Source organism: Salvia hispanica, chromosome 4 (assembly GCF_029641045.1).
Source record: "Salvia hispanica isolate PSC_SH4W2 chromosome 4, Shi_PSC_v1, whole genome shotgun sequence".
Taxonomy (NCBI): domain Eukaryota; kingdom Viridiplantae; phylum Streptophyta; class Magnoliopsida; order Lamiales; family Lamiaceae; genus Salvia; species Salvia hispanica.
This window is the reverse complement of record NC_142695.1, coordinates 45138300-45205830: the sequence shown is the minus strand read 5'-3', so window position 1 is coordinate 45205830 and position 67531 is coordinate 45138300. Positions and strand designations below refer to the sequence as shown.

Here is a 67531-nt window from a genome sequence, read left to right as displayed (position 1 = left end):
AGATGTAATTTCATTTGATTCAACATACAACACTAACAGGTATATTACTTTTGTTGCTAATAGACATAAAATGATACTTTTTGCTGATAAAATGATACTCATATCTGATAAAATGATACTCATATCTGATAATATGATACTCATTGCTGATAAAATGATACTTGCAGTAGATAAAATGATAGTTCTTACTAATAAAATGATACTTTTGCATGATAAAATGATAGAAATTGTGCTTTTGCATAATAAAATGATAAAATGATACTTTTGCATCATAAAATAGTATCCCTTCTGTCAATAGCTGATAAAATGATACTCATTGCTGATAAAATGATACTTTTGGCTGATAAAATGATACTCATTGCAGATAAAATGATACTTTTGGCTGATAAAATGATACTCATTGCTGATAAAATGATACTTCTTACTAATAAAATGATACTTTTGGCTGATAAAATGATACTCATTGCTGATAAAATGATACTTTTGGCTGATAAAATGATACTCATTGCTGATAAAATGATACTCATTGCTGATAAAATGATACTTTTGGCTGATAAAATGATACTCATTGCTGATAAAATGATACTTCTGGCTGATAAAATGATACTCATAGCTGATAAAATGATACTCATAGCTGATAAATATAATTCATTTTTATGTTATATTCTGAAGGTATTGCATGATTTTTGCTCCATTCACTGGAAAAGATAACCATTCTAGACCAGTTACATTTGGAGCTGGCTTGTTATCAAGTGAAGGTAGAGAATCCTATTCTTGGTTGTTTGGCTGTTTTGTTCGATGCATGGGGGTAGCACCCAAATTGATTATCACTGATCAAGATTGGGGGATCAAACTTGCTGTTCAACAAGTACTTTTACAAACAAGGCACCGATGGTGTATGTGGCATATCATGGTTAAGGTGTCAGATAAGTTGCCTAAATCTTTACTTGGTAATGAAGATTTCAAAAAAGAGTTGAATGCATGTGTTTGGTCTGATTTGTTAGAGCCTGATGAGTTTGATATAATATGGAATGATATAATGGAACGGTATGGATTAGAAGACGTGCACTGGTTTGGATCAATGTTTGAAGATAGAGAATTCTGGGTTCCTGCTTATTTTCGAGATTTTTCCCATGGGGTCGCTTCTTAGGACTACATCGATGTCTGAATCGGAGAATAGCTTTTTTAAAAACTACACAAAGCCACGTGCAAATCTTGTACAGTTCATCAATTTCTTTAATTATGCTGTGGGAGATCAAAGTCAGTATTCCTTCTTCCTGCCAAAGTTGCTATCCTAATGACTGCAATATCTTGAACAACTTTTTTCTTGCTCTTCTTTGATGCTGTCTTACCATCAGTTGTATCGTCATTCTTTCTTTTCTTCTTATTTCTTATATGTTCTACTTCTTCTGCTAATGTTCTACGTTGATCATCATCATCATCACGAATGTTCTTTCCTAATAAACAAAAGATTTCAGTGTGTTAAACAGTTTATGTCATTATATAAAGTCAAAGTATCATTTTATAATCTGAAACTATCATTTTATCAAGGGCAATTATCATTTTTTCTTCTGAAACTATCATTTTCTATATTTCAATGAGTTTAAAAAAGCAGAGAGGGAATAACTTGTCACTTAAGTAGAACAAAACACTACTTACAAAGTATCATTTTATCATTTTCAGAAACTATCATTTTATGCACCCAAAGTATCATTTTATCAAGCAAAGGCACAATTTCTACATACAAAAACACAGAGATACACACAACAACACACACAAAAACACAGCAGCAGTAGCATCAGGACACACACACAAACAAACATAAAGTATCATTTTATCCCATGAAACTATCATTTTTTCATTCAGAAACTATCATTTTATCCCATGAAACTATCATTTTATTCCATATCCCATGAAACTATCATTTTATAATCTGAAACTATCATTTAATCAAGGGCAATTATCATTTTTTCTTCTGAAACTATCATTTTCTATATTTCAATGAGTTTAAAAAAGCAGAGAGGGAATCACTTGTCACTTAAGTAGAACAAAACACTATTTACAAAGTATCATTTTATCATTTTCAGAAACTATCATTGTATGCACCCAAAGTATCATTTTATCAAGCAAAGGCACAATTTCTACATACAAAAACACAGAGACACACACAACAACACACACAAAAACACAGCAGCAGTAGCATCAGGACACACACACAAACAAACATAAAGTATCATTTTATCCCATGAAACTATCATTTTTTCATTCAGAAACTATCATTTTATTCCATATATCCCATGAAACTATCATTTTATAATCTGAAACTATCATTTTATCAGAAAGTATCATTTTATCTACATTTAAACAGATCATGCAAACACATAGCAACACACAAAGCAAAACACCCATAAACAAAGCAAAACACACACCAGCAGCATATATTGTTATGCATGAACGATATTGTATAAATATAAAAAATATCTACACTAAAAAACTACAGAATCTAAAAATAATCGAGAAAATCATCAGCAAAATGATAAATCGATCAAAATCAAAAGTGAAATAAGTAATAAACTTCATCCAACCTTTCTTCGATGAAAAAACTATGATTTCCTTCGACATATTTCAGAATTGTGATGATTTTTCCTTCGATTCGTAGGGTTTCGAATGCGATTCAGAGTGTTTGAGTGTTTCCTTCGATTCGTAGGGTTTGAAATTCGATTCAGAGTGTTTGAGTCTGAGATGAATTCAGATTGTTTTCTTTTTTCCCACCAATTTTAAAATTGAAATGACAATTTTGCCCTTAATATATTCGAAAATGATAGTTTTATTTGATAAAATGATAGTTTTGTTAGATTAAATCTAGACCACATATTTTAAAAATGTGTGGTAGAGATTTAGTTATAGGGTTATCACACAAATTGGGGTTATCATTATAATGCACCCATCTAATATATATATATATATATATATATATATATATATATATATGCTTCTGATAACCGTAGCTATATACTTTATTTTTAGAATAGCGAAATGATTCATCTCATAACTGGCACTCTACGTGTATGTATCATATATCTTTAAACTTTGTTAGTAGGAAACGTTTATTTTTCAGTCTCATTGTTGTATAAAATTACTAGTAGTACCATATTTTTATAGATAGATTCTTGGTGACTAAGGAATAAGGATCATTTTAGCGGTTTAGCCTTTAGGTAGTGATATGGATGATCCAAAGCGACTTTATGGAAATTTTCCTATTTTTCAAGTTCAAAAATAGTTGTACTCCACAAAATACATTATGTATCTTGGCTTTTGTCAAAGTAGGTAAGTAGTTCACCAAAATACACTAGTAAGGTTGATATTCTCTATTTTGTAATTTCTCCCAAAAATAATTGTAGTGGAACAAATGGTGGGTACCCAAAATTGACATTGTGAGAGTTGCATAACCAAAAGAATTGGTTCCATGGTGGTTTTTCCTATTCCTAAGATAAGGAATACATTCTTATCCTTTCACAAAATAACTAAGTCCACAAAATAAGAATTTTCACAGTTTATATGAACAGTATTCATGCAAGTCTACTTCATTCTTTAATTTTAACAATTCGTATATATCCAGTTAATTTAAATTATTGCAACGCTATCACGTTAAAATTGTTTTTGAGTTGCTATTAGATCGAAATTCTACTTCTCCATAGTATAATGAGCAGTGACGGATCCAGGATTCAGAAACGGAGGGGGCAAAATATATACTAGTAGGTTGGGTTAGGGCGAAAATGACAATTTTTTTCAATTTTTGGGGCGACGTCAGAGCAAACGGAGGGGACGGACATGGTCATTTTACGTCCGGATAAGAGGAAATTAGTCGCACGGAGGGGACGACCGCCCCCTCCTACCCCGCTAGATCCGACAGTGATAACGAGTGCGCTAATTTTAGACATTGATGTCAAATAGTTATTGATAAGTTATTAAAAGTCTTATATTAGGGACTGTTGTTTAACAAAGTTTAATTACGGGCAGGGTCTTGGCTCAAAAGTGCAACATATCACGAGTTTCGTCCAATATTCACATGAAATTTATTTGGTTTTGAATATGTAACTCTTTACACACACGTGAACCTTTTTGTTTTCTATTTCTCTAGAAAATACATGAACCATTTTCGTTATATATAATACATTTGGTTTCTCTGAATTTTATTGGTCAATCAATCCATATAACCTAACCCATTTGCGTAACAACCCCATATAGATTAATAAATCTTGAATATTGGTTTACTCATTTGTGATTATTACTTTTGTTGATTTTAGGCGATTGCAGCAAGAATTAAAACAAGAATCACAATACCGGAATTACGTGGTTCGACGTAAAAAGTCTACATCCACGGGAAAGTACTTCTCACTATATTGATTCTTGTCGGAGGTGAAGATTACAGAAACAAGGAAGGAAAACAGTAATGACACTAGACGAAGAAATTGAGAACTCGAGCTCACAAAACGCAGTGTGAATTGATCAACTCTAACACTCTAATCTCCCCCTGGACTGAGTTGCTGATCTCTCTCTCTTTTTCCCTCTTTTCTTTTCTCTGGTTTTAGTTTTTGGGCAAAAATCGAATCAGCTCATTTTGAGCTGCCCCCAATACTTATATCTGAGATCAACGGACCAGATTATAAGATCTAATCCATCGCATCTAGACCGTCCATTTCCAACAGCCCTCAACCAAGCTCAGCTTTGACACTTCCACAGTCAAATCATTTTGTGATCACTTCCTCAACAATCTCCACCTTGAGAACCAAATGGTTGATCATACTTTCCATAACAACGACTCTACCTTAAAGAGAAAGCACACTCACCAGTTTCAGACAATGTCTGAATTTTGAAACTGGTAGTGCCTTTGTCAAACAATCAGCAGCATTCTCCTCAGTCCCTACTTTCTCCACCTTGACTTCTCCTCTCTCGATGATGTCTCTGATGAAGTGTAGTCTGATGTCTATGTGCTTCGTTCTCTCATGGTGAATTTGGTGCTTAGCAAGGCAGATAGCACTGTTGCTATCACATAGCACAGTGACTGATTCTTGAATCAGGCCAAAGTCCCCCAAGATCCCTTTTAACCACACGGCCTCCTTTATAGCTTCGGTCAAAGCAATATATTCTGCTTCTGTAGTAGATAAAGCCACAACAGACTGGAGTGATGATTTCCAACTCACCGCACTGCCATAAAGGTTAAAAATATATCCTGTTTGAGATTTCCTCGTGTCTATGCTTGATGCGTAGTCTGAATCACAATAGCCAATAAGAGGTTCCTGCATCCCCTTGCCTTTCCTGTACAAGATACCTGTTTTCTTAGAATCCTTCAAGTATTTCAATAACCACTTCAATGCCAACCAATGTTCCCTTCCATGCTCCTTCATGAATCTGCTGGTGACACTAATAGCATGGGATAAATCAGGTCTCGTGCATATCATGCTATACATGATACTACCCACAATATTTGAATAAGGAATAGCCTTCATCTCTTCTTGCTCTGATACTGATTTTGGGACTTGATCTTTTGACAGTTTAAAATGCTGGGCAAGAGGGACTGACTTTTCTTCAGAGTCTTGCATCTTAAATCTGCTGATCACTCTCTGAATGTAGTCACTTTGGTTCAGCCATAATTCCCCAGCTTCTCTACTTCTAGAAATATCCATCCCCAATATCCTCTTAGCCTCTCCCAAGTCCTTCATCTCAAAACTTTGCATCAATTCTTCTTTTATCTGCTTTACTTCAGCCAAAGTCTCTGCAGCTACTAGCATATCATCAACATACAACACTAAGTAAGTTGCCTTCTTCCCATTTCTGCTCCTTACATACACACAATCATCATAATCTGATTTTAGAAAACCAATCTTGGCCAGATGAGAATCAAACTTTCTATACCATTGTCTACTGCTTTGTTTCAAGCCATAAATGCTCTTCTTGAGCAAGCAAACTTTATCTTCCTGCCCTTCAACAACAAAACCCTCGGGTTGCTCCATGTATATAGTTTCCTCAAGATCCCCATTCAGAAAGGCTGTCTTTACATCAAGTTGATGTAATTCCCAGTCTAAATGAGTCACAACAGCTAGCATTATTCTGATAGAACAATGTTTGACAACCGGAGAGAACACTTCGTTGTAATCGATACCTTCCTGTTGAGTATAGCCTTTTGCCACAAGCCTTGCTTTGAATCTAATCTCATCCTTCTGTGTAGCTTCAACTTTCTTTTTGAAAATCCACTTTGAGCCCACTGCTTTCTGAAGTACTGATCTGTCCACCAGAATCCATGTCCCATTTTTAAGTAGGGAATTTATTTCTTCCTCCATTGCCTTTATCCACTGAGCTCTCTCCATACTTCTCATTGCTTCCTGGAAGTTTGACGGCTCATCATAGATAATAGCCTCTGCAATACACAGTGCATAGAAGAGCATGTCATAGTCTTTATATTTTTCTGGAAGATTTATATTTCTCCTAGGCCTGTCTCTGGCTAGCTTATACGATCTCTCAACACTCCTTTGGGCAGATTGATGGTCAGTTGCTGTGAAATCTGGTGTATCATCTTCAGATTCTGATACATCCCTGCTCACAGGCTCCACCTCAACATCTGTACCAGCCCTATTTTTGTCTGAGCTTGATTCATGATAGGGCATATTCTCCTCATCAAAAATAACATCTCTGCTCAGTATTAGTTTCTGTGATTCCTGATTCCATAATCTGTACCCCTTTACGCCATCTTGATATCCTAGGAAAATGCACTTGACTGCTCTGGTTTCCAATTTTGTAGTCTTCACATGAGCATAAGCTCTGCATCCAAAAGGCTTCAACCTGCTGAAATCCGGTTCCACACCATACCACTTCTTATTAGGAACTTCAAAATCTATTGCTGAAGATGGGCATCTATTTATCACTTTTGCTGCTGTCAGAACTGCTTCTCCCCAAAAATATTTAGGCACTCCTGAGGTCAGAAACATACATCTCACCCTTTCTAATATTGTCCTGTTCATTCTCTCTGCAACACCGTTTTGTTGAGGATTTCTAGGGACTGTCTTGTGCCTTCTAATCCCCCTTTCTTTGCAGTAGTTATCAAACTCGGATGAAAGATATTCTAACCCATTATCAGTCCTTAAGCACTTAAGTGTGGTGCCCTTTTGTCTCTCCATCTGTATGTGCCATTCTTTAAAATTTTTGAAGGCATCTGATTTCTCCTTGAGCACATAAATCCATAACTTTCTTGAGAAATCATCTATTATTGTCATGAAGTATTTTCCTCCACCTAAAGTTTGTGGCTGTGTGGGACCCCACAAGTCACTGTGTGCATAATTCAGTGCACTTCTTGATGTGTGCTTCCCCTTAGAGAAAGGAAGCTTCTTCCCCTTCCCCATTATGCATTCTTCACAATTCTGGAAGGATTCCAAATCTGAGCACTGGATCAATCCTTTCTTATTCAGCAATTTGAGCCCTTTCAAACCAACATGGCCGAGCCTTTTATGCCAAATGCTAGCTTCTACTTTTTGAGCTACATGACTCTCCCCTACCACAGCAGTAGCATCTAGATAGTATAGGGTCCTTTTTCTGATAGCTGTCATGAGGATTTGAGAGCCCTTGTATATTTGCAGATTTCCATCCAGGGATTTAAACTCATATCCTTTGGACTGTAGAACCCCCAGAGAGATCAAATTCCTTTTGATGTCTGGAATCAACCTGACTTCAGTGAGTACTCTGATAGCTCCATTTCCCATCTTGAGTCTGATCTTCCCAATTCCATGAACCACACATGTCTGATTATTTCCCAAAAGAACTGAACCTTTTGCTGGTAAGATGTCCTCAAACCATTCACTGTGTGAGCAGATATGAAAACTACAACCCGAGTCCACTATCCAACTGCTCCCAATATCACCATCTGCTATGTTCATAACATGTACATCTGCTACCTCCTGAGCTACATCAGATGTACCTTGCCCCTGAGCTTCCTCCTCCTGCTTTCTCTTCCAAGAGAAGCAATTCTTTTTGAGGTGTCCTGGCTTCTTGCAATAGTGGCAGGACCTAGTCTCCTTTTTTTCATCTTTATCTTTAGGCTTTGTGAACTGAGATTTAGGGGGCTTATTCTTGCCCTTCTGCTTGAATTTCTTGATGTTCAGCACATCCCCAGGAGCATCATGAACACTCCCTGACCTTTGCAAGTCCTTTGATTTCAAAGCAGATTCCACCTCTACCAAACTTATAGCATCTTTACGACCATACAACATAGCATCACGGAGGTGCTCAAAAGATTTTGGAAGAGCATTGAGCAAGGCAATAGCCTTGTCTTCCTCCTCTAGTTTTGCATCCACATTTTCAAGATCATCTAAAATTTTATTAAATTGATCTAATTGATCCCCAATCGCCCTTTCATCAGTGAATCTAAAGGAATACAAGCGTTGTTTGAGGTATAACCTGTTGGCAAGAGATTTGGTCATGTACAGCTCCCCAAGTTTCTTCCAGACCGAAGCTGCAGATTTTTCCCTCGCAACTTCTCTGAGCACCTTGTCATCAAGATTCAAGAAGATCACACTTCTCGCTTTCTTCAAGATTTCCTGTTGTTTCGCGCTCGGATTCTCATCGAACTTTGTCGAATCGAGAGCATCATCCAAACCCTGATGTGTGAGCAAAGCCTCCATCTTCACTTTCCACAAACCGAAATCATTTTTGCCATTGAATTTCTCGGTCTCATATCGCGCCATCGCCATCAATCGTCGTTCCCACAGACGGCGCCAAATTGTTGATTTTAGGCGATTGCAGCAAGAATTAAAACAAGAATCACAACACCGGAATTACGTGGTTCGACGTAAAAAGTCTACATCCACGGGAAAGTACTTCTCACTATATTGATTCTTGTCGGAGGTGAAGATTACAGAAACAAGGAAGGAAAACAGTAATGACACTAGACGAAGAAATTGAGAACTCGAGCTCACAAAACGCAGTGTGAATTGATCAACTCTAACACTCTAATCTCCCCCTGGACTGAGTTGCTGATCTCTCTCTCTTTTTCCCTCTTTTCTTCTCTCTGGTTTTAGTTTTTGGGCAAAAATCGAATCAGCTCATTTTGAGCTGCCCCCAATACTTATATCTGAGATCAACGGACCAGATTATAAGATCTAATCCATCGCATCTAGACCGTCCATTTCCAACAGCCCTCAACCAAGCTCAGCTTTGACACTTCCACAGTCAAATCATTTTGTGATCACTTCCTCAACAACTTTATTAACAATAATTGTATCTTAATTAGTATTTTTTGTATAAACAATCTGTTATTATTTATTATTTCAATATTTCACTGAATCGAAAGAGCTATATATTAAAATTTAAGTGAGACTGTACATAATTTGAATGTTACACTAAATAAGTAAATAGAGGATTTGCATTAATAAAACACATGAGTGTACAAAATCTATGTGGTTCCCAAAATTAAGGCCAGAATATTTATTAGTACATTGTAATGCTCAAACTTTTATAGAAAACATGAAAATTCAGAAGAACGTAGTTGAGGGGGCAATTTAACGACAACAGCTCAACAAAACAACATACTACATGTTGTAATTACTTGTAAATTAATGTTTAAGAAAAGTAGTGTACTACAGTACTAGTATTATTTTTCCGAAGCATCCAAAATTAATTTGGGGTGCATGCATCGAAATAAAGTAAATCACTAATATTGCGTGTATGAAGAATATGATTTATTTGAGGAATAGGGATAACAGAAAACATATCAACATGATAAAATATTAGTACTTGAAAATAAACAAATTGTAAGGAATTAACAACCAATAGATTTGGTCAGATAGGTGTCTACGAAGACCAACGCAATGCGTGATTAATACTGCAACACAGATTCAATTACATTAATTTCAAGAGATAAATGAAAGCGTTCATAATAATCCAACTGATTCACAATGTCCCACAAAATATATTCGACCAAAGAAATTTAACAACAATCCATATTTGAATTCGTTAGATTATCATGTCATATATTAGTACATAAATTCTCATTTTGGAAAATAAAAATACAAGTCAACAATATTAACTAGTCATTTGTCTTTATACACGTGAGTTACACCAGTGGATCTCAACTTTGCACGGTTACTCGCAATATAGTGGCATTTTCATTTCCCCCACATAATTCTAAGAATTGAAATAAATTTGAATTGAATAATTCCACAATCTTAATTTCAAATTCTTCAAACTCTATCTTCGTTCCATTGAATTCATACCAGTTGTTTCATCTCAACGAAACGAAACTCAATTACAAAATCGAAGATTAAGTCATTTTGTATGTATGGTGAATTAATAAATGTAAAACTAAACGATGGAGTAGTAAAATAAAAGTCGTCATATGCAGTAAAACTCGAAAAGGGCAAAACTTTAATACACAATTAATTTGGTATTGGACACCTCATGATTATGCAAATGGTGTAACGAATAATTTAATTAGGAGTATCAACAACGGATAATAATAATTTAATTGGAGTGGTTAATAAAATGAGAAAAAGTTGGCGTATAAATTATGGTGTGAGAGTGTAATCCAACGAATTTAAGTGTTTATTTTAATTTTAATTTTCAAGACTGATTTCGCCGCTTTGTACGTCTGTTCTTCCTCTTCCTTCTTTCTTCATTCATCTCTCACACACGCACACAATACACGCGTTTGTGTGTATACGTATGCATACACCTGTTTTTGTATCTATTATATTTTCCCTCCGAATCTATCCGTTGCGATTGCGTCATATTGAACTGCAAACGTGAACTAATAAGCGGCGAAGCCAATATCAGAGGTGAATTCAGCTCTAAATTTGAGCATCTATCGGTGTCTCGCTCCTTGGATTTTTCGAATCGGTGGCTGGAAGGTGAGTCAGTGAGTGACTGTGTGTGTGTTATATGTTCTCGATAATTGAATTCGTCATGCGTTTTGTTTTGTTTTCTTTTTCTTTACGGTGTATTGGATTGATCTGGATTTAGTGAGTACTCGACTTATTGCCGATTCATGAATGCTGGTTGGGAAAAATACGGAGTTTGCGATTTTTGGCGTTTGATTCGCTGGAGTGACTGTGGACTGTGATATGCCTTAATTTGGTTGAACTGATTCTATTCTTCATTCACATCCAAAAATAAAGTAGAATTGTTCCATGAATTTGAGATTTTCGCGGTTGATTGTAGATATCTCTGGTTTTCTTAATCGTGCGAGTGAGCTGCTCGTTTTGTGATTTGATTTCTAGTTTTCAAATTATTTGAACAAGTTAAATCCTGTTTCTAAGGCCTATCTCCACTCTGTCGAGTTCAAGCTGAACTAGCAGCTTGTGTCCTCCGTGGTCCAAGATAACATTGATAAAGAAATAATAAAAGAATCTGGAATTGTGATGAACTTAAAATTGCAGTAATTGCATGGATATGTTTGCAGACCTATGTGGCATGACAAAGTGTTTGTTTGCATTCTTAATCCATGTGAGCACCGATGCAACCAAGATATAAGTGCACCGTGAGTATCTCATGCCATCTGCATGTCACAGCTTGATTCTGTAACTTTTGAATTCGATTTTTAAAATGTAATGTAGGGGGCGTGGATGCAGAAAATTTTCCTTAGTTAAGGCAGTATGAGAGTCAACTTGTTGGCAATTAACAACCAGACCCAAAATATCTTCTACTAGAAGTATTGCATGTGATGCTGATTTTTCATAACTAACCTCCTTTTTGGGTAGATTTTAAATTTGGCACTGAATTTGAGCTCAAGATGGTTTTTGATGGTGATTTGGGAGTTTTTATGCTGTTCTCTTTCTTCTGTTTTCCATTTATGATGAATCTGCTCAAATGAGACAGATAAGGATGCTAATCACTGCCCTTTCATTACATAGCATGTGTCAACTACAATTAACTGACCTTTGCTGCAAAGTTTTATTTTTTTTACCATCTTACTATTAACATCAGATATACTTGCATTTATTGTATCATTTTTCTCAGAGATTGAAAAAGCATATGAGAGGATCGACATCATGGAGGTGGCTAATCAAGAAAAGACATTTCTTATTTGATGGGGTAAATGGTTTGGTAGGCTTTTTATTTGTTTCAACCCTGGCATAGACAGATTAGATGGATCTTAGATACCTTTATACATATGTATTTTGTGGGGTTTTTTGAATGATTAAAGTCGTCCAACTTTGTTAAGTTGGAGAAGTATCATGTATCTCTGTAGAATGCTTAACCTGTAAGTGAAACTGCAGGGATTATGTGGGGCAAAGATGAATCAGCTGCCGTTTATGGGAGTTGTCTGTACAGTTATGTTATTCGTCATATACAGGACTACAAATTACCAGTACCAACAGACAGAGGTATGCATGTTAACCCAGAGTTTGTTTTAGAACTTTGGCTGTTTTTTGATGAACCTAGTTTCTTTTTTTCAAACATTTTCTTCTACATGATGGTGTAACACTTACATTTTCATCCTTTTCTTGCCCTTTCTATCAGATGGAATCAAAATTGCAACCTTTCTACACATCAAAGGTATATGCATGTTTTATTATTCGAACAATCATCAACTGTGTAATGAAAGAGTTGTGAATTGTGATAAGATACTTGAATTCCATTGTGCATTTACTTCGCCAGTTTCTCGGTTTTCATTTGTTTTTGTTTGTCCTTTCTGCTGTTGAGGTTCTATTTGAATTTTAATCCAGGAGACACCTGTAGATACTACAAGATTGAATAGTCTGCCTCATGGTATCATTGAAGCAAGGTCCGACCTGGAGTTAAAGCCTTTATGGACAACAAGCAGTCATAAGTCGCAGGTACTACTTTATGGCATCGGTCACAAATATCATTGGTTAATAATGATCAATATTTTGAAAGAGTGATTGCTGATGACCATTATATATCATTTCTTGAATGCACCTCTTTCTGATGAGCTATATTTCTGGAATTTCAGAGAAGGGAATCTAACAATTTGCTAGCAATGCCTGTTGGAATTAAACAAAAGAAGAATGTCTGCACTATTGTTGAAAAGGTAAAAAAGTCTTTATATTGAATTGCTGAACATTTCCGATGATTAAGTTTAAGAGATGAACTGTGTTTGCTAGTCACCTAATTTGTATGGATTCAGTTTCTTCCAGAGAATTTTACCATTGTTCTGTTCCACTATGATGGAAACATGGATGGTTGGTCGGACCTGGAATGGAGTAAGGAAGCTGTACATATAGTTGCTCACAATCAAACAAAATGGTAAAACTTATGTACAAGTTCAAATGTATGTTATTACTGAGGTTCTCAGTTTTAAGTATCTTACCTTTCCAAAAAGTTTCCAAAGACTGGCATATGTTTAACCAAGAGTTCAGTATAATAATTCATTTATTCTTTTATCAACATTGATGCCCCACCAATGATATGATCTTTGATCCAATGTGATAATTTTTTTAATAAGTTGTGTTTTTATATTCAGGTGGTTTGCCAAGCGCTTCTTACATCCTGCTGTTGTGTCTATCTATGATTATATATTCCTATGGGATGAAGATTTAGGAGTAAAAAATTTCCACCCTGGAAGGTATAATTGCATTGAGATATAATATTCCATCTATTGACAATTACATTAGTTTCTTTGTGCATCCTCTTACATTAAGATATAATATTCCATCTCCTTGCTCAGGTATCTGCAAATTGTAAAATCAGAAGGACTTGAAATATCTCAGCCGGCTTTGGATCCAAATTCTACTGGCATACATCATAGGATCACTATAAGAAATAGAATGAAAATATTTCATAAGTATGCACAAATTCTGCTTGGTCCAAATCTTACTTCTGTATGTAGTATTATTGGTTCTCATGTATTCTGTTTCAAGCAGAAGAGTCTATGATGTCAGAGGTAGCACGAAGTGTTCAGATGATAGTGAGGGACCGCCATGCACTGGGTTGGTTACTCTGCTGAATTGTTATCTCATTAAGTAGTATATCTAGTGTAATGAATTGTGCTTCATAAATATTCTGTTTCGTCAATATTTCAGCTCTCTTTCTTTTTTTTTTCTTCATAACATTGTTGCTTGCCATGACCTTATATATTTGCATACGGTGCCTCTTGGTGCTTGTGGTATCTAGACCAAATTGCCCAGCAATCCAGTAGAGCACACAAGGCATATGATGCCTCTTTCTATTTTCTAAGGGAATAGACACATGTTGATCACATTTTTTTTCCAGATTTGTGGAAGGAATGGCTCCTGTGTTTTCAAGATCAGCTTGGCATTGTGCCTGGCATTTGATACAGGTAATCTTTGGTGTTTATTATGAACTGGTTTCATGTGTTTAGCTTAAAAGTTAAAACATACAATTATGAACTAATCATGCATTATATTTCCATCAATATCCTTTCTTCAAAACTATTAATCACAATGCCTTGGAGCTATAATTGAGGTTTGGCAAGAAGTTTAGTATTGAATGCAGTTGCTACAGAAAACAAGTCATCTTTGTGAAAACATGCGCAGCTATTACACTTTTGGTCTAAAGTATCAGATCAGATCTATGATCTATCCCCAGTTATATTTAATCTACAGTCATATACAGTGTAGTATTTCTGTCTCAGTTCTGTAGATCTTATAATTTTTCCTTGATTGCCAGAATGATCTTGTTCATGGATGGGGAATGGATATGAAACTTGGCTATTGCGCACAGGTAAGATTGCTATCCGAGGCCATGTGTTTGGATTCTACGAATGTGGTTTTATCAAGATGAACTATGGTCTAATCCACAGAAATTTTGTTCAACTTAGACTCTGAAAATTTTGATATACAGGGTGATCGTACCCAAAAGGTGGGAGTAGTTGATAGTGAGTACATAGTTCATCAGAGTATACAAACTTTGGGTGGGCAGTCTGCGAAAAAGGTGATCTACTAAACTTCCCACAATTGAATTGAGTTCCTAGACCTGAATACACCCTTGGTAATAGTATGCACATAATTGATACTTGTATTATTAACTTTGTTTCTAGTCAATACTTGCGTATGTTTTGTGCTTGTTTATATTATTATATTATGGAAACACACTCATCCATTCATCTCACATCTTTACCTAAACAAACACAAATTTCGGTTAGCTCATAGCATAGTGAAGCCAAATTAGGATTTATTGATATTAAGCTAATTAGCTTCTTAAAATATATGCAGGTCAAGAATCGCGAAGAGACAGTTAAGGTATAACTTTTATCACTGGAGCTCATTTCTTCTGTCTCTCTAACTCATGCCAATTATTGATTCTTGCCTCTCTGTCTCTTTTCTCCTATATTCAGAGGCATTCAGTTGACGTTAGATCAGAGGTGAGACGCCGCATCCAGCCTTCCCATCCTATGTTTACACTATTCAATTCATTCAGTCTTGTTGCACGGTTTAACTTTTCTTGATCTGATACAGATTAGGAGGCAATCAACAGTAGAGCTTCAAAAATTCAAGGAGAGATGGGAACGAGCTGTGAAGGAGGACAAGAGGTGGGTCGATCCGTTCCCTCCAAGCCTAATGCGGAAGCTTAGGCGTAACCGTAAGCGTGGCTATTCTAAGGTTTAACGAGGCAAGCGCACTGTAAAGTTTCTCAGTATATGTCGGGCCAGATGTTAGTTCTCGTAATTATTTAATTTTTTAGCGTTCATATAGTTTAGCCCCGATCCCGCCATTGATCAGGTCTGTCAACATGCATACACACACACCACCACAGGGTCAGATTTGAGTAGGGACTAAAATTCTCAAATCCCTAGTGTTGTGATTTTATGCAATTTCATCATTTATAAATTCAAAAGAAACCCCAAATGTTTTGGCGCTTGGCTTGTGCTCTTTTTCTTTTTATTTACATACCATGAATATTAGACTAGCTGCAGGAGATTTTTTGATACGGGTATTATCGTAGCCAGATTGCGTAGTTGAGAAAACAAATTCTAATTAGTAATTTCTATATTCTGATCAATAATTATACTTGTATGCATTTGAATTCGGAGATTAAGGTTCTTTTTCCACTGCGGAAAAAATGACAGCATATCTTATTATAACACAAAATAAGCAAGTATGAGGAATAACATATTTAAGCCACAAAAACAGAACATTCTGTTAACATAACATCGTGATAACCATCAAGCAAATTCGTGATGATGTAATGTACAATACACTTTGTATAAGATGATATTAGAGGAATTGGGCAGAGCCATTTCACAGCTTTGAAACCGGCAAGCCTGCAACAAATTTAATTAGAATCAACAAATATTACTACATGCACTCTTTTTATGGTAAGAAGAGTGTACAGAATACAAGTTGAGTTACCTAAAGCTTTAGAGTTAACGATGCTGGGGCATGCTGGTGGTGGTGTAGAGTTCTCGTTAAGGAACGGATCCACGCGGTTCGGATCAGCCCAGATCGGATAATTCTTTATTTTCCCCTACATCACGAAATTCAAAATTAGAGAATATATTCGTGTGGCTCGTTTAAGTGGTGCCGTGATGAGTTCATACCAGGACATTGAGCGCAGCCAATGTCGCCATTCCTTCACGAGTCCACTGCACGCACAAATGTCGTTCACGTCAACCTTGAATCGCAACAACAGATTTGGATGAACTTAGTAATGATGTTACCTTTGAGGCTGAGGCTATGTGAGGCACCACAATAGCATTCTTCATCTCGGCTAGCCCCGGCTTCATATATGGCTCTTCCTCAAACACATCGAGACCAACTCGAAACATGGGGTTTTGTCTCAAGTGGTCCACTAGAGCAGCCTCATCAATCACAGGTCCCCTGCTGCAGTTGATAAGGATGGCTTCCTTCTTCATCTTCCCCAGCCTCTCCTTATTCACCAGATGATACGTCGTCTTATCCAGCACCGGGTGCAGACTTATCTGCACGCGCGTCCACAGCCAATTATCTATCCACATAACATGCCTCATTCTTCAAAACATGAACAAAACACAAGATCACTTACCACATCCGCCTCACGGAGAACCTCATCCATGCTAGACGCCCGTCTCCACGTCACGGGCTGCTCCCCGTTGGCCTTGAGGAACTGCCCGTAGGCGGTAACAAACTTCTCCAGACGAGTGGACTGGTAGAGATCGAAGTAGATCAAGTTCATCTTGAACCCTTCAACCTATTTGAACAATCAAAGTTAGTTAATTCAATGAACCAAACACCATCCAAAAACAAAGTTTTGTTAAACCAACCATCATTCTTGCATAGGCTGATCCAATCCGGCCGGCTCCAATCACTCCAACAGTTTGTCCTTTTAGTAAGTTCCCAACAAAGCTATGAAACAAAGAAAAGGTTCGATGATCGTGTAATTATTCGATTAACAAAGCGATTACTATGAGTTATAGTAAAGGACATACAGATGGGGAAGCCATCCATCATACAAGCCACCCCTCATGAATTCATCAGCTTCCACAATTCTTCTAGCTGCAGCTAAAGAGAGTGAAGCTGCTAGCTCTGCTGTAGTCTCTGTCAGCACTCCCTAATTCATCAAAAACACCAAATTCAATATATTCTCACATTTCATTGATAGTAGTAATAGATTAGTTACCGGTGTGTTTCCGACAGCAACGCCATATTTATTGGCAGCATCAACGTCAACGTTGTTGTATCCGACAGCCATGTTGCTGAAGGCAGTCCCTCCAGCTCTGCTCAATGCACTAAACAATTTCTCCCCCCAATCCTCAGTCAACTGAAAAAAAACTAGTTCAAATCATCTCCAAAAATAGCTGTGCGTTTGTGTGTGTGTGAAGTTTACCTGTCCAATAACTCCATCACACTTATTCCCAATCAGAGAAATGATGTCTTCAACAGATAGTATGGTTTTCTTCTCTGTGCATATCTACAAAAAAAGATCAAAATTCATGCAAAAGAAAAAAATAATAATAAAAAATGAATAGTATTAGTTACTTCAAGACGGCAATCTTGATCAACCAAGAGCTTAATCCAACGAGTTCCAGGCATAGATTTGGTGCTAACAACTCTGTATTTCCCATTAGGATTGTACACTTCAACTTGCAATGGTCTAGCCATGTTTTACGTCGAATAAGAAAAGATATATATTTTTTTTTAATTTCAAATTTTCGAGTGCATAGAGTGTAAGCAAGAATGGATGTTTTATTGATATATAAATTTGATGTAAATTGTAGCAAGTGAGATGATGATGATAATTGGATGTGGTGGAGAGTGAATGGTTTGCTAAAGGCCTCTCATTTGAGCATGAGATAATGAAGAATGTGGAGTGGCGCCACGTACACATATAAATATATCTAGTCTTCTCCTCTGTTTTATTACCGTTTGTTTGTGGTCATGAATATGTGTTTTCCTGGAAAATAGATAAGGCATATGAATTTAGGAAATGGCCCAAATAGATGGCTCAAAATAAATTAGCTACCAGATGTGATTCTCTGTTCAACTAGAATTAATTTAGTTATTTTATAATAATTTTTTAATAAAATGCACAAATTATTATTTAGTGAAATTAAAATATGAAAAATATATATAAAAAATCATTATAAACCCTGATTAAGTGGTACAAAATCTCGATACAAAAACATACTGTATAACATAAACTTTATATTAAAAATAAATAAATATTTTAAAATTGATAGTGATACGGAGCAATAAATCTCATCCAAATTTCAAAACCTCACCTCCCTGGCTCCCTCTTCCTTGTTCTAATTACTAATTTCAACACCACTTCTCAAATGACATGTGATGGCATCATAGGATGATTCCTTCATTAGTTTTCCTCTTCACTTTATGAGACAGAATCTGCGATTGAAGATCCTAACATTTTGTTCAGGTATCTAAGACTCCAACAAGATTCTAGAGTTGAGTTTTTTGAACGTCACAGTAAAAATTTCAAGTTGTGTCTTCACCACACTTGTTGGAAATAGTGTAGCCTTTACACGGGCAACTCTTACTATTACAAAAGAACCAAAAAACTAGAAGGTAAATAAAACAAAAGAAATACAATAAAAGAACAAGATGCAAACTATCGCCTTCTTCAAGTCGAGTTGAGGTATCCCTCTCTCCGCAAGACGAGATACGCCTCGGCTAGTGCTCACGGATTGGCGCAACGTCCCCAAAGATGAAACGAATTTCCTCCTACCGAGTTGAAGCACCTCAAACTCGTAGGCTCTGGCGAACTTGAATTGGAGGCGAGAACTGAGCTATGCAATGCTCCTAAGATGCGAGCTAGAATGCTTGAGAGCTTAGAGAGAAGAGAGAATGATTGTTGGTGTGTTTTCCTCTCCCAAACTCCACCTATTTATAGGATAGGGGAGACCACCTCAAAGGTCTTGACATTAAGGCATACCATAATGCATTTGGAGGTTACCAAAAGATGAAAGGCCAAAGGCCTAGCCTTTTCAAATTTACCACATGTTTTTTTTTCATACAATCCTCCACATTGGTTAGAGCGCTGCAAGCTCAAACCAACACCAGACTCAAATGCATGTATGCAGACTCTTTGCTCAGTTCTCGAGAAACGATATTGTCTTTGGAAAGGTAATTTGTGGTTTTGAACCTTCCATAGTCAATACTATCGGACATACCGGCGGGCTAGTGGACGCGATGCCTTGAACTACTCCTCCTTGGTGTATGCCTAGTCAATAGCATCAACACAATATTGTCTCAACTCCATCAGTTCTCACGTTTGTGTCCGTTTCGGCCGTGGAACACCTCTTTGGAATTCATAAGTGACTCACACACACGAAGCGGCCCCACTTCTCACTTACATAGGTGATTCTTTCGTGAGTATCCTGCCATACTTCATCTCCCTGAGATTTCAAGAATCATTAAAAGTCAAAAGACTTAACCTCTTACCACGTGCAGGTTACAACACTCAATGCTTTCTAAAGAATGAGCGAAGATTAAAATCTTCCGAGTGCTACAATTAGATTTGTATAGCTTTGTTTCCCATTGAACCAATCCCATGGGATCTCCAATCGTATGGTTGGGTTACCACTATACTCATCTTTTAAGATGTGGTTTTCAGTCCCATTCCTTTTAGCAATTTATGCATTTGATCACGGTTTAAACCTTTTATTAATGGATCCGCTATGTTATCCACCGACTTAACATAGTCAACTGCGATAACACCATTTGTGATCAACTGCCTTACGGTATTATATCGTCGACGAATGTGTCGAGACTTACCATTATAGAAGCCACTGTGTGCTCTACCTATAGCTGCTTTACTATCACAGTGTATCACTACTGTGGGCACTGGCTTCTTCCAACATGGAATACATTCTAGGAAATTTCTGAGCCACTCGGCTTCTTCCCCTGCGTTATCCAATGCGATAAACTCGGATTCCATGGTGGAGCGAGCAATACACGTCTGTTTCGTTGACTTCCACGAAACAGCACCACCCCCTACAGTGAACACATACCCACTCGTCGAAAATGAGTCTTTTGAATCAGAGATCCAATTTGCGTCACAGTACCCTTCAAGTACTTGGGGATATCTTGTGTAGTGCAATCTAAAGTCAATAGTATACTTCAAGTATCTCAAAACTCTGCACAAAGCTTTCCAATGTTCCTTGATTGGATTGTTCGTAAATCTGCTAAACTTGTTCACCGTACAAGCAAGATCTGGTCTAGTACAGTTCGTGATAAACATCAAACTTCCTATAACCTTTGCATACTCTTCTTGAGCAACATGCTCACCCATATTCTTGCTTAGTTGGACATTGAGCTCCAAGGGAGTCTTTGCTGGCTTACAATCAAACGAGTTGAATTTCTTAAGCATTTTCTCAATATAATGAGATTGCGTTAAAGCAATTCCCTCATTAGTTCTCACTATTTTGATTCCGAGAATCACATCAGCTAGACCCATGTCTTTCATATCGAAATTTCTTTTCAACATGTTTTTTGTCTCGTTAATAATGGCACTATTGCTGCCTATTATCAACATATCATCAACATAAAGACACACAATAACAAACCCGTTATCTGTGTTCTTAATGTAAACACACTTATCACACTCGTTGATAGTGAATCCATTTGTCAACATTACATTGTCAAACTTCAAGTGTCATTGCAACGGCGCTTGCTTCAATCCATAAAGAGACTTTACCAATTTGCATACCTTGCGTTCTTGCCCGGGCACAACAAACCCTTCAGGTTGCTCCATGTATATCTCTTCTTCCAAATCACCATTCAGAAACGCAGTTTTCACATCCATTTGGTGAATCTCAAGATTGTGCAACGCAGCAATCGCAAGAAGCACCCGGATGGAAGCTATTCTCGTAACAGGTGAGTAAGTATCAAAGAAGTCATGCCCTTCTTTCTGCTTGAAGCCTTTCACCACTAGGCGAACTTTGTACTTATCTACAGTACCATCGGGTTTATATTTCTTTTTCAGAATCCACTTGCATCCTAAGGCCTTGCAGCCTTCCGGCAAGTCTACTAACACCCATGTGTTATTTAGCATAATGGATTCCATTTCACTGTTGATAGCTTCTAGCCACTACACTGCGTCTGGGCCAGACAATGCTTCTGATAGTGACTTTGGTTCACCATCCAACATAAAAGTTATGAAGTCTGGACCAAAAGTCTTAGCCACTCTAACTCTTTTACCACGTCTTGGTTCTACATCCTCAGGATTTGTCCTCGTCACTTTTGGAGAATTATAACTAGTGGTTTCATCCATCATTCTTTCACTAGAACGATCATCTTGCTTCTTGCAAGGAAACACATTCTCAAAGAATACAACATTCCTTGACTCAATTACTGTTCCTTCAGCTACATCAGGTATAGCTGACTTATGAACTAAGAAGCGACATGCGCTACTGTTCAATGCATATCCAATAAAGATACAATCGACTGTTTTAGGGCCAATTGCAACTTGTTTTGGAGGCGGCACTTGTACCTTTGCTAAACACCCCCACACTTTAAGGTACGTATATGAAGGTTTCTTTCCCTTCCACAATTCATAAGGAGTCATATCCCTATTTTTGAGTGGAATCTTATTTAAGATGTAATTTGCGGTTAGCAAAGCTTCCCCCCACATGTTTTGGGGTAAACCTGAATTAATCAACAGAGCATTCATCATCTCTTTCAGTGTTCGATTTTTGCGTTCAGCAACACCATTCGACTGAGGAGAATATGGAGCCGTGGTTTGGTGAATTATACCACTTGCATGACATAATTCTGCAAACGGCGCCACATATTCACCACCTCTATCACTTCGAACACACTTAATTCGACAATTAAGTTGATTTTCGGCTTCATTTTTGAAGTCTTTAAACGCTTCAATTGCCTCATCTTTACTTCTTAATAAGTAAATATAACAATACCTTGTGCAATCATCAATGAATGTGATGAAATACTTTTTACCACATCTGGTTTGCACAAATTTTAAATCACATATATCTGTATGGATCAATTCTAGAGGTTTTGTGCTCCGTTCTACCGAGCGGAACGACAGCTTGGTCATTTTTGCTTCAACACAGACTTCACATTTCTTTTGTGAATTAAACTCATCAACTTTTAGTAAATTAAGATTTACTAATTTTTTATAGCAATTAGATTTACATGTCCCAATCTTTTATGCCATAAATCAGAGCACTCAAGCAAATAAGAAGATGTGCCATCTTCCTTATTGCTTATTGCTTATTGCTTTTCCACGGTGAATGACCATAACATTCAGCTCAAAAAGCCCATTCACTAGGTGACCTTCACCTATGAACTTTCCATACTTGGTCAATATAACCTTTTCACACTCAAATTCTAGTGAAAATCCATGATTTACTAGAAGTGAGCCTGACACCAAATTATTTCGGATGTCTGGGATATGCAGCACATCCTTAAGGGTAAGAACCTTTCCAGATCCTAATTTTAGGAATACGTTACCAACACCAACCACCTCAGAAGAGGCTTGATTTCCCATGCGTACTTTTCTATCTCCAACAGATTTGTAAGTAGAAAAAACGCTTCTCTCGGAGTACACATGACATGTGGCACCCGTATCAACAAACCATTCATTTGGATTATTACCATGGTTCACGTCGGAGACCATTGCGACCACCTCGTGATCTTTGTTGTTTATAACAACACGTTTAAATAATTTGCACAATATTGTCTCCATCAATAAGTACACAATTATATTGAACCATATGTGCATTGGTATATTCAACACCACATGCATTATTACTATCAAGTCAAAACTGGTCTTGCTTGTCAAATGACAAACGATAAACACAATTCTCAAGAGAATGGATCTCAAGAAATTAACCACTTCATTGCGCATCGACATTGCGTCTGTTTGTTGCTTCATTCCAGCTTTGAATTTTATGTTTCCTCCAGCTTCGGTCGACATGATGATGGCAAGAGTACACTATCTCGTCTTGCGATTGTTGGAAATAGTGTAGCCTTTACACGGGCAACTCTTTCTATTACAAAAGAACCAAAAAACTAGAAGGTAAATAAAACAAAAGAAATATAATAAAAGAACAAGATGCAAACTATCGTCTTCTTCAAGTCGAGTTGAGGTATCCCTCTCTCCGCAAGACGAGATACGCCTCGGCTAGTGCTCACGGATTGGCGCAACGTCCCCAAAGATGAAACGAATTTCCTCCTACCGAGTTGAAGCACCTCAAACTCGTAGGCTCTGGCGAACTTGAATTGGAGGCGAGAACTGAGCTATGCAATGCTCCTAAGATGCGAGCTAGAATGCTTGAGAGCTTAGAAAGAAGAGAGAATGATTGTTGGTGTGTTCTCCTCTCCCAAACTCCACCTATTTATAGGATAGGGGAGACCACCTCAAAGGTCTTGACATTAAGGCATACCATAATGCATTTGGAGGTTACCAAAAGATGAAAGGCCAAAGGCCTAGCCTTTTTAAATTTCCCACATGTTTTTTTCTTACAACACTCAACTCGACATCTTTGTTTGCCAATGTAATCACCAACCTATCTACCGATATTTCAATCCATCATTCTCCTTGGTTAATGAATCCACAAATTTGGCTTGCTTTTTCCACTACCTAGTGTCATGACTCGTGACAACTTGAATTGTATATTCAACCTCATCCTCTGAAACAAAAGGTATTTTTAGATATTATGCAATTATAGCATTTTTTTAGGATTTTAATTATTTTCCAAGTAAGATAAGTATGTTTCATGTCTATAAATAGTTGGATAACTTTTTTTCAGACATAATATTGGAAGTTTGTAAAAACATTTCCTTTGTATCGAAGAGCGCTTGTCTTGTACGTTTATCGTCCAATGTTAGTTAATTTCAAGAGCCAAAGTTTTACCTCGACAATGGCTAACGGCAAACAACATGAAGATAACTGCCCATGGAGATGCAACACTCTGAAAGCCAAATAGAGGAATATCATGGAAATCCCACAAAAGCGGAGAAGGGCACATGAGAAATGGTTGCGATTCCGATCAAATCATCGTGAGACAGACCCATGACGATTATTCATCAGATGAAGTGTCTTTACAGCTAACCACAATCGTAGATGCATGATGAGTTTCACATGGAGTTAGACGACCTTCCCTTCTTCAATAGAAACTTCATTGTAGAGGTTTTCCTATAATAAATTGTTGAAGTTGAGAGATTCTTTGGCTTCACACAGAATCCTGAATCTAAGCAAATGAAACGCTTTGTCTTGGTGGAAACAAGTACAGGATCAACTACATAAATATAAATATGATGATGAAGCGCAATTTAATTGCTAATTAAGGCCAGAAACATAGTACTCCTATTCTGTATACATACTGAGATACTCCATATCTATCTCTTTGAACGAGCCTTTTTGTCCTCTAAATGTCATCATCAGTTACACGATGTTACAAATTTAAACTTGATCTCCTTAAGTAGGTATTATTCCTACAAAACAAGAGTTTGTGAAGAAATGACAAAATGATATTATAGCCCAAGCACCCTTGACCAACAAAATGTGAAAAAAATACTTTTCCACTTCGGAAGAATTGTTTGTAGAATTTGTTTTTTCAATTTTAAGAGTAAATATCCATATTCTGTTTATCCGATTTGAATAAGTATGTAAGTGTGTCAGTTGATCAAATGGTAATGTGTAAGATAAATGCGGTTTAAGTCTATCATAACACGACCTTTGTTATCAATTTAATATAGGGTGATTATACACAAGTAATTCCAAGAAAAATAATTTTTTAATCTAAAAGCGTACACGCTGTCGCTGACTGCTGACAGAGCCCCCCACACCCTAGACTCCTTTTCAACCGCTTCAATCCTCTACAGTATTATTCTTCCATCCTAAGCTACGATTAATTTTTTTATTTTCGTTGTTGGAGTTGCACTATTTAGATCTACGAAATCTGCGAATTAGTGGATTTAGTTGAAGAATTCAGTCAATAAGGAGATGGCAGGCCGTTACCATGAGAATCCATTTGAGGAAGAAGAAGTCAATCCATTTGCTGTAAGTGTTTCCTCTTTATCTGGTGTCAATCGTTCAATGTTTGATGGAAGTAGCGTTTTTTTTTGGCTTTTAATTGTTTGGGAATGTAGCTCTGTGTGCTCTTGATATGAAGAATTTGAATCTGAAGATAGGGTTTTGAGGATGATTTGACTTAGATTGACTATGTGTTCTGATCTAGTAATTGTTCGTTTCAGGGTTTTGTATGTGTATTTCTATCGAATTAATCGATGGATCTTGTGAAAATGTAGTTAGGTTATGCTACTAGGGCAGTTAACTTGTGCAATATCTGAGTTTAAACAATATGGACATGTTTCATCCAGTCTTCTGAATACTTAATAAACATCGTACCTATTAGAAAGTGTTTACATGATTATTTTTAAGTATGATCTTAATTTCTTTAGCATGTCTGTACCTTATATATTTACTTTATAGAATTAACATGTGTATCTTCTTATATGCAGGATGGAGGGAGAGGGAAGGCATCAGGACAACCAAAATTTAGTGGAGGCTCATTTTATACTGTTAGTTTTGTTAATTCTCTTCCCTTTTAAGGAGAGCCGTAGAGTTCTCCTGCAATTTAAATCACACCACTAGAATGAAGAGTTCTTATAGTGATTTGTTCTGTAAGTATTTTGTGAACTTTATTTTAGGGCATCACCCTTTTTCCTTGTAGATGGCTAGGGCTGGGGGTTGCAACAATGGCTGTGTTGAATAGTAAAAAGGAATTGGTGACAATGAAAATGCTCTTTCTACGCATGAAAGAATAAAGCCAATTTGATTTCAGTTTTTAATAGCTAGAGTTGTGAGTTATCATGAAATAAATACAGCCTACATATTTGAGGAAGATTTTAGAGGCCTGTTTCCTGTGTTCAAACATCTCCAGTCGTTTTTTTGCGATCTAATGTGTTCTGTTAATATGTGTGGAAGTCCGATGTTCATTCCAGCCCACACGTTCGGGGGGGTGTTAAGATTTCTAAATCTTGTCCACATCGACTTAGTGATAATCCTATCTAATATATAATCTTCTCTCCGTATGAGACCTTTAAAGGGGGTGAGTGGCCCATTTCTAATAACTTCCATACCAGTAAGATTTCCAATGTGGTGGTTGAAATGTTAGATTATGTCGTAGACATATTGTGTAGTAGAAGCATAATTGGTCCCACATAAACTAGCAATTTTATACTCACCATCATAAATTGGATAACATATCTGTTCAGGTTGAATTGTTTTTTTAATTGAGTTCATGTGATTTTTTTTTTCAGACTACTGGAAGTGTTCCACCTGCTGTAAACTCAAGGCTCTCACCCCTCCCACCAGAGCCTGCCGATTTCTACAATCCTACTGCATCAGTTGATATTCCTCTTGATGGTGCTACTGTATGTGCCTTTTAGTAATTTTTAAACATGACAGCATGCAATGGTTTTTTTCCTCATTGGAATGGCTCTACGGCCTCTAATAAAATAGTACCTTTTTGAATTTGAATTTAGGACCTGAAAAAGAAAGAGAGAGAGCTGCAGGCCAAGGAATCTGAACTCAAGAGAAGGGAACAGGTACTTGTGGATGATTATTCACAATCTCGGTATTATTGTTTTTTCTTGGTGAGGCAACATTCATGATGTCGGTTTTGACATTCTTGAATGTAGCTGCCTCTTCCTGGCTATTAATTCTTGGAGGAGCAGCTGCGAACAAATCTAAATACTCCATCCGTCCACAAAAAATAGAGCACATTTACCATTTTTGACCGTCCACAAAAAATAGAGCACATTCATTTATAGAAAGTTTTCAACAAATAATTACCCTACACATCATTCCACTAACACTACTTCTCACTTACTTTTTCTCCTTCTCTCTTACTTTTTTCCCTTCTCTTTTACTTTACCAATTCTACATTAAAACCCGTGCCATACACCAATTGCTCTATTTTTGTGGACGGAGGAAGTATTTTTTTGCTGAAGTTTGTTTGTAGTTTTAGTACTATTTAATCAGTGAGAAAAGCATCTCAATAGGACTATGTTTGGTTGTCTTCCAAGGAAAAAATTCTTCATATTCTAATTCATTGACTCTCACCTTTTCTTCTGAAACCAAAGACTCAAAATCAGTCCAAATGATCCCTAGTTTCCTAAAAACTTCCTTATGATTTCTTTTTCCTTTTGCCTATTTGAGTCATTTGTATGAAATATTCTACAAATTTAGTAATACAATTATTTTGCTTGTTACAACTGGTAAAATTTAAGGGTAAGGATAATGTTTCCTGCTATAGTTGTAATGCACACAATCTTATATTCTTTTTACTGAATTTTTTTTTACAATTTCTGATGATGCTCTGTAGGAAGTTAGGCGGAAAGAAGAGGCTGCCTCACGAGGTGGTTTATATTCTCATTTTGGATTTTCTTATTATCATATCTGAACACCCCACTGAAGTCTTTTTTTCTTTTCAGCTGGTATTGTTCTTGAGGAGAAAAACTGGCCTCCATTCTTCCCCATCATTCATCATGACATTGCCAATGAAATACCGATTCATTTGCAGAAGCTGCAATATGTTGCATTTACAACCTTGTTGGGTATGTAAAATTTTACTCATATGAAGTTTTGTGATTATATTGTTAGTGAAGTTCTGCTATCTAAAGTGTATTACTTACTTTGGATCAATATCTATTTTTTCAGTGTGGAAATGGTGGTTACTTTAACTTGTAGTAGCATTTTATCTCTTTTCCATGATCCGGACTTAGTAAATAGCATCTTTAGTCGCTGTAAGATAGCTGACCATATCATACACCTTGAAGTGAAGCTCCAGAAAATTGTGTTATGCAAAATTGGCACATATATTGTGAGTAGTTGGGCATATATGGTACTCCTAACGTTAACTTGTTTTGTTTTTTTCTCATGCATGAATGAAGTCAATGATTAATTTTGGCTGCCAATGACTTATAGTTTTTGGAAGAGTACCTTTTGAATTGTGCAAATATATGTGCTCTTTCAAGTTAATTGGATTTACCAAATTGTTTCCATGCAATAAAATCTTACATGACCTCACTCTCAAAAGGTTATATTACATGCGGCTAAATTGTTCACTTTTTCTTGGCACTAGGCACAAACCTTAGGTATCCCTCATTTCTTTGCCTATTATTCTTACTTCTTGGGATGCTTTCCTCTATTTTGAATTATTGGGGTCAACGTTGTATGCTGCTAATGATATTTTTACTGGTGGAAATCAGGACTCTGTTTTGCCCTTCTCTGGAACGTTATAGCTGTAACTACTGCTTGGATTAAACTGGGAGGTTAGTTTTATATGAACCCGTTAAGTCTTTCGGTTAACATGTACTATATTTTAAATGGTTTCCTGACCGGAACTGTATGTCCACTAGATGCAAAGATCTGGTTTCTTGCTATTATATACTTCATATCTGGGGTTCCAGGAGCATATGTTTTATGGTATCGACCACTTTACCGTGCTTTTAGGTTGGTGACCTTGTTCTTTCAAATTTTCTTTAATTTTGAGGCCTTGGGGATAGATTCATTGCTAGCATCTACTGTTCTACATAACGTTTGACTGTACCTACATTATTTTACAGGACTGAAAGTGCTATGAAGTTTGGGTGGTTTTTCATGCTTTACATGGTATGTTGATTTTATTGTATCCAGAAATGGGTTTCCATCTTCTAGTGAGCGTATGATAATGTTTGATTTATTGTGTTTACAGCTGCACATTGGCTTCTGCATTTTTGCTGCAGTTGCACCTCCTGTCGTTTTCAGAGGAAAATCGCTAACGTGAGTCTGGCTTAACTTGTTATAATCTGCGTAATATCTGTTAAATTTTTCTTTTTCAATGAGCCCAAATGGGTTTTGTTGTTCGTGTCTTATTTTTCGTCTTATCCAACCACCCCATCTGTTGACAAATGTTTGAGATTCAGTTGAAAACTCCTCTTCATTGTTTATCAGTTTTAACTGAGTTCCCTCAATGTTGTTTCTGCAGAGGTATCCTCCCAGCGATTGATCTTATGGGTGACCACGTGCTAGTTGGGGTAAGTTGGCTTATAGTATTATTCTCAAATTATATGCTGCTCAGAGCTTGATTTATCAGCTAGAGAATGCATTGTTACTTACTGGTTTAGTATCGTTCTTGTTACACAGATTTTCTACTTCATTGGATTCGGGCTTTTCTGCCTCGAGTCAGTTCTCAGCATCTGGGTCATACAGGTACGAGTGCGAAATCGCTTTCTTATGGAAAAGATTGAATGGCTGTCACCTATCTAACAACAATGCTTCTCTCATTTCACAGCAAGTATACATGTATTTCCGAGGCAGTGGCAAAGCTGCAGAGATGAAGCGCGAGGCAGCGAGGGGAGCCTTGAGAGCAGCAATCTAATACCTCGAGAGCCACTTCATAGATGAACATATGTAAATCATATTTTGAAATTTATGGCATTCAAATATTGTTGTTGAGGAGACTTTTTGAAGGAGAGACACTAGGAAATATTAAAAACAAAAAAATGGATATAGAAACTGCTAACTGAGTTTGTTGATTCATAGATTGTTTGTAAAATTCATTGTTTGGCATTTCTATTCCAGCTTATGAATACAATTAATTTCACTTTTTAGCTCTCTTTTATACGGTAATCACCAACACAAAGAAACATACACAACTAGTTCGTAGACCACAAATTTACAGTACTGAATTATTCTTAAATGAGAGAGAGAGAGAGAGTACTTTTAACAATATTTATATATATTAGGTCTGTATGTATAGTGTGCCTTGAATAATAATGGATATGTAGTGTGGAATTAAAGACTAGAAGAGTTCCAGCTAGCATCAACAGCTCTGATAATCTTCTCATGTAATGTAGCTCCAGAAGAAGCAATTATGCCACGATCAAGACCTTCTAAGTACATCCCTCTCGAGAAGCAAAGAGGATGGCCTCCGGCGTCCGTCACGACCCCGCCGGCTTCTTGAATGATGACGACACCGGCTGCGTGGTCCCATATCTTCTCCTTGTAACCAGCTCGAGCGAACTTCATGAATATCTCAGCGTCTCCTCGTGCTATGGCTGCGTACTTCACCATAGAGTACACCCGTAGTGGCTCGTTCCTGCAACAAGTACGCGCATGAAGCTTATCCCGCATGGTATAACTCGGAAGCATAAACGCAGGCGTGAAAGTTAAAACAACGGGAAGAAAGAGTAGGGTGAACAAGGGGAGAACTTTACCTGAGCCCAACACTATGAGCTAGCCCTGCGGTGAAGGAATGACTCGAATTTGCTTTCTCAACGGGCTCACAGAACGTGGCCAGTGCCGGGTTGTCGATGGTCGAGACTTTGATCTCTCTTGCAGAGTTTGGCCAGACAAACTTCTTCTCTTTCTCAAGCAATGGCTGCATCCAGGCTCCACCACTCTCTTTCTTTGCATAAATCACACATCCTCTATCCCACGACGTTGATGATGGCGACGCCAATCTAGATACGATTCTTTGGTAGCCGTTTTGGTAACTCAGCCATTCTTTCTTCATCGGGTAATTAGGGCACCCGAGAACCCCAAGCACAGGCTCACCATCCTCTATCAAGGCAAGAGCAATTGCATACTGATCGCCACGTACAAAACCTAACGTACCGTCAACAGGGTCCAGAACCCAGAATCTCCCTGTGGGCCCGCCAGGCGAGTTGCACCTACTGATGGCCTCAAGAACCTCAGATGTGTTTAGAGGAGCAGCCGGTGGTCGAATCCCAAAACTAGGCGCCTCAGCTAGGCTGTCGTTAACAGTTTTTGCAACAGCATCTAGTAAGCCAACAGAATCACACCTCGACAGTGTTTCAACGTCTTCTTCAGCTACAATGGATACGTTTTCACTCCCAAATGCCTCAGACAACACCCAGCTCACGGTTGCTTGAACACTCCAATCTGCTTAGAAGTAGCAATTGGAGCATTAGCCACTCCGACCTATGTCACACGCACACACACACATCTCAGGGTTGTAAAAACTTCTAGTTCTTTCGTTTTCTCGTGCCAAAAAAGAAGAAGCAAAAGCAAATGTTTTCTGAAAGCAAGACTACATAATCTCCCAACTGGAACTGTTTGGCAGTTAAAGATTACCTATCAGACTTTATGTCATAATCAGTAAATCAAACCACACCTCCCCAAGAATGCATTCTTGTTTAGATCTTTCAGCAAGCATTCAAATAACATAATTCTTGGAAATATTTACAAATTATCACATCCTTTTGATATAAACAATTCAATATCTGCACCTACATCCAGTGACTACAAACGAACAGTCTTCACGATACATAATCTCGATACAAATGACAGAAGATGTTTAAGCTACTGGCTGAGTAAACAAGCTCTCTGTAAATCCTTCTATGAGTATATGCATATAACATAGAGTTCACTTGCTGTTCCACATCACTACGTATCTCCAAATTCAGCTCAAATATGAGGTCAAGACAACTATATACCAGCTTCAAAACCAATATACAACTACTAGTTTACACTTAATTAAAGATCATGCATTATAAAAAAAAAATTAATGCTGCTGATCACAGAAAGCATTTCAACAAATCCACAAAACTTTCAAAGTCAAAACAAAGAAACATTCTTGACCAATATTTTATGGCAGATATTAATCAAATCACACGTCCACGATCAACCAATCATACAAATCACTAAAAGCAAAGCCCACTTGCTCAGCCAAGCACCACTCCATCTCAAGATAGCCTAAAACATCCAACCACAATTAAAATATTGATATAATATCAATAAAGAAAAACAAAAAAGATCCCATTTTTCACTAGTTAAAGAAAATTCGAGAACGTCTCATTTCATACCGGCGACAGTGACCGGAGAATCGTCGTCTTTAGACTGAACATTGACATTGCTTTGGAAAATCAAGGTCTGTTGAACTCTGCGGCAGAGCAAAGACGCCATGTGCACTGCCTTGACTGCCACCTCCAGCTCCCGCGCGTATTTCTCCAAGTCCATGGACTCGAATTCCACGTTGCAATTCAGGGCCGTGGCGGAATTGAGCGTGTGGCCGCAGCGGAGGCGGGGAAAGGGGTGGATTTGTAGCTTGGGAAGGAGGTGTTGATGGAGAATTGAAGGAGAATTTCTGTAGGGAGGAAGCAGTGGGCGCGGGAGGCGAATTTTGGCGGCTGAATTCGGGGAAGAAATGGGCATTTTAAATGATGGATGGAAAGATTGGATTTTTGATGGAATTTCAGAGAATGATGACAAAATTTGGGAGGCAACAAAAGCACACGAGTGCGTCGGCTTTTCTATTTGCTGCTAATAATTTTCACATAATTGTTTAAACCACCGCGATTTTCATGTGCCAAGTAATTTTCGGAACACAAATTTATCCTATATTATTGGTTAATTAAGAAAAATATCTAGAATTATCGATATTTGCAATGAAAGCTGGATTATAATCGTGTATTAAAATATCTTGTAATTTATGATAAGCTATAGTTGTATGATAAGTATATAAATGGGGTTTAATTGCTCAATTTTAGAAGCTGAATTATAGTAATTGTGAATTAGTTGTTGGATTTATATTGAGTAGTTAGTTACGCAGTACTATGACCACCAATAATAATTCTACTTTGATTTAACTCTAAGGTTTATGAATATAAAGAAAATGAGTAAAAAGAGTTATGAAACGTATAACCTACTTTTATTAATACAAGAGATCAATTTTGCACTCTTTTATGGACTACTGAAGAAAATTTAGTTGTCTATATGTTCACTCATCTTATTTCAAATTTAATCTTTTACTTTTCCACATGATGTTTTTAGCTTAGTGGTCGAGATATACAATAATAATTGCATTTTTTTAAAGTTTACATTCACCACTTCTTTAATATTTTCTATTTCTATACATTTTTTCCTTTTCCTTCTTGAGTAACATTTTTGGGGTTATAATCTTGCTTAATAATATGGACTTTCTTTTATTAAAATGGACTTCCCACTTCCCATTATTGGATACAAGTTGTGATATATCTATCCAAAATACTCATTTTAGATATAAGCCCAAATTTATAACTTCAAAGTCATTTTCTAATAAGTCTATATATGTATACACTACAACAATATAATGTGATATTACTCAACAAATAAAAGTTCAATTTTTGCAAATTATTGTAAATGCACGAGGCTTTTATCTAAGATAGAATTGGGGACAAATAAACAATTCTATAGAATAAAGACAAAACCATACCATATAAAAAGTTAAAATTTATTTTAGCCATGTTTTAGTATGGGACGAAGTTAATGATGCGCCAATTAAATTCAAGAATGAGGGAGCCGCAAACTGTAAAGATTCAACTAAATCATCTAATGATTGTATCGTTTACATTTATTATTCTTGTACTTATCTGCACTTCTTAATCTGTAGATAAATGTAATCATCACAATCAAAAGATAAAATGTCATGTTTTCATTCATTGAGTAAAGAAACTACCAATATACTTTTAAGTAGGGATGTCAATTGGGCCGGCTCGTCGGGTTTCGGCCAACCCTACTCGGATTGCGAGTCATTCGGGTACAAGCTAACCGGGTTGTGGTTTCTTTCGGTTATAAAAGTTCAACCCTAACCCTAAAATTTCGGGTTTCGGGCTAGCCCAGCAGGTTAATCGGGTTACTGCTGATAATATTAACATGCGACAATCCAATAAATAATGATTAAAATTACTAATATTCATACAATGTAAAATATTTAATTATGATATATATGCTTAAACTCAATCATATACATGATCAAATATTAATATTTGAGATATTTCGTGGAATTTTAGTGCATGTTTTAGAAATTTAAATATTTTTTAGTAAATTTGAAGTTTTAAATTTATTTATGAATTATTATATTAATAAAAATTCAATATATAATTTATATATTTAATTATAAAATTGAAAGCTATTGTTTCTATTAAAATTAATTAATGAAGTGTCGAATTAGGAGTAAAAAAAATATAATAATAGAATTTTATCGAGTTTTCGGGCCAGTCCATCGGGTTTTCGGATCTGACCCCTAACGGGTTGCTGGTTAATCGGGTGTGGGTTAATCGGGTTTTGATTTTATCAGGCTAGAAATTTTCAGCCCTAACCCTACAAATTTGGCGGGCTAATCGGGCCAGCCCACGAATTACTGAAAATTTATAGCCCGATAAAATTACAGCCCGATTAGCCCGCACCCGATTAGCCCGCAACTAGTTAGGGCCAGACCCGAAAACCCGATAAAATTTCTATCGTTCTATTTGTTTGACTCTAATTCGACACTTCATTGGTTATTTTATAATATAGATTACTAAAAAAATAACTTTCAATTTTATATATTAAATATATAAATTATATATTAAATTTTTATTAACATAATAATTGATATATAAATTAGAAACTTCAAATTCACGAAAAATATATTTAAATTTCTAAAACATGCTTTAAAATTTCTTGATGTTTATGTTTTATTTTGTATAAATCTCAAAATATTAGTATTTGATCATGTTTATGTTTGAGTTTAAGCATATATCTCAAATTTATCATAATTAAATATTTTACATTTTATAAATATAACTAATTTTCACCATTATTTATTGGATTGAACGCGTGTTAATTTTATCGGTAGCAATCCGATTAGCCCGCTGGGCTAGCCCGAAACCCGAGCTTTTAGGGTTAGGGTTGAACTTTTATAACCCGAAAAAATCACAACCCGATTAGCCCGCACCCGATTGACCCGCAACCCAAATAGGGTTGGCCCAAAACCCGGTGGGCTGGCCCGACTGACATTCCTACTTTTAAGTATTTACTTCAACGCTTCATCAAATGAAAATTTGATTTTGATGCATATATTAGGCTCATCTTTTATTTTATACTATCATGGTTTCTTTTTCATTTGTGCATAACAATTTAACATTCAACAAATCATATGCATGAATTAAATTAAAGGTGGATCATAAATTAATTAGTTAGAGCTAATTAAATTTAAATATTTATAACATAGTAGTAGTAATGTAATGTAGAATGGAGTGAGCCTTGCAGTGTATAGAACGAGAGATTGCTTTATCAATGCAATAGAGAAAGTGACGTAATTAGTTGAATCGAAGGAGTTAGATATTTCCATTTCATTAATTATTCTATCCATAGATGTGACTGGAGAGGTATCCTCGAAGATATTCAATGATTAAGAAGCAGATATTAATAGTAACCGTTGATAATTGTAGTAATTTTTCAACAACTAACCAGCGTGATGTACTGGATGGATCAACCTCACGTCATCCAGATTTTAGATTTTACACGAGACAATTATTTTCAATTTTTCCATACCCTTATCATCCACAGTAACTGGTGAGCGACCGGCTAGCCGATACCCGGCGCTAGTCGGTACGCTCCGCCAAACTATTGCAACCGGCGAGTGCAGAATCGGCGAGAATTTCGGCGAGCGCTCGCCGGTTCTAGGGCACTGGTCGATGCGCTCGCCGCCAATGTAGGCTGGCGATTGGCGAGCGATCGGCCAGCGTAATTTTTTTTATTTTTTATTTATTAAATTTTCGAAACACTATATATACGCGATTTTCACGTCATTTTCATACGCACCACTTGTTTTGACGAGTTTTCTCTCTCTCTTAATTTCTGTACAAGAACAACAGCGCGAAATGAGTAACGCAGGTGGTAGTAGTGGTAGTAGTGATGAGGAGTACGAACGGCAAATGGACGAAGCATTGGAGGCCTATACGGAGGGTGAGATAGACCAGCTGCTACAAAGGGCTATGCAGCCGGCGGTACCCCGACCTCCACCTGTTGTCCACCGCCAAGCAGTGATTCCTCGGGATCACGTAGCTGCACATCAGCGACTATATGACGACTACTTCGCAGAGCGACTGCGGTTTAACGCCAACATGTTCAGGCGGCGTTTTAGGATGTGCAGGGAGCTGTTTATGCGTATCGTTGAAGCTTTGGAGCGTCGATATAAGTGCTTCCGCTTCAGGCACGATGCGGCTGGTAGACCCGGCCACACCCCTATTCAAAAGTGCACTGCGGCAATCAGGCAGTTGGCCTACGGAGGCGCGGCAGACATGTGGGACGAGTACCTCCACATCGGTGAGACGTCTGCCCTGAAGTGTCTGAAGCATTTCTGTGAGGGCGTCGTTGAAATATTCCAGGACCAGTATCTTCGAAAACCTACCCCCGGAGACTGCCAGGATCTGATGCATATGCACGGGGAGAAGCATGGGTTCCCAGGGATGTTAGGCAGCATAGATTGTATGCATTGGGAGTGGAAAAACTGTCCCGCTGCCTGGAAGGGGTTCTACACCACCGGCTACAAGGGAAAGAATCCCACGATGATCCTCGAGGCCGTAGCTGATTATCGGCTGTGGATTTGGCACGCGTATTTTGGGATAACTGGGTCGAACAACGACCTCAACGTCCTCAACTCGTCGCCCCTTTTCAACGAGCAGTGTCAGGGCGTCGGTCCGGCCATCAGTTTTGTCGCCAACGGCAACCGGCATGATATGGGCTACTACTTGGGGGATGGGATATACCCTAGGTGGCTCGTCTTTGTGAAGACTGTCAGAAGCGCAAATGAGGACAGGAAGGCCTACTTTGCGGAACACCAGGAGTCGGCGCGCAACGACGTGGAGCGCGCATTTGGTGTGCTCCAGGCTCGATGGGCGGCAATTAGGGGTCCAACGCGTTTGTTGCATGTCGACTGCATTGCTTCTATAATGTACGCCTGTATTATCATGCACAACATGATAGTCGAAGATGAAGGTGTACAACTGACTAATTGGGTCAACGACGATGAAGCCGGTCCAAGCCACGGCGTGGCCACCCCAAACGTACCAAGGGGGGTACCTCACGACGAAGCCGGTCGTCTCCAGGCACATGCCGGCATGCGCCAAGTGGATGCGCATATACAACTCCAAAAGGATTTAATTGAAGAGTTGTGGGCGCGGAGGATCGCACGGCGATAGTTATTTTGGTTTAATGTATTTTTTTATTATGGTTTTTTTAATTAATGTAATTTTTTTTATTTTAATGAAATTAATGAATTTTTCCGTATATGTGTCGTATGTTTAATTCAGCATTTTGTGTTTAATTCCGCAAATTTATTAGTTGTTTATTTTAATAGTGTTGATGATGTGGCTAGTCTGTGGCTAGCCTATTGCTTGTCCAGTTGGTTGTCCTGTTGATGTGGCAGGAGGAATTTTAGTGCTGGATGATGTGGCAGGAGATAGGCTAGCCTATTTACCATTGTGGTTAGGGAATCCTTAACCCCATCCCGGATTTGGGCCGCAAGTCCCCTCCACATAATCATTCCCCCAAATTTGGGGTTTCAGGCCACAACTTCATTAACCCCGTAGGCCACATCTCGGGCCACAACTATTATTTTGCACTATTCACAACTACAACCTATTTTACTCGTAAAACAGAATACGTTGAACAATTAAAACCGGGAAAATTCATTGTTCAGTCGAAAAATAAAAAAATTACAAATCCTAGAAAAATATTTTACAAATCCTAAAAAAAAAAATATTAAGACCTAGAAAATAAAAATTTCAAGTCCTAAAAAAAATATTGAAATAATTTAGAGGATAGAAATGGAGAAATTGGTAGAAGAATGTTAAAGAAATGGGTATAAATAGGCAAAAAAAAATCAAAAAAAGAAAAATAAATAAAATTTGGGGGTTTTCGGCCCGTCCCGTAGCAGATAACCCTAGGCCGGGCCGGGCCCCGGGAGCGGCCCAGGGACGCAACTACGTCCTCGGGACCGTCCCGAGCTGTGCCGCTCCATGCTCCAACGCTGATCTCGGGCCGAGACTCGCGAGTTGCGGCCCGACCCCTATGCGTTAAGGATGCTCTTAGAGCATCTACAATGGATGCCGTAGTGGATGCCCCAGTGAGAGCCCTAGTGGTTGCCACGTCAGCATGCCCTATCTTTCTGCAATGGTGGAGCCCTAGTGCATGCCCTATCTATTATCCATTTCTCATTTCAATTTTAATTTTATTTTTTATGTTTACTAATTATAAATAGCAAAATTAGACTCCAAATTAAAGAACTAGCAAAAAACATAAATTATTATTTATTTTTTAAAATACAACGAAAGAGGTACAATTTCAACGACCACTACGTCGCCAAACTTCTTCAACCATGTCGTTCATGAGTTGAAGATGAGCTTGTTGGTTGCGCATGCTCTCCTGAGCTTGTCGCTGACTCCATAAGGTAAACCTCGAACGACCGGCGGGGTTGCCTAACCTGCGCTCGGAGCGGCTTCATCGTTGGACCACTCGCTAGTTGCACGACCTTTGAAGATGCTTAGAAGTGCAGTGCAGGTTTGTGTAATATCACTCGATCTAACAGGTCCAGATGATTCGACTAGACTTCAGAGGCAAGAAGATCATGAAACTATCAGACAGGGGTCGTTGGATGTACTCTATTTCTTCAAAACCTCAACCCACTATACTACAACTTAGCACAAGGAAGTAAAGGATCGATCCCACAAGGACGAAGGTGTTACGAAACTGCATTTGAGGATGTTTTGGGAAAAGGGGGCTGGCAGGGACAAATCGAAAAGTAGAGACAAGTTTCCCTACACTACCAGGGTCTGGAAAAGCATGCAGAAAAGTAAAAAGACATTCAGAAGGTACTGACAGGGTCTGGAGAACAATGCAGAAAAGTAAAGTACATGCAGAAAAAGTACTGACATAAAGCAGATCTGGTTCTAACTACCAACAACTTCATCTTCTTCGGGAATCAGACGAGAATAGCAGATAAAACAGAGTATTAAACACCATGAAAACAGAGCAAACTTCAGATCTAACTTAAAACGAGAAATTAAAGCTTAAACTACCAGATCTACGCTACTGGACCTAAAGGATGCAGAAACAGAAAGTAAATAGCCATAATCATGCACAACGTAAACAACAAACACCAGATACGCGAAACTCCAACTCAAATACACCACGATTCAACAAATCCAGACATCTCCATACGCAAATCCACAACCTCCATCAACAAACCAACAGATCTCAGCTCCAAACATCCAACAATAAACAAAAACGAAAGTAAAAGGCAAGAAATAAACATCAACTCAGCGAGATCCAACAAAAACCAACATAAACTTCCATAATAACGAGAAATAGGTTCGAATCCAGCAAATCAAAGTCAGAAACTAGAGTTACGAAACTTAAAAACCAACAAGTACTTGAAACCGAAAGCAAACTAAACAAAGCAAAGTAAATATTGTTTCTTCGCCTTCACAAGGCGGTGTTACACAGCAGCAAAATGATGATGAGAACCACAGTGGCCAGAATCCTCCATCTCCAAGTGTGCAGCAAGTAAAAATGAGAAATTTGAAGTGTGGAACTACGGTCTGGAACGAAAGCTTGAGCTAAGAGTGTGTAGAAGTGTCTGTCTTGTTCTTCAAGGTTGAACTCTTTATATATGTGAGGCTCTGATCCCTAGGGTATCCCTCTGGTAATTAGACGCTATTGCCCTTGAATAAGACTCTTTAAAATAATCTGCTCATGCTCCATTCTGTTCGTGTCGCCAACTTTTAATTCTCCCAGGTCTGGACGACGATGTCTGATTTTTACTTCAATTTCTTCTCTTTTGCATCTGCCAGGTCAGGTAACAACAACTTCTAGGTTCGGCAGATTACTATGCACCTGAACTCATAAACACGGATTAGCGCCCCAAATGCACATAATTTTAACCTTAAACCTATGCGTGAAACGAGCCTTATCAACCTTCATCGTGAATAATCATGTTGTGCAAGATGATGCACGCGTCTAGAGGTTACTTCTATCACCAAAAATTTTCTCCTTCTAAGTTCTTTCCCTAAGCATCAAGTGGCAGCCCTCTCATTTTGTGTTAGTATGAAGTGTTTAAGGCTTATAACTTACTTTTGTGGAGGGCTTCACAGCTAGATTAGTCAAGGCATATTCTTTCGTCCTTACTTCATCCAAACCGATTTTGATTTATTAAGGAAAAGGACATCAAAGTTGACATGCATTCTCTCTTCAATCACTCTCACTAAGGGGCTTTGCTTTCTATTCACCAGTTATGCATAAACACATAATTTCCTACTAACTAACTACTACTAACTCCTAGACCTAGTAAACAGACACATATAATTGACACTAACTTGCACTAACTCCCTCCCCCCTCCCACTTCACCATGCTTGTCCCCAAGCATTTTTTGTGAAGTGGAAAACAGGGCTAAGTTAGTGCGACACCTAACAGACTCACAAAACACATATTATATAAAAACAAACTTCTCACACTTAGACCGAGCATCGGGCTAAGTGGGAGAAGATAGCTAACACATATATACATAAAGATAACACAAATATTCACAGACACATAAAAAAAACGGCATGCTTTGTAAAAAAACGAACTAGAACATAAAAAGACATAAAAAAACTGAAATTTAAAATTACTTGGTTGGGGGGGGGTCAATTCTGGCTCTGGTCCCCCGTGGGACCAGACTTCTTGGGCACCGTCTTTGCTTTCTTCTGAATGGGTTTGGGTTCATCATCCTTCTTGGCCTTCTGTTCCCCTGGCCTGGGGGTATCCTTCTTCACTGGTATGCTGGTGGTGGTCTTGCTGTCCTTTCTCTTCTTCTCTGGTGGCATTCCTTGGGTGCTGGGGGCTGGCTTCTCTGGGGTGACTCCTGGGGTCAGCTGCCTAGATTCTATGGGCAACTTCGGAGGCATGCGCGGCTGCTGGGCCCGGAGGATCTTCTGGTCAACCACGGTGACCATTTTCATCATTGTCTCCACGGCCTGGGCCATCTTGTCAGCTTGCGCGGCCATCATCTCCCTTTGAGTTACCGCCTCATGGTGCAGTTTCAGCAAGATCTCCTGTTGCTGCACCGTATTTGCTCCCAGTTTCAACATTGTTTCTTCCATCCTTGTCTGCCACCCTTCACTTGTCGTTTTCTCATCACCTTCTTCATCCACCTTCTCTGTCTTTATCTTCACTCCGTCAGCTTTCCCTACTTCGTAAAATCTCAATACGCCGTCCTTCATTATCGTCAATCCCTTGTTGAAGAAGAACGGGAGATCGAAGTATCCTGGGTCGCTACACATTGGCAGGTTGGTGACTGAGTTGGCTATCTTCATTGACACATTTCTCTGGAGGTATGCTCCCAGCAAGTTGCACGTGTAGAGATGGCGGTCGGAGTGAGTTCTGACCCTCTGGCATGCATAAGCAGTCCAGTACCCGAGGTGGACTTTCACGTTGTTCAGCATGCACCACATGAAATACAGCTCTGGAGTAGTGAGGGTTGCACCCACTTGACCCAAGAGATTGTACCCGATATATACTTGTGCCAATCGGAGTACAGGGTCAGTGATGTATATCCCCTTCGATGTGCTTGTCTTGAACTTGGCCACCTTCTTGTGGGCAACCATCCTCCAGGCCTCCTCAGCATCGAAGCCAGCTGTATTCTTGGGCGCGCCGATCTCTCTCTCATTCCACACTCCTTCCTCCTCCTCGAGTGTCAGTAGCCCCAGTCTCAACGAACTCCTTTGCCAGAGCCACCGGCACCTCCGCATTGCTGTGGTTGAGAAGCCACTCAAACCCGATGCTTTTGAAGTAGGAGATGAACTTCTTCTCCACTCCCAGATCCTCCAGGTCCGAGAGGCACAGCTTCTTTCCGGATTTCGCCGACTTTCCATTCGTGGCTCGGCCATCACATGCCTTCTGCAGCTTTGGGTCCTCAAACTGGACCATGGCTTCCAACAACCTCTTGGTCACAAGGACCTCCATCGTTTCGAAAGGGCTCTCCTCCACGGCTGGTATCTCAGCCTCCTCTTCTTCAGTTGGATGGGCAAACGGCACACGGATCGCCTCCGGCTTGCTAATCACCACAGTGGTGTTTGCGGGGCGAGATTTCTTCTGCTGGGGCTTAGCAGTATGCTTCCCCTTCCTTTTCCTTTCCGCTTCGTATCTCGTCTCCATAACCTCTGGAGAGATTTCCTTCTCGGCTGCCACAGTCTCTTGGACCAGGGGGATATCATCCCCTGCCTCCTCTGTGTCCTCCAGCCTTAGGTGCTCGGGCCTACCTACCTCTGCCTCATCCACTTGCTTCCTATTACGACGGGAGTGCCTCCTCGTCAGCCTCTCATCAGTTGGTGTCCCTTGGTCATCAGTAGTTATATCGTCTATCACGACGATGTCAGTTTCTATCTCTTCACAAACTTTCTCGGCATCGTGTTCATCGCTGTCTCTTTCTTCCTCCTTCTCAACATCCTCTCCTTTAGCCTTTTCTTCCTTCTCAGTCTCCTCAACTTCCTCATCAACACTCTCACCTTCTTTCCCAGCCTCCTTGTCAACACCCGTCTCACCCTCTTCACCTACGCTACCCTCACTACCCTTCCCATCATCCTCAGTCTCCTCTATACCCTGTTCTTCACTCGCTTCCACCTCCCCTGTTTCTTCTTGATCCACTTCCTCTGTTCTATCACTCTCCCCACCATCTTCACCCTCCTCTTTTTTCCTCTCATCCCCTGACCCAGTGGCCTCTACATCCGGTATTTCTTTTTGCTCTCCTAGACTACCCCCTCCATCCTTTCTCTCTAATTCCTCCATACCCATCGTATCACCCTCCTCAGCATCAGTTTCTTCTATATTTGCAGAGGGTTCGGCGTGGGGCTCAGTTTCTGTTTGAGGAATAGTGTGTGGGGGGTTCGTCTCTTGAGTTAGGGTTTCGGGTAAAATTTGGGGGTTTTCTGTGTGTGTGGGTAAGGCTTGTGCAGTGGGTGTTTCGATTAATGTGTGGGGTCTTGGTGGAATTGTAAGTGGGGTTAGGGCAGGAATTACCTCTTCTTGTTTCCGGCATGCCTCCGACATCTGGGCAAAGAATTTGCTCGCCTTCGTCCCCTTCCCGAACTTCCTCATGAATTCTTGTATGATTTCCTCGGGATCCGGTTCTGCTTCATCGGATTTCGCCTCGGCGGGGTTGTCTTGTCCGATGTCTGGCTGTGGTTGCACTTCTGTTGGCATAGGCTGCGGTGGAACCTCCGGCGGAGTGGGGTTTTCTTCTGGTGGCGGCGTGGGTGTTTTCTCCGCCATGGGAGCCGAACTCGTCGCCTCCGTCATCTTCTTTGTGGTCTTTTTCTTCGGTGGGTTTTTCCCGCGGGCTGTGCGCACCGATGGATTTCCCTGCATCTTTATCTACTGTGGTGGTTTACGGCGGTGTCTTTGTGGTGGTGGTGGCACTTCTCGGATCTGTAGAGAGAAGGAAAAGTTTGGGAACGGTGAGTTATGAGAAAATAATTTTATGGGAGGGAAGTTAACTAGTTTAGGGAAGTTATTTTAGGAAAAAGAAAATAAAAGGAAAATAAACTTAAATAAAAGGAAAAGAAAAAAGAAAATAAAATAAAAATAAGAAAAGGAATATCATGATTGGCTGCAGGCGAACGGTCGCGTCTCTGACGCAAGCAACTGTACGCCTCGCCAGCTTTTTGAAATTTAAAATTCAAACTTCCTCCTGATTTTTCTCACTTCCCTCTGACCTGGTAATCCGAAACACTTAGTAAAAATAACGAAATTTGCTGAACGTCTGGGTCAAAGAGATGAGCCTTTCACACTTGTGCATTTCCACAGACGATCAGAATTTTCAAAAATCTTTTTGGGTTTTAGGAGTATATATATATTTTTTTGTATTTTTATAAAAAAAAAAACTTATTCATGTTATTTACACCTAAATGTTTAAATATTCTTGGGAATTAACTGGTCCAGTCAGCTGATCGAAAATTTTACCCTATCTACCTGACCCAGTAATTCCCAAAGAATATTTAAACATGGCTTACTAGGCAATAGTGGAAGGTGTGTGGAGTGGAATTTCTTCCACTTCACACAACTCCGAACTATCCCTAAACACTTTCACTCTATGACCATTAACAAGGAACGGAACAGAGTTAGCATTTACTCCCTGAATTTCCACTGCTCCATGCGGTCGAATGCCAACAATTGTGTAAGGCCCTATCCACTTGGATTTCAGCTTTCCAGGCATGAGCTTGAGCTTTGACTGAAAAAGGAGTACTTTCTGCCCGACCTGCAGCTCCTTGACCCGGAGGTTTTTGTCGTGCTAGAGTTTGGTCCTCTCCTTATACCACATGGCTGAGTCATATGACTCCATCCTCAATTCCTCCAGTTCCTGCAGTTGCATCTTCCTCTCTTCCTCACAGGCATGAGCCTTCATATTCATTTCCTTGACTGCCCAATATACTTTGTGCTCTATCTCCACGGGCAGGTGACACATTTTTCCAAATACCAATCTGTAGGGTGACATTCCTATTGGTGTCTTGTAAGCGGTTCTGTAGGATGCCCTTTATTTCTCGATTCAAGATTTCAGCCTGCCCATTGGACTGGGGGTGATACGGAGTAGATAACCGATGGTGGACTCCATACTTTCTCATCAGCGCTTCAATCGTCCTATTACAGAAGTGAGTCCCTTGGTCTGAGATGATCGCTCGGGGCACGCCATACCGGTTGAATATATTGGCCTTTAGGAATCTTGAGACTTCCTTCGCGTCGCTTGAACTTGTAGCTTTGGCCTCGATCCAGTTGGACACATAATCTACAACAACCAATATGTACGTATTTCCATACGAAGATGGGAATGGGCCCATGAAGTCCATGCCCCAAACATCAAAGATCTCGCAAACTATTATTGGAGTCTGTGGCATCTCATCTCTCATAGAAATCCCTCCGGTCAGTTGGCACCTACTGCAGTTCTGGCAGAACTCATAAGCATCTCTATTCAGCGAAGGCCAGTAGAAACCGCTATCCAGAACTTTTCTCGCCGTTTTTCTTGGGCCGAAATGTCCACCACACGCTAGTGCATGGCAATGGTTTAGCACGTCTCTTTGTTCCCACTCTGGAATACACCTTCTTATTACTTGATCTGGACTCATCTTCCAGAGGTATGGGTCATCCCAAAAGTAGTACTTGGAATCGCTTTTAATCTTCATCCTCTGGGCCCTAGTGATTTCTTGTGCGGTAGGTAATTCTCCAGTGACCAAATAATTCGCCAGGTCAGCGAACCAAGGCTCGTCATTCAGCTTGCCTTTCCGTTTCTCTGACTCCTCGGGCCCAGTTAATGCTAACACTGCTACCCATCTGATTGGTCTAGTGGATTCCCGTAAGTAATACAAGTGCTCCTCTGGCAAAGCATCAGGGACGGCTTCCTCATCTTCTCCCTGGGTAATTCTGCTTAAGTGGTCAGCCACTCTATTCTCGGTCCCCTTCTTATCTCTGACTTCCCAGTCGAACTCTTGCAATAGTAACACCCATCTGATTAGCCTTGGTTTGGATTCCTTCTTGGCTAGGAGATATTTAATGGCTGCATGGTCAGTGAAAACTATTGCTTTCGACCCCAGTAGATATGGCCGAAATTTTTCAAATGAGTACACCACAGCCAGCATCTCCTTCTCGGTGGTGTCATAGTTCTTATGGGCTTGGTTGAGAGTCTTCGAGGCGTAAAATATGACATAACTTTTTCCTTCGATTCTCTGGCCTAAAACTGCTCCTATGGCAAAATCACTCGCATCGCACATTACCTCGAAGGGGTAATCCCAGTTGGGCGAGCGGATTATCGGGGCTGTGACCAAACGATCCTTGAGTAGCTGGAAGGCTTCTTCACATTTATCATCAAATTTAAACTCCACATCATTCAGCAGAAGTCGTGTTAGGGGCTGGGCAATTTTTGCGAAGTCTTTTATGAACCTTCGGTAGAACCCTGCATGTCCCAAGAATCCACGAATTTCCTTCTGATTCGTTGGGTATGGAAGCTTAGAGATTACTACCACCTTTGCTTGATCTACCTCGATGCCCCTCTTTGATACAACATGTCCCAGCACTATCCCCTCCTTGACCATGAAGTGGCACTTCTCGTAGTTTAGCACCAGGTTCTTCTTCCTGCATCTCTCCAAAACAACATCTAGGTGCCCCAGGCAAGCCTCGAAAGAATCTCCATAGACGGTGAAATCATCCATAAAAATTTCTATGCAATCTTCCAGCAAATCTGAGAAAATGCTCATCATGCATCTCTGAAATGTCCCAGGTGCGTTGCATAGACCAAAAGGCATTCTCCGGTAGGCATACGTTCCAAAGGGGCAGGTAAATGTGGTCTTCTCCTGATCCTCTGGGTTGACATAGATTTGAAAATACCCACTGTAACCATCTAGAAAGCAGAAGTATTGTTTTCCCGCCAACCTCTCCAGCATTTGGTCGATGAAGGGTAGTGGGAAATGATCCTTGCGTGTGGCTGCATTGAGTTTCCTGTAGTCTATGCACATTCTCCATCCCGTGACTAACCTTGTGGGCACAAGCTCGTTGCGGTCATTCTTGACTACTTGTATTCCTGATTTCTTCGGCACCATGTGGACAGGACTCACCCATTCACTATCGGGAATAGAGTAAATGATCCCCAGGGCTAGCAGCTTCAATATTTCCTTTAAGACTTCCTCCCTCATATTGGGGTTGAGTTTTCTTTGTGGATCTCGGTATGCTTTGGCTCCTTCTTCCAAACGGATGTGATGCATACATAGGTCGGGGCTGATCCCCACTAGGTCAGACAGAGTCCATCCTATTGCTTTCTGGTTCCTCCCCAGCACTTCTAATAGTTTAACTTCCTGCTCCTGGGTCAGGAGGCTGTTGATTATGACAGGCAGAGATTCGCCTTCTCCTAGGTAAGCATACTTCAGACTCGGAGGAAGATTCTTCAATTCCTTCTTTGGAGGGGGTACTTCAGGGGGTAATGGATTTTTCTCCATACCTTTCTTGACCAGCTCGTCCAACTCTGGCAACTTTTCCATACTGGCCAGTTGAACTGATTCCTTGGACCCAGGGGATCTTGCCTCACCACAGAAATCCATTATTGCCTTTGTGATTTCATGTCAGATAGCCCTTGTCCCATAATTGCTTCACACCATCCTGCAACTTCTTTCTTCATGGATTCAGTCATTTCCGAGGTGTCCACCTGTTCCTGCAATAGTTCGGTCTCAAGAAACTCCTGGACCAGGGGGTTAATGACATCAACAAAATGGAGGTTTTCCACGTCTAGTGGTTTCCTCATAGCTTCATCAATGCTGAAAGTGAATTTCTCCCCATTGTAATCCAAACAGATGGTGCCATCAAAAACATCGATTATAGTCTTAGCGGTCCTCATAAATGGTCTCCCTAAAAGAACGCCACTAGACTCAGCTGTTTCGTTGTCACTCATCTTTATCACATGAAAATCAGCAGGGTATAAAAAATTATGAACTTTTACTATCACATTTTCTAATACTCCTTCAGGGCTAATGCATGATCTATCAGCTAGCTGGATTACCACTTTCGTATCAGTCATTCTCGCTCCTACCAATTTTTTGTATATGGAAAGCGGTAACACATTAATAGACGCACCTAAATCACACATAGCATGCTCGATTCTGACACCTCCTATAGTGATAGGTAAGGTAAACATACCTGGGTCAGTTTGCTTTGAAGGCATTATCCTTTTCTGAATTACTGCAGATACATTCTCCCCGATCACGATCTTCCCGTCAGATTTTGCCTTGCCTGCAACGAATTCCTTAATGAATTTGCTGAACGGGGGAAGCTTCAAAGCCTCCAGGAACGGGAGGTTGATCTCCAGCTTTCCAAAGATCTCCATGAAATCCACGGGGTTGTCCTTTTTCTTCTTGGAATCTCCTCGGTAGGGAAAAGGTTTCACCCTCTTTATCGTGTTGGTAGGATCTTCCTTAGAGGGTTCTTCCGCCTCTCCTTCTTCTTTTTTTTCAATTTCCACCTCAGGCTCTGGGTCTAAGAATAATGGGTCTGCCATCCGAGGTAACGATCCTCCCAAGTCACCGGCTTGAAGATCATCCTCTGCTCTAACTTCTTTTTGCTGGACCGGGTGGATACCCTCTTCGCTCCTTGGCACTGACATTTCATCACTTTCCTTCAGCTTGGGTCCTTCATATGCTTTCCCAGATCTCAGGGTAACCTGGCTGATGTTTGCCCTTTCTGGTGGCTTTACTGAGGCTGGAATCCTTCCCTCATTCCCTCGCATGTCGCTCAGGGACGTTGCGATCTGAGATAATTGCTTCGACATCAGATCCAGCGCGGCCTTGTGTTCCTGCTGAGCATCCTGGAGTTTGTGAACCACGTCATTGTTTGCCACCAAGTTGTTTTGCATGTGTTGTTGAGAATTCACTAGGTCATGGACCATATCATCCAGATTCCTCTGGGTCCGAGTGTTCTGTTGACTGCCACTTGGCCCTTGACCATGATTTGGTCCACCCCCTTGATGCGGGCGAAAGTTTCCTTGACCTCCTTGGTTATTGTTGTACTGATTCCCTGGCCCCTGATAGTTGTTGTTCCTCTGGTGTGGGGGTACATATGAGCTTCCCTGGTTATTTTGGTTCCTATTGTTCCAGCTGGATTGATTTCCTCGACCTCCTTGGCTCCAATTACCTTGTACTCCTTGATTCCAGTTGCCTTGCCCCTCTTGACTTCTTCCGGACCAGTTGGGTTGGTTCCCTTGGTTTCCTTGGTTTCCTTCCGAGTTAGTAATCTGGAGTTGAGGGTTTTGATTCCCCTCGGACCACCTGAAGCATGGATTGTCCCTCCATGGAGCGTCTTTGATTCTCCACTGGTTCCAATTGTTGCCTTGATTATTTTGGTTCCAATTTCCTACTGCATTTATATAGGCTGGATAATCCATCCCTCCTTGAGATCCGCAATAATTGTAACCATCCTCTGGACCCAGAGCTTTTTTTCTTTCTCTGTTGGACCCGGTGAATCGTTCTTCCCTAGGGCAGTTAGCATAGTTTTCTCGAGCTGCTCCATTCTGACATCCATCCTTGCATCCACTCGGGCATCCACCCTTTCTTCATTGTGCACTGTGACTGCATCTGCATTCCCTCTCCTTAGAATGGTACGAGGTGAATCGTATGCCTTTTTGCATCAATTAATCTTCCCAGTATCTCTCGGGCCTCGCTCACCTTCCTCTTGGTGAAATTTCCTCCACTAGCAGTGTTCATCAGATCTTTGGACTCAGGTTTCGCCCCTTCATAGAATAGATAGTAGGTCTCGGCTTCCATCATCCGGTGGTTTGGGCAAGCGTCAAGCAACCCCTTGAACCTGGACCAATACTGACTCAACGATTCATCATATTCTTGCTTACATTCTTGGATCTCCTTCTTGAGAGCATTCGTTTTGTTAGAAGGGAAGAAGTAAACCAAGAACTCCAACTTGAAGTCTTTCCACGTATTGATTGAGTCGGGTGGCAGCCTTAACAACCACGTGTTAGCCTCCCCCTTTAGCGCGAACGGGATCGTACGTAATCGATAATCCTCCTCTGTTGCATCGTTGGGCCTCTTCTGAATGCTGCAAAGCTTACTGAATTCATTGAGGAACTCATAGGGGCACTCATTCCTCCGACCCGAGAAAGTGGGGAGAATGCCCAGCACATTAGTTTTGATGTCGATCGCCCTCTGGCGCTGGGTAGAGACGATGGCCTGGGCAGGCTCGCCATCTAAATGGGCAGTGAGCCAGCCAATCTCTGGGTCGTCGTCGCCTGCGTTGGCCATGCTCTCAACGCTTTCCTCCTCTGTTTCTGAGGTTGACTTTGGTTCCTTCTTAACTGACGAAGTTGACTCCTCGTCGCTCTCCGAACTCAGGTGAACTGGATCCCCTGTTGTAAGCCCCGATCTGGTGGTAACTGGGAATATAGTTTCCTTGACCCGCCAACTAGTCTGGGCGCTTCTCCAACCAGGTGAGTTGTTCCAGTGTCCGGACCGATAGCTTCTGTTCATAAACTGAAAAAAGAAACAAAAGAAAACATGTTAAATAAATTATTTACACCAAAACATTCGCAAGCACACTAATAACACCATGCTTCCCCGGCAACGACGCCATTTGAGCAGGACCCGAGTAGACGTGCAGTACAATATGTGTCACTCGATCTAACAGGTCCAGAGGATTCGACTAGACTTCAGAGGCTAGAAGATCATGAAACTTATCAGAAAGGGGTCGTTGGGTGCACTCTGTCCTTTCAAAAACCTCAACCCACTATACTATAACTTAGCACAGGAAAGTAAAGGATCGATCCCACGAGGAAGTAGGTGTTACGACACTGCATTTGAGGATGTTTTGGAAAAGAAAGGGGTTGGCTGCTGCCACGCAATTTTTGTGGGTCGAGAACTTAAAACTACTGGGTCTGAGAGATAAGCGAAACTTTACTCTACCTATTGGGTCTAATAGATCAGAAGAACTTTACTCTACCTATTGGGCCTAAGAAACGAAAGCGTACGGAACATACATGACTCAGAGAAAATGAGATATTTTAAAGTTCTAAGACAACTGGAGTAAACTTAACTAGACAGACTTTCCTAATTTGGACAGACAAGCATAAAGCGAAAAGCAAGACAAGTTTCCTCAAACTACCAAGGTCTGGAAAAGCATGCAGAAAAGTAAAAGAGACAAAGTAGATCGTACTGACAGGTCTAGCAGATATGCAGAAAAAGTAAAGTACATGCAGAAAAGTACTGACATAAAGCAGATCTGGTTCTAACTACCAACAACTTCATCTTCTTCAGGAATCAAACGAGAATAGCAGAGAAAACAGAGTATTAAACACCATGAAAACAAAGCAAACTCTAGATCTAGACTTAAAATGAGAAATTAAAGCCTAAAGTAACAGATCTACGCTACTGGACCTAAAGGATGCAAAGAACAGAAAGTAAATAGCCATACTCATGCATAACGCAAACATCAAGCACCAAATGTGCGAAACTTCAACTTCAAAACACACCGATTCAACAAATCCAAACATCTCCATATGCAAATCCCCAACCTCTAACAACAAAACAATAGATCTCAGCTCCAAACATCCAACAACAAGCAAAGAACAAAAGCTAAAAGAAAGAGATGATCGTAATCTCAGAGATATTCAACCAAAAGCAAACATAAACTTCCATAATAACTAGAAATAGGTCTGAATCCAGTGGATCAAAGCAAGAAACTAGAGTTGCGAAACTTAAGAACCAACAAGGTACTAAACGAAAGCAAATAAAATTGTTTCTTCGCCTCCACAAGGCGGTGTTACACAGCAAAATGACAATGACGACGATGAGAACCACGGTGGCCAGAATCCTCCATGTCCAAGTGCGCAGCAGTCGAAGATAAAAATTTGAAGTAGAGAACTAGAACTAGAGCTAGGAGAGCGTAGAAGTGGCTGTTCACCGATGTCTTGTTCTTCAAGGTCGAGCTCTTTATATATGTGAGGCTCTGATCCCTAGGGTATCCCTCTGGTGATTTTACGCCCTTGCCCTTTTAGTAAGACTCTTTTAAAATAATCTGCTCTCGCTCCATTCTGCTCCTGTCGCCAACTTTTGATTCACCCAGGTCCAAACGGCGACTTCTGATTTTTGCTTCAATTTCATCTCTTTTGCATCTGCCAGGTCCGGTAACAGCAACTCCTGGGTCCGGCAGATTTACTTCGCACCTGAACTCAATAACGCACATTAGCGCCCCAATGCACAGAATTTTAACCCTAAACCGATGCATGAAACGAGCCTTATCAGTTATGCCGTCAAGGGCAAAGAGCACATGGTTTGGAAGCTTAAGAAGGCCATTTATGGTCTCAAGCAAGCATCTAGATCATGGAATCAGTACTTCGATCAAACTGTTCATAAGTTTGGATTCGACAAATGCCCTAACGAAAGCTGCGTGTACAAGAAGGTAGAAAAAGGGAATGTGGTGTTCTTAGTTTTATATGTAGATGACATTCTTCTAATTGGAAACAATAAAAAGATGTTGTCATCAGTTCGAACTTGGTTGTCTAACCATTTCGAGATGAAGGATATGGGAGATGCGGGTCACATCCTAGGTATCAAGGTCCTTAGGGATCGTGAGAAAAGGACGTTGTGCTTATCCCAAGAACCCTACATCGACACTGTACTTAGTCGTTTTAGCATGCAAGATGCCAAGAAAGGTTTCTTACCTTTTAGACATGACATCCATTTATCTCAAGAGATGTGTCCCAAGACAGCATCTGAGATAGCAGAGATGAGAAGGATACCATACGCTTCGGCAGTTGGTAGTCTCATGTATGCTATGCTTTGTACAAGATCTGATATTTGCTTTGCTGTTGGCATGGTAGCAAGATATCAATCAAATCCTGGCCAAGGACATTGGACTGCAGTAAAGAACATACTCAAGTACCTTAAACGAACTAAGGACTATGTTCTAGTTTACAAAGCAGGCGAGCTATGCCCTTTGGGATATACTGATTCAGACTTTCAAGCTGATCAGGACTCGAGGAAATCTACTTCTGGTTATGTGTTTACCTTAGGAGGTGGAGCCGTAATTTGGAAGAGTGTAAAGCAGAAATGCATTGCAGACTTTACCATGGAAACCGAATATGTGGCCGCTTCGGAGGCTGCAAAGGAGGTTGTATGGCTCAAGAACTTTCTTATGGACTTAGGTGTGGTTACGAATCTGCCCAAGAGCATCATCATTTATTGTGACAATTCTGGTGCTGTGGCTAATTCGAGGGAACCAAGAGCTCACAAAGCGAGCAAACACATTGAGAGAAAGTATCATATCATCAGAGATATAGTGCAGAGAGGAGACATACAAGTGGTCAAGATTGCGTCAGAGAACAACCTGGCAGATCCTTTTACTAAGGCATTGGCGGTCAAACCGTTCGAGCGCCATGTAGAAGGAATGGGAGTTCGACTCACTCGAGACCTCAACTCGCTTTCAGTATAAGTGGGAGAATTAGACGTAGTGCACATTTTTTTTTTGTATACTCGAAAGCTGTTTTGAGTATAAGTGGGAGATTGTTAGAGTTTGTATACTAGAAATCACCTTTCGAGTGATTGAATACTGTTAAAACTCTCCTTTTATTTTCCAAATGAATAAACAGATTATTTTTGTCATAATGTTGTTATATTTTACATTTAATGGATGTTAATTGCATATTTAAATGTATAAGTAATTTAACAAAGTCTAAGTCTTTGTTTTAGTAGACCGGTTGTGGGCGTTGTCCACTTTAAGGTAACACGGTCAGTTCTAAACAAAGAAAAAGAATAATTTCACAACCTAGATAGGCTTAGACTACCTATCGTGAAAGGTTGCAATGTCAGTCCGATTATTTCTAAGCCTTACTGAAATAAGATGACGTTGGTGTGGTATAGCACTGAATGGATCTAACAGCGAGACAGTCTTTATGCTATCTACTGAAAGACGAGGTCTCGTAAATTATTTCTCAATCAATGTACGTTAGCATTGAGCATACGGTATTGATTATGCACTACTTTGACTTACCAAATGGTGCGGGTTTTTTGCAACCCAATAAGCCTGGTATATTGGGTAGTGGTGATTAATATCTAGCGGTGCTAGGATTGCTATTATGTTGAATCGTGCGCGAGGTGAGTCTCGTTTGATAACGTCCTCAAGAGAAGCTTGAAATAAGGTTTTATTATTCGGAATCTAGCTAGTTGGAGTTTAATTACTCTATGAATAATAAATAAGATTTTCTTGCTGAGTCCTCTCTTGGAATAAATAAGATATTAATTAATTAAGTCCATAGCAGACAATAATTAATTAATGGATGTTTCTATCTTAAGCGCGGGAAATAAATATAATTTATTGGAAACCCGAAGTACTTGTAATTTCGGATTTGGATTGGGAGTGCAGTATTACTTCTGTAGTGGCTGCTCGTAATATTCCAATTTTAAGCTTATATTAAATTGGGTTTAATTTAATTAGTAAAAAGCTAATTGGAGGAGCCCATATCCAAAGCCTTCCATAGATCCCTGTCTGGACCCAATATGTGACTTATTATAAATAGGAGAATAAAGGAGACAGAAAATACACTAATTATTTTCTCAAAATTTTCGGCCTCTACTCCTTGTAGTAGTCGAATTTTTCTCTCCTCCGAGGGAAAGGATTTCTGTCTTCTCTATTTAAGTCCTAGTGCGCTGGTGAGATCAGCCCACCCTGATATCAGTTCACAGTCCGGGAACCAGTTAGAAGATCCGTGGTTTTATACTGAAGATCTTCACGAGGAGAAGGCGCTAGCTATCTTCGATTCTTTGGAGAATCATCAAGGTATAATGGCTAAACCTTAGAACAGCATGTTTTAGGTTTCAATTAATTTAAAGCATGTTATTATTTGAGTTATCAGCATGATACGTGAGATAATTACGCGAATAGAATTTGTCTAAATAATCCGCTAAATAGATCTGATTATTATGTAATTGATTTATGCATGCGCTTCCGCTGCCAACCCCTTCATATTCCCCAACGCGCTTGAAGCACACCGAATCCTCGCTCCACGTCCTTCCGTGCAGCTTCTTGGCGCGATGCGAAAAGCTCTTTCCTCTCATCCGTTGGGCAAGAGATCGTCTTCAAGAAGACTGGCCATCTCGGGTAAATGTCGTCGGCTAAGTAGTACCCCATATGATGCTGCCCTCCGTTGGCAGTGAACTTGATAACCGGTCCGTTACCATTGGTCGGTGAAGAGACTCGACGAGTTCAGCACATTGATGTCGTTGTTTGACCCAACCACGCCAAAGTGAGCATGCCAAATCCAAAGACCGTGGTCATCGTCGTGTGGGTACCCTTATACCCACTGGTGAATTGGCCTCTCCACGCTGTAGGACAATTCTTCCACTCCCAGTGCATACAATCAATACTCCCTGATAAGGCTTGTTTCATGCATTGGTTTAGGGTTAAAATTCTGTGCATTTGGGGCGCTAATGTGCGTTATTGAGTTCAGGTGCGAAGTAAATCTGCCGGACCCAGGAGTTGCTGTTACTGGACCTGGCAGATGCAAAAGAGATAAAATTGAAGCAAAATCAGAAGTCGCCGTTCAGACCTGGGACAATCAAAAGTTTGCGACAGGAGCAGAATGGAGCGAGAGCAGAGTATTTTAAAGAATCTTACTCAAGGGCAAGAGCGTAAAATCACTAGAGGAATACCCTAGGGATCAGAGCATCGCATATATAAGGAGCTCAACCTTGAAGAACAAGGGAGACCGAAAACTGCCACTTCTATGCTCTCCTAGCTCTAGTTCTAGTTCCATACTTCAAATTTTCATTTTCGACTGCTGCGCACTTGGACATGGAGGATTCTGGCCACCGTGGTTCTCATCGTCGTCATTGTCATTTTGCTGTGTAACACCGCCTTGTGGAGGCGAAGAAACAATTTTATTTGCTTTCGTTTAGTACCTTGTTGGTTTTGAAGCTTCGCAACTCTAGTTTCTTGCTTTGATCCACTGGATTCAGACCTATTTCTAGTTATTATGGAAGTTTATGTTTGCTTTTGGTTGAATATCTCTGAGATTACGATCATCTCTTTCTTTTAGCTTTTGTTCTTTGCTTGTTGTTGGATGTTTGGAGCTGAGATCTGTTGGTTTGTTGTTGGAGGTTGGGGATTTGCACATGGAGATGTTTGGATTTGTTAAATCTTGGTGTTTCGGAGTTGAAGTTTCGTATATTTGGTGCTTGATGTTTACGTTGTGCATGATTATGACTATTTACTCTCTGTTCTTTGCATCCTTTAGGTCCAGTAGCGTAGATCTGTTAGTTTAGGCTTCAATTTCTTGTTTTAAGTCTAGATCTAAAGTTTGCTCTGTCTTCATGGTGTTTAAAACTCTGTTTTCTCTGCTATTCTCGTTTGATTCCCGAAGAAGATGAAGTTGTTGGTAGTTAGAACCAGATCTGCTTTATGTCAGTACTTTTCAGCATGTACTTTGCTTTTTCTGCATGTCCCTTAGACCTGTCAGTACGATCCACTTTGTCTCTTTTACTTTTCTGCATGCTTTTCCAGATGCTGGTAGTTTAAGGAAACTTGTCTTGCTTTTTGCTTTATGCTTGTCTGTCCAAATTAGGAAAACCTTTCTAGTTAAGTTTATTTCAGCTGTTTGAGAACTTTAAAATATCGCAGTCTCTAAGTCATGTATGTTCCATACGCTCTCAGTTCTTAGACCCAGTAGGTAGAGTAAAGTTCTCCTGATCTATTAGACCCAGTAGGTAGAGTAAAGTTCTCCTGATCTATTAGACCCAGTAGATAGAGTAAAGTTTTGCTTATCTCTCAGACCCAGTAGTCTTAAGTTCTCGACCCACAAAATTGCGTGGCAGCAGCCAACCCCTTTTTCCAAAACATCCTCAAATGCAGTTTCGTAGCACCTTCGTCCTCGTGGGATCGATCCTTTACTTCCCTGTGCTAAGTTGTAGTATAGTGGGTTGAGGTTTTTGAAGGGGCAGAGTGCACCCAACGACCCCTTTCTGATAAGTTTCATGATCTTCTAGCCTCTGAAGTCTAGTCGAATCCTCTGAACCTGTTAGATCGAGTGACACATATCACACCGCACCTGCACTGCACTCTCTGGACCTGTCACTCCCTAACATTCCAGGAAAGTCGTGTACCGTATCGTGCATCTGCATCAGGTTCTGGCAATCTTGGGCATTCGGCTTGCGCAAATACGTGGCGTCGAAGGCGTCAATAACGCCCGCACAACAATTTACCAGACACTCCCGGCCAGTTGTATCCCCGACGTGAAGATACTCGTCGAACATGTCCGCCGTAGTGCCGTATGCCACCTGACGAATCGTAATCGTGCACTTTGTCAGCGGGGATAGACCCTTTCTATGGGGCGCATCTTCCCGCTGCTGGAAGTACTCGCCGCGCCCCTCCATCGCGTGAATAATCTGGAGAAACAATTCTCACCGCATCCTAAACCGTCGGTGAAAAACCGGCGGTCCCCACGGGGGCTGATCGGCGAAGTAGTCCTCGAACAAACGTTGATGAGCTAGGACATGCTCTCGACGAACGTATGTCCGTCGGCGGATGGGCCTCGGGACCTGCTCTTGGGCCTGCTGTTCGGCTTGCTCTTGCTCTTGTATTGCACGAATACCTGCGAGAATCTGGTTCCCGAAAGCAAATATTGCGTGTTCCATAGGCCGACCTATATCTTCCCCGGGAAATATTTTTGAAAAGTGAAGCGAAAGATATAAATTGCAATGGAGAGAGATTTGAGAGAGATGTGTGAGAGTTGTGTGAAAAATGATGAAATTTAAGGTATATTTATAGATTTGAAAAAAAAATACAAAACGCTTGAGATCGGGCCAACGCGTCATCGGGCGTGGTTCTGCAGTGGAGGCCCTATCTCACGCCCGACGGATCGGGCGAGAGATCGGTCACGACCGAACTCTTGGTCGTCCTCGGGCATGCCCGACTTCTACAATGGATGCTCGATCATGCCCGAGCCCGATCTTGGCCGATCGGGCGTGAGATCGGGCATCCATTGTGGATGCTCTTAGATGTTCGATTTGTAAGATTGTATCTCGAGTTTAAATATGTACTCCCTCCGTCCCACATAATTTGACCCAATATTCTATTTCGGGCCGTCCCACATAATTTAACCCATTTCATTTTTACCATTTTTGGTAGTGGACCCCATATTTCACTAACTCATTACTACTCACATTTTATTATAAAACTAATACTTAAAAGTAGGACCCACATCCCACCAACTTTTTCAACTCACTTTTCATTAGATTTCTTAAAATCCGTGCCGAGTCAAAGTGTCCCAAATTATGTGGGACGTAGGGAGTAATATGTTTGGTACATGAGATTCAATTTCATAACTCAATCCTAAATGGATAATTATAAAATAGATAATTAATCATAGCTTAGTTAACACTAAAATAATCTCACAACTAAATTCTAAATTATATTTTACTATTATTTTTATTTAGAAAACCGAACGTCGATTTATTATATATCCTAAAAGCTAATCTCAGTTATGTCTTTTTGATAGATCAAAGCTTCTTGTGCTTTGTGAGTCATAGATCGAATTAGAAGTCGACATATGTCCTTCAATTGATCTGTTCCTTTATATGAATTACCTAGAAAATAATAATCTTATTTTAATAATTCACCTTCAATTCGTTTCTCGATATTTGAATATTAAGCAATTTTTTCCGTCATGATAATAGTCTGTTCAATATTTGGGATTTATATTCAAATTACTTATATTATATTGTGCATATCATTTTATGGTGCCATAAATTGTTTTATAAGAATAGCAAAATGTTTCAACCAAACAAACTAATTCAAATAAATAACATATATTAATAATAACAAAAATTCAACTAAACAAACTAATCGTCAAATTACGTACGCTTCTATGTTCATTCTTAATAAATACTCTAACAGTTAGTACTTAAATCTCTAACTTCGAATCTTAAATATTTTTTAACTAATTATCAAATTACGTTTATAGATTTATTCTTAATATAAATAACGGCTACTTAAATAAAGGATATATAAATCGTACAAGTACAAATTAGATCGTTATCGGATCACCCCAATATCAACCCAACTCAATAAGGAGCTTATCTAAACCCAACCCAAATTCAAATTTTTATTGGGTCAGACCGATAACTTTATCATGAAAAATAAAATCAGTCTTGTAGCATATATATGATCAGTCTTTTAAATATGATCGCATCGCCACAAATCTTGACTAGTACTACTACCATGTTAGACCACCCTATCACATCCTTCAGAAAAAGACCACACTTACAAATATTTTACTATTTTGGAAGGAGGGATCGACAGGGTTATTTTCACTTCAAAATTGACTCAAAGGTGGCTTCTGATCTCATCGATCTAACGCTATAATGAGATTGTTATCCATGCATCGAATCTAGGCAAATAAAGTCCTAATTCAGTGTACTGAAATTAAATACTCCATATATAAGTAATGCTTTATTTTATTTTATCAAAAAAGATGGTGACACAAAAGCCGCCTTGGGCCTTCACCATTAATTAGCCCACGTGAATTTTGTGCTATTCCATTTTCAGCCCAGGGAGGAGAGGAATTCCACTACTATATATAAATAACAATCATACTAAGAAGAAACACACAATATTTTGGAAGAAATAAAAAAAATGGAAGGATCAGGCAATTTGAGTATGATATACTCAGTGAGGAGGAGGAGGAAGGAGGAGTGCCGGCGTCCGTTTCCGAGGAGGGGGAGAGTCAAGGCGGCGATCGTCACCGGATTGGCTCACTCTCTCTCCTCCATCTTTTCACGATCCCAATCTTGAGGCGGGCGGCACTGATCGGAGAAATTCTTTGTTTTTTTTGTGTGGATTTCTTCTTTTTTTAAGTAGTTTTGTACATGTAATATTGTGTTGTTGGTGCTATGAACACTACGTTTTTAACGCATGCGTGGAAAATCGATGCTAGCTAGTTTGATCGACAACAATACTTATTGCTCAAAAATAACTATTGAGTTATAGTTAAAAGGGGCATATTAGGGTCCTTACCGTACTAGTATTGTTTTAAAATGTGCACAGTAACAATGTAATTTTAAAAGAAACAAATCGATGATCGAAAAGGAAAATTAAGTAGTACTGTAATTTATATTGACATCCAAAGAGTATTATTTAAACTTATGATAAAATAAATTAATAGTAGTACTGTAATTCCATCGAACGAGAGACGCATCGGCATCAATCATGATTATTTTTATCCTTTTTCATTATCAAAACAACGTCTCATTTTCTACCTTATTTTAATATATAGATCTTTAAAATCCAAGCTGACATTTGATGAACGAAATTATCTTTCCTCTACTAAAAGTAAATCTTTTAAATATTTTTGGGAGTTTTATTATACTCCTTACTATTGATTATAAAAATCAATTGTTCAGAATTAGTTCACTTAAACGTCAATAGTTTAGGATTTAAAAGTAAAAAAAAGGAATACATATAATAATACTACTTAAAATAATCTCTTCGTTGATGGATTCATATTTCATTTTGGAAAGTTCTAAGATAAGTGTGTCATTTTTTTGGTAAACATCAACACCTTTAACTAAACTTACTCAGTTCTTTCTCCTATTTTATTTTTTTTCCCTTCGTTTAAATAACTAAATGTCAATTTTTTAAATCTAATACTTCCTCCATCTGCCATTAGAAATCCCAGTTTACCATTTTAATTTTTTTGCGGTTAAAAGTATTGGTTCACTTTTACTATAAATAGTAGGTAAACCCTACATTCCACTAATTCATTTCACCCACATTTTACTATTATTGATTGGCGGACACACATGTCATCAAGGAGGGGCTTAAGCCCTTCCCTAATTAATTTTTTTACTATTTTAGTTGTATTATATTATAATTTTATTGATATTTTGTGTAAAATGATGTACAAAAAGCTCCTATCAAAACACAAATTACAAGTAACTTATCATCTCATCCAAATTTAGAATATATAGCCCCTAATATAATACTCCCTCCGTCCCAGATAATTCATCCCAGTTTTCCATTTCGGGCCGTCCCACATAATTTGTCCCATTTCATTTTTACCATTTTTGGTGGCGGACCTCATATTCCACTAACTCGGACCTACTCACATTTTATTATAAAACTAATATATAAAGGTAAGACTCACATTCCACTAACTTTTTCAACCCACTTTTCATTACAATTCTTAAAACCGTGCCCGGTCAAAGTGACCCGAATTATCCGGGACGGAGGGAGTAATTTTCTGCGCCCGTCATTGCTACTATTATAAAATAGGTCTCACATTACATTTTGTTTTATACTTCCTTCTATCCTTTAAATTTTGTCACATTTTGATCAGGTACGAGTTTCAAGAAATGTAATGAAAAATGAGTTGAAAAAGTTAGTGAGATGTGAATCCTACTTTTAAAGAATTCTATTAGTTTTATAATAGTAGTAAAATGAGAGTGAAAATGAGTTAGTGGAACGTAAAGTCATTATAACGGAGAGAATAACAAAATTTCGGGGATGAAATAAATAACTTCTTTTTAAATCCGTGCCGAATTCTAATAGTAATACTGACCAAATGGAGTATGAAAATAAATGTCTCACGAGACTTACAGAGGTAATAAAAAGGAAAGTGTCAAATAAGGGACGGATGTAGTAATATGGAAAAGCGTGATATTATTTGCAAAACAACTATTCATAGTACTCGGCTATATTTAGTATACTTGCCTATTCATATTTATTAAAATCATATGCATCCAATTTGTAAAGGAATCAAGCTCCATGTGCAGCTGCAATCATAATGATCATAATCCCCAAATTACCCATCATATCATGACAAGAATATTCACAATCTAGCAGGGCAATAACGTAAAAACGTGTTCGTGCATTCAAAATAAGAGACAAATAAAAGTCACTGCAATCTGAGGGAGAGAGAGAGAAGAAGAGAAGGAATGGGATTTGAAGGGAAAGAGGGAGCAATGGCTACTGACTTTTTCTGGTCCTACACTGATGAGCCTCACGCTTCCCGCAGGAGGCAGATCCTCTCTCAATACCCTCAAATCAAGCAATTATTCGGCCCTGACCCCTTCGCTTTCCTTAAGGTTTGTTTATGCATTTTTCACGTTTTGCAATGTAGGTTTTTATTTCGAGAATTCATACGAGATCTGTGCTGAAACTCATTTTTGTGTTTGTTTTCTGCTGCATTCTGATTTTGGTGCATTTAATTTTGTGATTGAATCCTGAATTCATGTAAAGTTTTTAGCTGTTTTGTTGCCATTTTGTGATCAATGCTAGGGTTTTTGTTAGAAGTGATCTGTGATGGGGATTAAGCCATTCACTGCAAGAGGAAAATTACTTATTGAAGATAAAGAAATTTTACTCTGTAAAACTTAACTAGGGGAAAATGAATTTCATTTGTAATGTGGATTTAGTCTTCTTATTTGATCAGAACTTCAAAAATCTTTGCCTCCTAATATTGACAAGTGTTCTGAGATTCTTCTGCTAGTTTACTGTAACATTAGAATCTAAGTATAATAGTTGTTTGAGGAGTATCATTAGTATTTTGTATAGGAGACTCCCTTTTCTGTTTAGAGTGAGACAAGATCATTGTGTTCAAAATCCCCTGTTTTGGTTTTCCAATTTTGCATCTGTATGGATGATCAGTAGAGTCGAGGGTTGCTGTTTTGGGATTGGGAATTGGATGATTGTGCTAAACATGAACTTATTTAGCATTTGTCGTGTCTTTATACCGCAATGCACAGAATGCTTCGGAAAAGGTACGAGTAACTAGATTGGATAAAGCTTTACCTTGTATCCTTCATTGCAGATTGCTGCAGTTGTGTTGCTTCAGCTATGGACTGCTACTTTCTTGCACAACGCATCCTGGGTGAAGATACTTATAGTGGCATATTTCTTCGGCTCTTTCCTCAACCACAATCTTTTCTTGGCCATTCACGAGCTTAGCCACAACCTAGCCTTCTTGACTCCTGTCTACAACCGGTGGCTAGGAATCTTCGCCAACCTTCCCATTGGCGTGCCCATGTCCGTCACTTTCCAGAAGTACCACCTCGAGCACCATAGGTACCAAGGGGTGGACGGACTTGACATGGACGTCCCAAGTCTCACAGAAGCCAAGGTTGTGAGAAACACCGTCTCAAAATCCATATGGGTTGTTCTCCAACTATTTTTCTACGCTCTCCGGCCCCTCTTTCTCAAGCCTAAACCTCCCGGCATATGGGAGTTTATTAACTTCACTATCCAACTGGCCCTTGATGCTGCCATCGTTTGCCTCTTCGGCTGGAAATCCTTCAGTTATTTAATCCTGTCCACGTTTGTTGGAGGCGGGATGCACCCCATGGCCGGACACTTCATCTCAGAGCACTACGTGTTCAATCCGGATCAAGAGACGTATTCTTACTATGGCCCTCTCAACCTCATGACATGGAGCGTCGGCTACCACAATGAGCACCACGACTTCCCAAGAATCCCCGGGAGCAAGCTGCACAAGGTGAGGGAGATTGCACCCCAGTTTTACAAGGATCTTGATTCGTATCAGTCATGGAGCCAGGTGATCTACATGTACATAATGGATCGAACAGTCGGGCCATTTAGCCGGATGAAGAGGAGTCAGTCAGTGTTGGACAAGAACAAGTCTGAATAGGCGTGTAAGATTTTTGAATATAGTGAATTTGTTTGTTATAATTCTTTTCTGAAGCTTTCGGCTGTTTACTTATGTACTAAGAAATTCTTGATGCTAATTATTTTTTGAGAAAGAATTTTGGATGAATTATTTTTCCATGATTTTGAATAGTCATATTTCTCTCTCTCATTAGCATAGCATCCAGATCAACTTCAGAGTGTTACATATTCAATTTTTTGGGAGCAGAAAACTTGGACTGATGCGAGAACCCCCATTTCAAGTCCACCTTTGGTTTGAAACAAAATCGACTTTTTCTTGAACCACTTTGTCTGGAATGGATATGTTTAGCTAGGGATGTCAATCGGGCTAACCCGTTCGGGTTCGGGCCAGTCCACTCGGGTCGCCGGGCTATTTGGGTGCGGGCCATTCGGGTTATGGATTTTTCGGGTCATAAATTTTCAACCCTAACCCTAAATCGTCGGGTTTTGGGCTAACCAATCGGGCTATTCGGGCCTAAAAGCTTTCGAAAATAATCTCTTGTATCAAAATTTTCTTCTATAAAATGATTTTAAATTTTAGATATTTTTTTCTTTTTAGTTTCGAATCATATAAAATCTTCAAATTTTCATAGTTTTCTTCAATAATACTTGAAAAGAAGCCTTCATCTCGATCAACTACAATATAAATTAAAGCTTGTGTTCGTGTCATTATTATAGCATTGTTCGTAACTAATTCTTATGAATATTAAAAATCATATCTTACATGAATCATTATTAAAATGATAAATATATTAAGATTTTGATGGGTTAGTTCTTAATTTTGTATTGATTGGCTTTGGAGGTGGTAAGACACTAGTAGCAGATGATGAGACAGTGCAATAATGAGTTGAGATGGAACTTGAAAGCTGATATTGTGAGATCGAGTGGAAAAGTGTAGAATGAAGATTGAGGATTCAAAATATAAAAATCCCTAAAATTTAATATTTTATAATTAAAACTCACAAACCATCGGGCCAACCCGCAACCCGTTCAGGCCGATCCGTTTAACCCGCCAACCCATTAGGGCCAACCCGTTTAGCCCGTTTTGTATCCGAGTAGTAAAGTTACAGCCCTAACCCGCTCATATTACCGGGTTGTTCGGGCCGGCCCACGGGTTTCGGGTTGAATTGACTTCCCTATGTTTAGCTAAAGATGCAAATAAAGTTTAAAAAATAGATTCAATCTAAGAACTAAATTAGAAGAGAAATTCAAGGCTCAACAAAAGTATTTGCTCTTCTGTATTGAATGCATCTTCTGTGTAGTTTTCTGTATTAATTAGTAGTATAATAAATAGTACTCCCTCCGTCCCAAGGTATTAGACCAACTTTCCCTTCTGGGATGTCCCAACATATTAGACTCATTTCCTTTTTTAACAAAAAGCATCTATCTTATTTTATCCTCCACCTACTTTTTTCTCTCTTCTCTCCCCTACTTTTTCCCTCTCTCATACTTTACTCTCTCCACTTTAACTATTTAAATATCAATTCCTTAAATCATGTGCCCAAAAGAAGTGAGTCTAATACTCTGGGACGGAGGGAGTAATACATTCATCTCAAGCAATTCGCATTTTTCTTTTTCATTCCGTCCCAAGCGATTTGCACTATTTCTATTTTAAGTAAGAATTAAAATATATTTAATTAAGATATTAGTGTTAATTTAGTGTTATCTTATTACACTTGAAATACTGATTTAATTACACTAATTGCTCAAATCTTAATTTATTCTTTTGAATTCCAAATCTTAATATATGATCCAAAAAGAAAAGTGCTAGTAGAATGAGAGAGAGTACTAATCTTTATATCTTCTATTATTCGGGGAAAAACACCTCCAAACAAAAGCTACCCTCACTTTTATTTAATTATTACAAACTATTGGAACCCGAGCCGTCCTAAATTGAACCGTGATCAACGTTGTAATTTTAGTGAATACAACTTACAATGTGCTCAAATGCTGTTATGCGACTTCGAATTTTTACTGTAACCAGTCACCACGAGTAAAGCTTTTAAGTAAGAAATTCATACAATGCACACAGTAGTGCAGTTAGCCCTAAAAGTTGTCATCATCATAAAAATACCCAGAAAAAAATGCAACGCTGGGTTCTGAGGCCCTGTTGAGATATTTCTGTTGAAGAATCAGCACTAGACTGTTGTCAGATCATGCTTATGCAGAAGTGTTCAGAACCTCATCTCCACAAGGAACGTAGACGAGAGGGAGTCTGGACTCAGCAGCAGGTGGTCTCAGTTTCTCTTCAAGTGCAGGCTTTGGCGGTCTTGCGTGAACTTGTTTCAGTGTCTCTGCAGGAATATCAAACTGCAAGCCAAAAGAATAAAGCAATAGTTGAAGCATTATGTCAAATATTTATCTTGACCATTTACTTTCAAAGTGAGCTTGCCTACCTTGTAACTACAGCCAGCTACGCAAGAACGAAAGCATTCCTGAAAGCAAGAATGCAATTAGGCACGACCAAGCAAACTGGAAGTGTTCAAGAAGTTGAGGTGGCACGAACCTCCGAGGACCTGGCAGAACCAGGGGAACGATCAATATACGCACTCCACTGCTTGTCCTTGAGGACAGGGTCTTTGTAGCATACCTTGTCACATTCTCCCAAACCTGAGTTTGCATCAATAGCATCAGAGTTTCCTACTAAATTAATTACAACGCAAGAATACCACAGTGTTTGTAGTCTGTTTATAAGAAAAGAAATCAAACTGAAGATTGAAAATTGAAACTTACAATCGTCCCATGTCTCGCCATCAGCATCACATCCCTTTTTGCAGAACACTCTCCCTAAAGGAAATCAGCACATGATTAATCAGATAACCGCGAACAAATTCCAACAACAAAAAGCAGGATACTCAGATACAGGTCACGTATATTGACTTACTTATAGGAGTCAATGTTTGCAAACAACCAGCCATTTTACCTATTTTTATACCTGAAACCAACAATATCTCACACATACACTTCCTATATCATCGCATATGATAGAACTGACGATACCCGAAATGGTCATCCCAATAGAACTATTACAAGACACAACCGTTCTAGGGGCAGCCGTCCAGGTGGTTATGTGTCTCTTTCACAAATATATACCAAGTACTACAATAAAAACTGCCGCAAGAATACTGAAACGCCTGTATGGATAAATGCGTAATTTAACTAAGATATGGTTAGAAACATGGTTAAATGTCAAATTGGGAAAAATACAATAACTGATTGTCCTTACCAGGCTACTGCATATACGGTTCACAACCATCATGATTACTACCAGTTTGAGGTTATACTACATTACAAGAAATATCTATCAAATACATGTATGAAATACCCCTAAATACCTCAAAACTCTCCCACAAACAGCAATGCTGTCTTCTTTATACAGATTCAAAACAAAATAGTCCTCCACCCTCAAACACTTTGATCAGGGGTTCCAAAAACCTAACAAAAAAAATATTGTTATTATATTTTTTTAAAAACTAATATTATGATTAACAAATTTCTGTCTTTACTAATATTATAACTAGGTATTTATCAATTGCAATGCGATGCACGAATGCAGCGAGAAATGGATGTTGTTTGTATCAAACTGAATCCCTCCACATTCGAGAATATTCTAATAGTAATTCACAAGTATTGACTACTGACAATATACTAGTTAGAAACGGCAGTACATGCAAATCGGGAAAAATACAGTGGTTCATGCACCATTCATAACTAATTCTCCTTCGTGAGATGCGGAACATCACAGCAATTACTTGTTTGACTACTGTCATCTCAAATACACATGCAAAATACTCCCAAATCCATTCTATGCTTCAAAGTAGAATTGTCTCTCATGACACAATGTCACAATATTAACCCCCGCTCTCTATATTCTTTGAAGACGACTGAGGCGCGTTGGGCCTCAATACCTCAGAACTCTCCTACAGGCCACAAGCAGCAATGCTGTCTCTCATATATAAATTCAAACCAAAATAATCCCATTTTCCATACAACTTGCTGTTACAATACAATCTTCAAACACAGATTTTACTCCATTTTGCTCAGAAGTTCAAAAACCTAACATCAAAACTCATGTTAATCATAAACATATTTCCATCTTTTTGATGGAATCGGCATACGGAAACT

At 39.2% G+C, this 67531-nt stretch overlaps 6 protein-coding genes across 7 annotated transcripts in view; 3 read left to right on the top strand and 3 right to left on the bottom strand.

Moving 5' to 3' along the window:
• Window positions 1-10587: 10587 nt before the first annotated feature.
• On the top strand, window positions 10588-15827 carry LOC125193038 (uncharacterized). 2 transcript variants are annotated; one of them, XM_048090741.2, is made up of 16 exons: window positions 10588-10895; window positions 12004-12090; window positions 12264-12371; window positions 12508-12543; window positions 12714-12824; window positions 12962-13039; window positions 13136-13254; window positions 13472-13573; window positions 13676-13792; window positions 13872-13937; window positions 14221-14287; window positions 14638-14691; window positions 14812-14901; window positions 15183-15209; window positions 15305-15331; window positions 15426-15827. In XM_048090741.2, the coding sequence occupies exons 2-16, from the start codon at window positions 12019-12021 to the stop codon at window positions 15573-15575; spliced, it is 1224 nt and encodes a 407-aa protein (XP_047946698.1). In that variant the 5' UTR covers window positions 10588-10895; window positions 12004-12018; the 3' UTR covers window positions 15576-15827. The 2 variants fall into 2 exon arrangements, with proteins under 2 accessions (XP_047946698.1, XP_047946699.1); XM_048090742.2 differs by having other exon boundaries at window positions 10589-10895; window positions 12004-12078.
• A 255-nt stretch (window positions 15828-16082) lies between these two features.
• Window positions 16083-18225, bottom strand: HPR (hydroxypyruvate reductase). The gene is made up of 10 exons (XM_048090744.2): window positions 17925-18225; window positions 17773-17856; window positions 17566-17706; window positions 17375-17496; window positions 17210-17291; window positions 16972-17136; window positions 16628-16888; window positions 16508-16552; window positions 16320-16434; window positions 16083-16231 (listed from the first exon to the last, which is right to left on the bottom strand). The coding sequence occupies exons 1-10, from the start codon at window positions 18045-18047 to the stop codon at window positions 16209-16211; spliced, it is 1161 nt and encodes a 386-aa protein (XP_047946701.1). The 5' UTR covers window positions 18048-18225; the 3' UTR covers window positions 16083-16208.
• A 6979-nt stretch (window positions 18226-25204) lies between these two features.
• Window positions 25205-30022, top strand: LOC125193040 (secretory carrier-associated membrane protein 1-like). Its single transcript, XM_048090745.2, has 13 exons — window positions 25205-25431; window positions 25893-25952; window positions 26694-26807; window positions 26919-26981; window positions 27761-27794; window positions 27870-27992; window positions 28647-28709; window positions 28797-28890; window positions 29004-29049; window positions 29132-29199; window positions 29405-29453; window positions 29563-29628; window positions 29711-30022. The coding sequence occupies exons 1-13, from the start codon at window positions 25375-25377 to the stop codon at window positions 29795-29797; spliced, it is 924 nt and encodes a 307-aa protein (XP_047946702.1). The 5' UTR covers window positions 25205-25374; the 3' UTR covers window positions 29798-30022.
• A 114-nt stretch (window positions 30023-30136) lies between these two features.
• Window positions 30137-32735, bottom strand: LOC125193037 (3',5'-bisphosphate nucleotidase AHL-like). Its single transcript, XM_048090740.2, has 3 exons — window positions 32247-32735; window positions 30636-31323; window positions 30137-30517 (listed from the first exon to the last, which is right to left on the bottom strand). The coding sequence occupies exons 1-3, from the start codon at window positions 32593-32595 to the stop codon at window positions 30214-30216; spliced, it is 1341 nt and encodes a 446-aa protein (XP_047946697.2). The 5' UTR covers window positions 32596-32735; the 3' UTR covers window positions 30137-30213.
• Window positions 32736-61642: 28907 nt separating this feature from the next.
• On the top strand, window positions 61643-63515 carry LOC125193089 (sphingolipid delta(4)-desaturase DES1-like). The gene is made up of 2 exons (XM_048090818.2): window positions 61643-61830; window positions 62556-63515. The coding sequence occupies exons 1-2, from the start codon at window positions 61681-61683 to the stop codon at window positions 63387-63389; spliced, it is 984 nt and encodes a 327-aa protein (XP_047946775.2). The 5' UTR covers window positions 61643-61680; the 3' UTR covers window positions 63390-63515.
• A 1739-nt stretch (window positions 63516-65254) lies between these two features.
• The window catches only part of LOC125195214 (uncharacterized), a 2609-nt gene continuing 332 nt past the window's right edge, over window positions 65255-67531 (bottom strand). Inside the window, exons 2-6 of the mRNA XM_089069561.1 lie at window positions 66291-66841; window positions 66140-66193; window positions 65913-66016; window positions 65803-65841; window positions 65255-65716 (exon numbers count right to left, since the gene is read on the bottom strand). Coding sequence (XP_088925687.1) covers window positions 65567-65716; window positions 65803-65841; window positions 65913-66016; window positions 66140-66193; window positions 66291-66366 — 423 coding nt within the window. The 5' untranslated portion in view covers window positions 66367-66841 and the 3' untranslated portion in view covers window positions 65255-65566. The remainder of the gene's footprint in view (window positions 65717-65802; window positions 65842-65912; window positions 66017-66139; window positions 66194-66290; window positions 66842-67531) is intronic.

Coding starts and splice junctions, on each gene's coding strand:
- LOC125193038 (XM_048090741.2), top strand. CDS start 12,019: ATGAGAGGATCGACATCATGGAGGTGGCTAATCAAGAAAAGACATTTC. Junction 12,372..12,507: donor ACCAGTACCAACAGACAGAG/GTATGCATGTTA, acceptor CCTTTCTATCAG/ATGGAATCAAAATTGCAACC. Junction 12,544..12,713: donor AACCTTTCTACACATCAAAG/GTATATGCATGT, acceptor ATTTTAATCCAG/GAGACACCTGTAGATACTAC.
- HPR (XM_048090744.2), bottom strand. CDS start 18,047: ATGGCTAGACCATTGCAAGTTGAAGTGTACAATCCTAATGGGAAATAC. Junction 17,497..17,565: donor TTGCTGTCGGAAACACACCG/GTAACTAATCTA, acceptor TTGATGAATTAG/GGAGTGCTGACAGAGACTAC. Junction 16,889..16,971: donor TTCTCCGTGAGGCGGATGTG/GTAAGTGATCTT, acceptor ACGCGCGTGCAG/ATAAGTCTGCACCCGGTGCT.
- LOC125193040 (XM_048090745.2), top strand. CDS start 25,375: ATGGCAGGCCGTTACCATGAGAATCCATTTGAGGAAGAAGAAGTCAAT. Junction 27,795..27,869: donor AGAAGAGGCTGCCTCACGAG/GTGGTTTATATT, acceptor TTTTCTTTTCAG/CTGGTATTGTTCTTGAGGAG. Junction 28,710..28,796: donor TGCTTGGATTAAACTGGGAG/GTTAGTTTTATA, acceptor TATGTCCACTAG/ATGCAAAGATCTGGTTTCTT.
- LOC125193037 (XM_048090740.2), bottom strand. CDS start 32,595: ATGCCCATTTCTTCCCCGAATTCAGCCGCCAAAATTCGCCTCCCGCGC. Junction 31,324..32,246: donor TTCTCCGGTCACTGTCGCCG/GTATGAAATGAG, acceptor ACTTCTAAGCAG/ATTGGAGTGTTCAAGCAACC. Junction 30,518..30,635: donor GCTCATAGTGTTGGGCTCAG/GTAAAGTTCTCC, acceptor TACTTGTTGCAG/GAACGAGCCACTACGGGTGT.
- LOC125193089 (XM_048090818.2), top strand. CDS start 61,681: ATGGGATTTGAAGGGAAAGAGGGAGCAATGGCTACTGACTTTTTCTGG. Junction 61,831..62,555: donor ACCCCTTCGCTTTCCTTAAG/GTTTGTTTATGC, acceptor CCTTCATTGCAG/ATTGCTGCAGTTGTGTTGCT.